The sequence below is a fragment of the Gymnogyps californianus genome, chromosome 9, assembly GCF_018139145.2.
Source record: "Gymnogyps californianus isolate 813 chromosome 9, ASM1813914v2, whole genome shotgun sequence".
NCBI classification, from domain to species: domain Eukaryota; kingdom Metazoa; phylum Chordata; class Aves; order Accipitriformes; family Cathartidae; genus Gymnogyps; species Gymnogyps californianus.
In genome coordinates, this window is record NC_059479.1 from 1,585,576 (window position 1) to 1,646,523 (window position 60,948).

At 59.7% G+C, this 60,948-nt stretch overlaps 1 protein-coding gene across 1 annotated transcript; it reads left to right on the forward strand.

Moving 5' to 3' along the window:
* Positions 1 to 34,297: 34,297 nt before the first annotated feature.
* On the forward strand, positions 34,298 to 59,272 carry NALF2 (NALCN channel auxiliary factor 2). The gene is made up of 3 exons (XM_050902048.1): positions 34,298 to 35,059; positions 58,094 to 58,265; positions 58,854 to 59,272. Exons 1-3 carry the CDS (start codon positions 34,298 to 34,300, stop codon positions 59,270 to 59,272), a joined length of 1,353 nt encoding a protein of 450 aa, XP_050758005.1.
* Positions 59,273 to 60,948: the final 1,676 nt, after the last annotated feature.

Here is a 60,948-nt window from a genome sequence, read left to right on the forward strand (position 1 = left end):
CAGCGTATTGTACCCAGGCCTCGGGAACGGTAGCTCTTCGCGACATCCCATGCCGAGTGCCTTCCCCGAGGCCCCGTTTGCAGCCAACACTCCCTGGGCCAAATAAGCCCCTGGCCTAATGCGCTGACTTAAATTAGATTTGGACCCTCCATCCCTTCTCCACCACTTTCTTCTCATTTCCCTAAATCTGTATCACAGAGAAAACAGAAGGGATTTAGAGAGACAGAGTTGGCTGCCTTCTCCAGCTCGCTTGGACCGCGGGATACGGGCTTCGCCGGGGGCTCCCTCTCCCAGGAGCAGTCACTTGCTGCCTGCAGAAGAGTGTGTGAACGGGTGGACGCAGCTTTAGTGTCACTGTTGCCACCCCGGCGGCTCGGATGGGCTTTTTGGTCCTTGCTGCAGGGCTGGGGATGCTGCAGCGAGACACAGCGTTAAGTGAAGCTGTTGTCAGAGCCCTGGGGCACTGTGGGGCTGTCACGCCCTGAGCAGCCTCCCGTGGGGCTCCCCATACCTGCCCACAGCTCCATTTAAGCTCAGCCTGGAGCCTTCAGCCCCTTCCTCACCTCAGTGCAGGCATGCCCATCTCTGGCCCTGCCTCTGGGATGGACCTGAGCCACGCAGCACAGGTAACTTGTCTCCGGGGTGGGACCACGGATGCCCATCGTGCTTGTCTCCAGCCCCGGCTTTGCCCCTGGCTCCTGGGGGGCTTCAGAGCCGTGGCGCAGCCGTGCCTGCAGCCCTGGCAGCAGGCAGAGGCCGGGCAGGCTGCCCTGCCTGTCCCAGCCTGAGCACCAGCTGGAGACCTCACGGGTGGGCAGGGGTAGGAAGGAGGTGGGCTGTGCACACCCCACGGCGGTGATGCTCTGCGGGGGCAGCTCACGGCCGGGCCCGAGGGGTGAGCTCAGCCGGGGGTTTTGTGCTGACCTTTTAGCTGAATACCACTTTAATGAAATCGCAGTTTCAAGGGGAAGATGGGAGCGCTTGCTCAGCCTGTCTACAAACAGATCGCTCCCCTGGGCCCTGCCTCGCGGGCAGGAGAGCATCCCACGCAGGCAGCTCTCCAGGCAGGGAAGCTCTTTCCTGGCTGGTGCGTGGCTCCTGTGACAGGAGAGCGGGGCTGCCCGCAGCATCTGCACCCATGGGGGCTGGAAACACTTCACGGCACGAGTGACAGCCGGCTGGTACAGGAATGGGAGATTTGGGGCTGTCATCACTTCTACGCAGATATGCTGCCTGTTTCCTTGACAGGGTGGGATGCTGGGGGTGTGCGAAGGCACACGTGGCGTGAGTCGAGCAGAAGCTGTTATTGCAGAGCCACTTCCCAGAGCAAACACGAAGACCCCGGACAGTGCCCTTTGCCCGCAGCCGGTGACCTGTGGGCAGCACATCGCGGCAGCCCAGGCTTTGCAGAGAGCTCTGGGCTGCAGATCCCTCCTCGGGCATGATTTATGGTCATCTCTGCCCCAAGCAGGCAGAGACCATCTGCCTGACTGCCCGGGGAGCCCGGCCCCACCTCGCCACCCTGCTGGGACAGGGCTGGGGTGAGGGGCTGCCTCCGGGCAGGCTGGAAGGCATGAATCAAAGCTTCAGAAATGCCCTTAGAGAAACCCATGGGGGGTGAGGGGGAGCCCCAGGGCCCCCCAGGCAAGCGGTCAGACACATGGTCCTGCTGGGGGTCAGGCAGGGGCTGCCTGGCTGCTCTCCTGCCCTGGGGATTGGCAGGGTTTCGGGGTGCCCTCAAGGTGGGGGGAGCAGTATGGAGGCACGGCCGTACCCTGCGCTCCCCGCAGCACCCTCCCGAGGCATTGCCAAGAGGCTAACCTTGCTCACCTTTGCTCTCCCCTCCCTCCCCCTGGGCAGTGCTTTAGTTTCAGCAGGGGTTTAGTTATGTTGGGGTTGTGGGGTTTTTTTAATCTGTTAATGTTTATGCCACTCTGTGCCGAGTCGGGAAGGGCAGGTCAGAGGCAACTCCCGGCAGGCGAGCCCCGAGGCCAGGGGGTGCAGGGATCCCCCTCGCCCCGTCCTTCCCCCAGCACCCAGGTTTGGAGGGAGACCACCTCGCCAGGCAGATATTGCCGACTGGTTGGAAACAAGCAGCTAAGCAAAGCTGGTTCCCTCTCACCCAGGTTTTACCGTAACCAGGCTGGTTTTGGCCAGGTTTGGGGAGGGGAGGGTCTCCCGTCAGCCTGCCCACCCTGCTGCTGTGCCCATGCCCTGTCCCTAGGCTGAGGGTGGTAGCTGGGCATGGCCTTACCCTTGCCTGCCTGCCTGCTCCCCTGCCAGGCAGCTGCCAGGGTTTGCTCGGGGGAGAAGGCCTTTCCCCATGGGTGCGCCCAGCCTGCCCCCTCCTCACATCGCCCCTGCAGCCTGCCCAACCCCTCATTGCTCATTAACCAACTCTTGCACCAAAGAATAACGAGTCGTAAATCACGCCAGCAATCTGCCTGGACTTTAATCGCCAGCCCTCGGCAACGGGGCCCAGCAGTCCCGCGGTGGGAAGGGGGAGAGTCCCCTGATCATCCCGACCCGGCCTCCTCCGGGCTGGCTTTCCTTGGACTTTTGGATCTTGCAGGCTCTGACTTAATCTTGGAGCAAACAGTTGCAGGAGATAAGGAGACCGGGTGACCCGCCGAGCCCCTCTCCCTCCAACCCACACATCGCCTTTGTTTTCCCTGTGCCGAGCCCTGCAGGTGTTTGCTCTGAGATCAGCCCCATCGCCCCGGGATGCCGGAGCAGCCAAAGGCTCTGCCAGCCGAGCGGGACCGGCACCGGCCAGCAGCACCCCAGCCCCATCCTGGTTATCCACGTCGTGCCCTCGGCAGTGCCGGGTGCCCCTTGCCGTGGCCGTGGGCTCTTTCCCCGGCTTTACACCAGGCCAGCCCAGCCGCGGCATCCAAGTGTTTGCGGCCGGGGCGAACATGGGGCAAAACATGTTCGCTTCCATCCCGGGCAATGAAATCGCTTTCATCTCCTCCTTTACCTCATGCTTGCCGTGGGCTGCGCCAGCTCACAGCCTTGCCGCAGCCCTGCCGACGTGGGGTAACTCGTTAAGCGATGATAACGCCATCGCACCGTTTCCGCCTCGGCGCTGGCAGGGCTTCCACGGGCACCCGTGACTCAGTCAAATAAAAGGGGTGAGGTAAAACAGGGGGGTGGTACTGGTCATAAAACGGCCAACACCTCCCCCACATGTAAGAAAGATGGAAAGCAGCGTGTTTTCAGGTCTTTCATCGAAATTGAGTGGGACAGAGAACAGGAATTTGTTTCTTGGAGTGAAATGGGGAAAAATAAAAACGCCTCCCAAAATTTTCATTTGTGAATTTTCTTTCTCCCAAAGTCTTCCGTGTCAGGACTGACAAAAAGGAGGTTTCAACGTCAGCCTCTGATGATACAAGGTGGGGAGGACTGTGTGTGGCAGTCCCGCAGAGGATGGACTCGTTGAACATCACCCTTTTTCCCGTCCAGATGCTGCAACCTCCTGTCTTCCCCTGCCAGCACCACTGCCCTGCTGCACCCCTGGGCTCGCTCGCAGAGCCCTTGCTCTCCTTTTGAAGCTCTCCCTTTGAACCTCCCTTCGAGACGCACTTCTTCTGGGGCACCTGAAAGACATTCCCCAGCAGATGCTCCGTGGGAAGGGGAGCGGTGGGGTGGCTTCAGATGTGTTTACAAGAGTGACCTATCTTTGATCAAGACCTTTGCCTGCTCCTCCCAGCCCCGGCTCTCGGTCTCCCTGGGTCAGTGCATGAGGGCAGCGCTCGGCACAATGCTGCGGGGACTGTCCTGCACCCAGAGCCGCTTCAATGAGGGGGCATCCCACCCCCCTTCAATCAGGTCCTCTCCTGGGACACCCCATGGGGACCTTCTCCTGCCATGCCCTGACACAAAGGGCTCTTGCACACCCTGTTCTCCTGGGAGCAGCGGCTACAGCTCTGATTGTTTGGCTGCAGATGTCACCTCCGTGAAACAAGCTGCTTTTCCGAATTGCGACAGCTAAGAAAATGGCTGGGACCCCTGAGGGGGCAGAGAAGTGGCTGCCGCCATGTGCCTGTGGCTGGGGACTGCAGGATGCCCTCCCCATTTACGCAGCTCGTGGGTGAGGTTTCTGGTGCGCTCCCCATTGCTGCCCCGTGGCGAGGTGCTGCCAGGGCTGCAGCTCCTGGCTTGCTCGGCACCAGGCGATCGCGTCGGGCTCGTGTCAGGCAAGCGCGAACCCGCAAAGCTCATCAGCTGCCCTGGAGGGGCCGGATCCTGGCTTCACGCTTTGCCTGTCGGGTGGTACGAGGACTGCAGCAGCATCCCCGCACTGCTGGGCTGGGGTCAGCACAAGCGCCTGAGCAAGGGGCGTTTTTCCAGGGCACCAGAATCCCAGGAGCTGCAGGACAGGAGGGGCCGCATCCTCCCCAGCTGCATCCACCCACTTCAGGAGCAAAGTCCGGTCGTGCAAACGCCTCACAGCTCTGCACCAAAATAAACCCAGTCCCACGTGAGCCCTGCATGGGTTCCTGGGGCCAGGGCATGGCCACCCTAGCCACTTCCCCGCTCACTGAGTGCACGCATTCGTGCGGGGCAGTTTAATCGGCTTTGCAGCCACATGAATCTCCCCGACATCAGGTCTCCACCGCACGCATCTCCCCCGCAGGTCGGGACCCTGTCAGCGGCGGCGCAGGAAGGACGGCTGCGCTAAATTGTGCGTCCCCACCGCACATGCTGCTCCGCTCATCGCCCCTTCCCTCCCCAGCCCCGCGCATCCTCTCGGGCGCCCGGCAGCCCGCTCCCAGCCGGGGCTGCACAAGTGCTTCCAGACACGGTTCAGAGCACCGGGGGCTTCCCTGGCCCCCCGCCGGCAGCTGCGAAGATGGGAAAACAAGACCCCAGCCCAGCTCTGCTTCATGTCTGGTCATTGCCGCCGAGCAAGCGGGTGGGTGAGGCAGGGTCCTGCCCGCACCATCAGCGCCCTGCCAGCCCTGCCTGCTGCCCTGCCACAGGCTCACAGCACTTGGGGGTCCCCATTCTGCAGCCCCAGGTTGCAAGTGCTGGCAGGCACCCGCGGCTGCACCATCAGCTCCCCAGAGAGGCTGATTGCCCAGCGAAAGGATGGGTTGCCGCGGGAGGTGGGTGGGCTGCAGCTGGGCACAGACACCCGCAGATGGGGTGAAGCTGCTCTCTCTGCTCTGCTCCCCGTTTCCTGCCGCCTGCAGCCCCGCTGGGACTCGGAGCGGACACCAAAATGCCGTGGGTTGCTCTGCCCCGAGCTCGCCAGCTGCCCCGCCAGTTCTCGCTGCCGGCAGTGCTGCCGTGGGGCACGGCACCGTGCTCCCGGCTTGCGCTTCTGCTGGGGGCTGCGGCACAGCCTGCAGTGGGAAACCAGCCTGGAAATACGGGGCTGCAGGAGGGAGCACCCCGTTTTGAGGAGGAGGGAACTGCTAGGACCCACCGCACTCCCACGGGGACTGCAGCTTCTCACTGGCTGCTACCGCTGCCATAGAAATGCCCCTCAATGCTGCACGGGACTGCTGGGCTCGTGTCCCTGTGCCCAGCAGGTTCCCCACTGGAGTTCCCCTGCCCCTCTCCCTGCTGCCCTCTCCCCCCGGCACAGATCCCTTCCCCAGTATCTTCAGTGGAGGCCGGTGCTGCACCCAACTGAGGTGTGCATGCGCGGCACGCTGCCATCCCAGCAGCCCGGGTCCTGCAGGGACGTGCCCTCCCTTTCACGGGACAGCAGGGACGAGGGACTTCTGTCTTGTTGTAAGGGATGTTTCACAGCCTTGCAGTCACCCTGCAATCTTCTGAGCAGTGGCACAGCCAACTGAGCATCCACCTGCTCCCCGAATCCTGAACCCTGCTGCCCCAGGCCCCCGGGATGGAGAGCTGCAGCAGGGCTTTTCCCTTCAGAGCAGCACGGTCCCCAGCCTCAACGGCGATGCTGCAGCAGCCAGGAAATGCCACCGTTGCCCTTCCTTCAGGCCAGCCCTGCGCAGCCACCAGCGTGGTCACGCCGGAGCAATCACTGCTCGGAGCTGCTCAAATGCCTCTTTCAGCTTCCTCTCCTCCACTAAAAATCCCTTTTCCAGAGGAGCCTTGCGAAGTGCCTCAAGTCTTTGGGTTCACCTCTATGTTTATAATGAATTTGTCCCATGATTAATCTTTCCAAGAATCCTCTGCAGATCCACTTCGCGCTGGGGAGGGGACTAATTTCGGCTATTGCTCCAAATTTCTCTGGATTAGCAATTAAGACATCTTTTCTCACTCTATATCCAACGGAGAGAACTTCTGCTAGACCCATTACTGGTTTCACACAGCCTCGCTCTTTGTACAGGAGATATTTCCTCTGCAGTATTTTCTCCAATCTTTCACTGAGGTATTTTTTTAGGGACCACAAGCTTAATTAAAACATTATTCATTATAACTTTAGCACCTAGTAACGCCTCAAAGACTTCGTAATCCCTCTCTGAAAAGTCATGGGAGCAGAATACCAAACGGCTTCAATGCACCTCCTTCCTTGCAGCACTTTGCTGCTGCTGCTGCCTCAGCGGTGCTGCTGAGGCAGAGCTTCCCTCCATGGCTCCTTGCAGGAGGATCCCCCCCCAGAGCCCCCCGGACCCCAGCCCCATCCTCGCCATCCTCAGGGGCTCGGCCGTTTCCCTTGGGCCAGGGCTCCTCTCGCCCCTCTCCATCCAAATCCAGCCACAGCTGCAGAGCTGGGCAGCGAGGACGTCACATCTCAAAAAAATAAAAAAAGGAGCAGGGGAAGGGAAAATAATTGCAAAGAAGAGCTCAGGACAATCAAAACGTCCTCTCCCCATATTTTCATAAGCTTTTGTTTCAGTCATGACGGCCATTTATTTTTAAATATGTTTTCCTATCATTAACTTCAATTTCAGGATTTTTGAAACAGAAAAGAACTAAGCATTCAGTAATTTGGAGAGTTTTTCTCTTTTTTGCAGTGAAAAAAGAAAACAGTGCTGATCTTTTCATGACAAAGTTGATGAATTGGCATTTTTAATAGGAATTTTTTTTCCTTGGCCAGTTCCCAGCCCGATCTATTTAGTCTAGCAGCTGAGCTGCTTCATCCTTCTGGAGTCCTTGGTGCTCTCTGATGTGCCAGGGATTTCGGGAGCCCTCTTCGACGGCGGCAGCTCCCTCGCCCCTGCCCGCAGCTGGCCTGGCTGGCGTCGCCGTCGCACGTACGTTCGCTCTGAAGGAGTCTGGTGCAGAGAAATCCTCTCTCTCCTCTGTAGTGTCCTTCCTTCCCTCACTTTTCTTTTATTGCCTGCGGGTTTCTCGTGGATGCGCGAATTCCCTTGCAGCCCCTCTCCCTCTGATGTGCTAGAGGACTTTGTTCCCCATCCTTGCCTCAGTCTCACTGTATCCCCCCTAAGCCACACCTTACAACTGACCTACCATATTTTTCAGCTCCTTTCTCTTGCCTTCAGGCAAGCTGGGTTCCTCGATGCTGAAAGGAACCTTTTTAGCTCAAGTCCCCGCGAGCTCCTGCCCTCTGCCTTGCCTTTCCCTTTGCTGCTCACATCCCTTCTCTGCCAGCGGAGCTCCAGGGCCATGCTCGCCACTCTCCAGCCGGGCTCGGGCTTCCCGTGTCCTCCCCACTGGTGCTCAAGGACTCTGCCTTTCCCCAAGTGTTGTGGCTCTCAGCATCCCTGCCTGCACCCTGCCTGAGCGCTGCCACCATCACCAAAAGCTGCTGCCGAGGTCCTGCCTGGGGCATTTCTGCGCACTGGGATGGTCGCAGCTCATCCCGGTTAGAGCGTGGGGCCACGCTGGGAGGATGCTGGTGAGTGGGAATGGGCTCTCGCAGAGGATCCTGTCCTTCAGTGGCATGGGGCCGGGACCCGCAGCCCCCATCGGGGCTCCCCGGCACCCCAGCCCGCTCAGGGAGCGGGGCTCAGGCAGGGCATCAGCCTCCAGCGCTGCAGCAAAGGATTTGGAAAACAAGTCATGGTGAGCGCGTCAGATGTGGGGACACGGAGCTTTTCCTGCCTCACCAGGGATTCAACTCCTAAGGACACATGCTGCCTTAATGAGGGGGGCACGGGGAGCAAGAGCGGGGGGACGCCTTCGCTCTCCCTTCGCACACACCCGGGGCGATGCTCCGGCGAGCCGGCACCAGCTCCGGGAAGGTGCCTCCATCTCCTTCCCAGGTGGAGAGGGGTTGACACTGGACGGCATCTGAACACGCAGCCTCAATATATCAGGAGAAGCAAAGAGACCCCCAGGGTCCCCGACCTTTCAACAGCCAGATGCAAAATACCCACTCCTGTTACCCAGGTACTTACTCATTTCCAGTTGATTGAAACATAAATACATGTCCTCAGCCTGATGGATCGCTTCTGCTCTGCGCGGCATTTACCTTTGAGGGGGAGTGAAAAGGAGAGGAAATGGTTTCCTATGTGCTTTCCACCCAGCCCTCTGCACGGAGAGAGCACAAAGCACATGGAAAACATCACTGCTTTGCGGATAAGATACCGATTCGCCTTCTAGACCTGCTGGTATGGCCTTAGGAAAGTCATTTATTTCATCCCTTTCTACCTCAGCTTTTCTTTTCACCATTTGTCCTTTCTATTTAGATTTTAAACGCTTGTGACTGGTTTTAACCGTTTGTTGCTGGTTGGAGCATCATTAAATAGCCCTTGTGCCAAAAAGGCAGTGAAGACACCATAGAAAAACCCAGCTGGGAAGCAAAACCACCAGGATCCTCGCCCAGCCCCGGCGCTGTCGGGACCCTTTCCCTCCCTGTGTCCCCAGAGCAGAAGCACGTGCTCCTGCCCCAAAAGCTGTGCCCCACACCCCTGCGCCAGGTTAACAGCCAGCGACCCCGGGGAGGGAGGTGACGAGCCTGGAGTGCATCGGGCGATGAGAGGGACCCTGGCAGGAGAGGGCACGGCCGCCACGATGCTCAGCCCTTTATAGGGCCGCGATAGCCGGGCTGAATTCCTAGATAACCCCAGGCAGATATATGGCTGGGCTGGAGGGACCTGCCCTCCCTCCTCCGGTGAATTAAAGCAGCCCTGGCAGCTGAAGTCCCCGGGACATAAATTAGTGACGGAGATCAGAGGTAGGAGCCAGCCCTTGGCTCGGAGGGGCCAGGAGCGGAGCACCCGGGGAGCTGCGGGTGCCCGTCCCCGGTGCGGCAGCTCGGGGATGCTCTTTGCCTCCCCAAAGGCAGCGAATTCCTGGGCGGGCTGGGCGTTCGCTGCCCCGCCAGGCATGAGGGGATCGTTAATACCTGCTGACACCGAGGTCACGGGTCAGGCACCAAACCGTCCCGCCGAGCTGGGGGAAGTGGCCTTTGCAGTGACACGCAGCCGCCCGAGGCACCGCCGCCATGCTGGGTGGGGGGGAGACTGCCCGGGTTGGGGCCCCGGGACCCCGTGGCGCTGGGCTCGGGGTGGTCCCTGGGTGCCAGGCAGGCTCCTGGGAAGGGATGCAACCTGCAGGAATTGGAGAAAAGTGAGCCGTATCTGCCTTTTCTTAGAGGCCAGGCAACAAGGAAGTAAACGTTTCCTATGCACACACATAAATCCTCTTTTCCTTGTCCCTTCCTCGCCCGCGCATGTCCCTCCTTTTCTAAAACCGTCAACCTTCTAGCCAGAAATTTCCCACCAAACTGTGTGAAAAAAAAACCCAAAAAAGCATTTGCAGCCTCTGCCCAGACGCGCTGCTGGCTGCCCAGGGCAGTGAGCGCAGCTCGTCCCGGGTATCGCCCGGGGTATCGCCCAGGTCACCCTACGAGCGTGTGTTCCCCTAAAGGTGTCGGGGCACTTCTGCACCGGGTGAAGCCCCGAGGTCCGTTCAGAGACCTTGCGGGCAAAGGCAGCCTCACGGCTTCGGAAGAAGGCGAGCGGAAAACTCCCGGTAAGCCTGTCTGTAAAACCCCCCTCCCGCCGACGGGATCCCCCCGCACCTCCCACGTCACCCCGGCTGGCAGCGCCTTAATAACCCCTGGCGCCAAGCTCGGGCGAGCTCGGCCGTCCTGCGCCGTGAGCGCGTGGGTCACTAATGAGCCCCGGCACTCATTAGCTCCAGCAGCGGGACCGGGGCTGCGCTCCTGGCCGCTGTCAGCGCCGGGGGTAGGGGGGGATTCGATTAGTGCCCCACGGGGCCGGGACCCCCTTGCCCCCCGTTCCCGCCCGCCACCCCTTAATAGATGAGATGTGAAATAAAAGCGCATCCTGCGAGTGCTTAGGGCTCCTCCGGCACCAGCCCGTTAACCGCCTGGGGCAGGAGAGCCAGCATCCCCGAGCGCTCCCGCTGCCGCGCTGGGCAATAGCGAGGACCCGAGTTATTTACCTGGCCGGAGTGATGAATGTCGCTATAATGAACCCAAAATGGAACAGGCTAAAGATTAAAACCAGCCCCCACCTTCCCCAGCCAGGGCCAGCCTCCCCAGCGTTAACATTTTCTTGAGTGCACGAAGCCCAGATAAGAACAAGTTAAATTTATCTTCAAAGAACCCCCAAAAGCGACTCTCTCTTAACCCCCTGCTCACCGCCTCCCTCCTCCCCGGTATAAATCTTCCCCTTATCTGAACTTCCAAGGAGCGGGGCTGGGTGGGGGAAGGAGCGGGAACACAGCAGACTTTTTTAAGCCAAAAAAATCTCTGGTTCGTATTAAAGAGGCAGGATAAAAGAGCGCGAAGGGTCCCACTGCGAGCATAAATAATGCAGGATGGGCCCTTTGCAGAGATTTACACTGGGCAGTTTTCTTAGAGAGAGACGAAGCCCAAAACAACAACAAGGGAGGCACAAGGGAGGTTTATCCCCGCGAAGGGGTGCCGGTGGCTGCGGCGAGGGCAGGCAGCGCGGGCAGAGCGGGCAGGAGGCACCGGAGCGGGCAGCCGGGGAAGAGGGTCTGCAGGTGGGATGGGGACCCTGCGGCGCTGGGCTCTGGCACAGCACCGTGTGCTGACCCTGTCCCTCTGCAGGAGGGAGGGCCTGGGCAGGGGGAAAGGGGGAAAGGAGAAGGGGAAGGGAAAAAGGGGAAGGGAAAGGGGAAGGGGACGCAATGCCCTGCACTGCAGCGCCCACGCCGCGATGACCTGCGTCTCACACGCCGGCACATCCGCAGCCCTGCTGATCGGACAAAGGAAACTGGGCAGACGCAGCCAAATTCCAGAAAATTATTTTTTCATTTTCTCCTATATTAGTTTTTTATTAGAGGAAAAAATAAACGTAAGCTGACTCTGCTCGAGTGCAATCTTCACCAGAAAAGCTCCTGGCTGCGCAGGGGCTCCCCTTGGGCTCTGAGCTCTGAGCTCTGCCCCCCCACCCCATGTCTCCCCCCCCACCTCCACCTTCCCATCACCCCTGGACCGCAGCCCGGGGGCCAGGTCGCAGCCCACAGCCCGGGGAGGATGCCCAGCGGGTGCCGATAGCAGGTAGGGGCTGCAGTAGGGCACCCACCTCTCCCTGCTCTTGGAGCCAGAAAAACACCCAGACGTCGGCCCCAGGCTCTGGCGAGCTGGGGAAAGGCACGTCCCTGCTGCCGCGTGGCACAGAGGGAAGGTTCAGGAGAGATGCGGTGGTGTTCAGCAGCCACCCAGGAGCTGTGGGGCCGCAGGCGTGGATTTTGTCACACAGTCGGTCCCGTCCCCCTTTTCCCAGCCGTGGCCATTCATCCCTCCACCCCTGCACGGGGGATGGGACATCCCTGGGGATGTGCAGGGGACGAGTCGCAGTCGATGCTGCGGGACGAGCAAGCCCTGTGCATCTCCGCTAGCTCTGCAGCCCAGCCCTGCAGCGAGGCAGAGCCGGAGTTTAGGGGGCTGTTGGGACCCCCCGGCACTGATGCATGGGCAGGGGGTCGGGGGGAGCTTTCCCCCACACACACACTGCAGATGCTCTGGCCGGGGGTGTCCAGGAGGGCAGATCTGAAGGCAGCCCCCCAGGGATCCATGTGCTGTGGAACCAGCAGATGGGTGAATAAATCCGACCGGGATGGGAACATCCCGGCCAAGGAATGAGCTAACCGCGGGGTCGGACGCGGTGGACAATGCAGTGTCTCTTGCCTTGATGCAATCTGAGGAAGACGCAGCCCGATGAGAACCATTGGAAAAAGTCTTTGACCTTCCTGAACTCTCGGAAAGATTGAAGCTGCACCTCCGGCCTGGAGAGCTGAGGGGAAGAGAAAAGCACGAGCAGATGTCCCCTGCGGCGGGGGACACGTGCAGCAGCCAGGGAGGGTGGGTAGGATCCGCGGGGGGGGGGTACCCGCAGTCACAGCGGGCAGATCGGGCGGTGTGGCATGCACGGCGGTCACCCACGGCCACTCTGGCTCTGCAGGACCGAGCACTGCAGCGGCACGGGGAGCTGATGCCCTCCCCGCTGCCGTCCTTCCCGCGGGTTCCCTGCGCCGCTCGCGCTGGAGGTGAGAAGGGCTGCCAAGATCCATTGCCCTCCTGCAAAAATGCTCTAGGATCTGGAATCAATTATTCCCTGGGCCCAGGAATTAGCACATTGCAAAAGCAAAATGACTTCAAGAACCTGGAATGGGATCAGTTTTTGCTCAAATTGTCACCTGCTGACCCTGCCCCTACCCTCCGTGCGGGGAGGGGAGGCTGTGGGGCAGCTACACACAGCACAGGTCCCTTTGAGAGCAGGAAAACCCTCACCCACAATCAGCAGCTCCAGACCGCGGGTGGAGAGAGGTGTCGGTGCTCACTCCCCACGTCAGATGAATTTTTCTCATTCCTGGTTGAAGTTCACCAGAGCTCAGTCCAAGGCGAGAAGTGACCCTGGGGCTGCCACGTGTGCCCTCCTCAGCGTGGTCCGGATGGATGCTCGGTCGCACCCGGCCACCTCCCACCCGAAAGCATCTCCAAGTTATCAGCAATGCATCCCCCCGGCGCTGGCCGGAGGGAAACATCCCTCTGTGCGGAGCTGCCAGCGGCATCGGCTCTGCTCACCTCTGCCGAGGGGTTAGAGGAGAGTAACTCAAGGGACTTGAGGAGGTATCACCCGGGAGGCTCGCAGGCACGAGGAAACCTCGCGGAGCCGTGGTATTAATCGACAGGTGACTGAGCCGCAGATTGCTTTTGGAAAAGCGGATTCTGCCTCGTGGCGAGCTGCCCACGCTCATTCTCAATTCTTCTCTTCAGGAGTCATCGACCATCCCATATTTCTACGTAAGCCTGCAAGAAAAGAAGTCTTCTAACGGCGATAAATAAAGCAGAACCCTCTGAAGGGAGCGGGTGCCCACTGGGTGGGATACATCTCCGAAACCCTCCTCGGGTCAGCCTGCAGCTCAGGCCATCCTGTCTCTTTCTCGGGGCACAGGCTGGGTATTTATCCCCTGGACGCAGCAACTGCCAGCAATTTTGGGAATATGCTTTCCCGAGCCCAGCAAATACATGAGAGGGATGTCCGGGGGGGCACGAGGAGACCCCAGCGGGCTCCTTCCCACGCTGCCCGGGGTAGCGCGTGGGTGAAGCCAGGGATGGCTTCGATGCCCCGATGCCCTCGCCCCTGCCTGACCGACCCCCCTCTCCTCCTCCGCAGCCCTGGCTCCTGGCTCCAGCTGGAGAGAGATCCTGCTTTTTTTGCCTTGCGACCGAGCTAAGTGAGCTGGAGAAAATCAACACGGGATTTGCATTAACAGCAGTCGCTACAACAAGATTGCAGCCAAACACAATATTAGAAACTCAGTTTCCCCTCCGTCCTTAGTGCTTCCAGATGGAGCCCCTCGCGCAGACCAAAGGGTAGGGGCGAACCCCCCTTTCTGCTCTCAGCACAGACCTTTTCTTCGGCCCCAGGCTCCAGGGGGGGCGAGGAGGGACAGATCTGCCCTTTGTCCAAGCTCTGAGCCCGATGCCAAAGCAGCGAGGGGACCGGCAGTTTCCCCCGCTTCCAAAGCAGCAGATTTATTTCCGCTTACATCAGAGAAAGTTAAAAAAAACCCAACAAAAGAGAAAGAGATCAGGATATTCTGTAGGTCCCTTGGGATCTGTGTAGAGGAAGACATCTTTGGAATAACATAAGCAGCCCCAGCACCGCCTTCTGAGGCCGGCCAGGAACCGGCCTCTCCGGGCACTAAAATCACTATAGCAGAGTGCTAAAAATATTCATTACCCAAGAGGGAGTCGTCATAATTGAACAGGCCCCAGGTATTAAGTAGGTAGCAAGACCTGGCACAGGCTCCTTGGCTTACACCTAGTCACACACATTTGTGTTTGCCATTAAAGCCTTCAGGCAAAGATGTTCCCAAGGAACGGCCAAAACCCGAGCGGCTGGCTTGTCCCCCCCCGCCGCCCTCTGCCAGGAGACCCCCGTCTCATGGAGCTGTCAGCTCATTTATTTGAGCTGAAGCAATTTGCCGGCGCTTGGGGCTTTGCCAGGTCGTTCCTGATAAGAAAATAAGTTGCTTTGTGCAGATGCGGGGTGTGCGGGGCGCAGCCCTGCCTGCTTGCAGGGGCCAGCCCTGCCCCAGCAGCACCCGGACCCCCCTGCACCCCACTGGTGCTGCTGTCTCCCCCTCCATGCCTGGGAAACCCAAGCTCTGCTCACGTCCTCATCCTGCGGGAAGCTCATTAAACAAGCAGGCTCATTTTTGTCCAGACTTTGCATGAGCCCGGCATTGCCTTGGGCAGGGGCTTCTGCTCTTCTCAGCCATCACAGTACGGAATGGGTTTCACTGCTTCCTCCAGGTAGCCTGAGAGCAAGTTACGGGGCTCATCTGTCAGCACTAAGCCGGCTGCTTGTTGTCTTTGGGACAAAAACCCATGCCTAACTGCCACTGGCTTCTCCCAGAATTGCAGCAGCTCCCATTAGCGCTCGCACAGGATCGCTAGCTCCAAGCCTGTACAAAGCACCTTCAGACAGACATGAAAACCAAATTTAAGTCACAGGTTTCTTGTTTTTCACCAGCAGCTTTTGCAGCTGCTGCTTTCCAGCCTTCCTTTGCGATCGCAAGACAACAGAGGCAAACCATCCCGGCTGCGTGCGGAGTGAATGCGGAGCATCCGCACATCCCCCTGCGCCGGGGAGGGCGCAGGATTGCAGAAGCAGGACGCCGTGGCTGGGTGCTCTGTGCTACGACCCAGCGGGGGCTCAGCACCCCCCAGCACCGCTGGCACCCAGCCCGGTTCCCCTGGTCCTCCCGGGAAGCGCCGTGTCCGTGCACCGGCAGTGGCAGCCCTGGCGCAGCCCGGGGACGGATGCAATCCTTCATGTCCTGTTTAGCCCCAGCCTGTTTACGGACCGCCAGCAGTGTTTACCGGCCCACCCGGACCCTCTGCAAACCGGAGGCAGCTGCAGCTGGAGGAGGGATGCGGGAGGGGGGTTCTGCGATGCTCTCCGGAGCCCGGCGTGCGGGCGGCCCGAGGAACAAAGTCTTGTTTATCCTGCTGTGGCTTCCCCAGACGAAACCCCACGGCTGAACTCCGCACGGGGACGCATGGAGCACTCCAGCTTGCTTGCTGCTGCAATCTCTGTGCACGTTGAGGTCTCGAGCCCCTTCCGCCGGAGAAGGACAGATGTGAGGGCTGCTAAAGGCAGGAACGTTGCTCGGATCCTTCAGCCAGCAAACCCAGGCATGTTTTTATCTGACAGCTATTTCCAACGCCACATTTTACGCTGGTGGCGTTGCGGAGAGGATCCCAGACCTGTGCCACCAGCCAGGGCTGGCGCCTGCAGCACCCGCTGTACCTACAGCGTACCGGCTCCGCATTTATAAGCAATGGATTTGCTCTGTGTCTTAGAGAAAAGCCCCTCGTAAAGTCCTCCAGCCCTGCAGAGATAAGCGGTGTCTCAGGGAGCCCTCGGCTCACAAAGGTGCTGCGGAAGGAGCCTCTGTGATGGAGAGCCAAGCGTGGGGGTGGCCGAAGGAGGGGACGCTCTCGGGCCATTGAAGAGCCTTTGCCAGCCCCCAGCCCCATCTCTGAAGCCCTTTTGGAAAGCTGCGTGGTGGGATCTAGCGCAGCACATGGAGCACGAAGCCGTGCTCCTGCCACCCCCCTGACGCAGCTCCCCGGGTAGGACTGCGGCCATCGAGGGACCCCGGCGGTCCCAGAGCATCAGAGACTCCCCGGAGTGGTACAGCGGCTGTTTTATCACCAGTTTCTAGAGCAGGACCCGAAGGGCAGCACAAACACACACACACACACACAGAGCCATCGCGGCTCACGGCACAGCCCTGACCTGAATTTGGAGCTGCGGGATGAGAGGCCAAAAGCAGCTACCCCGCTTTGCTGTCCCCCACCGCCTCATCCCTCTGTGCCTCCCTCGGGCAAATACAGCCGTACCTGCCTGCAAGGCTCTGACACAGGCTAAAGGCAGATAAAAACGTAAAGGAAGGAGCAAGTCTCATCGGCCAAGTGTTGCAGGGGAAATCAGCTGCGGGGAGTCGCAGTGTGGGGGGAGCTGGGAGCATCTCCCATCAAACGAAGCATCGGGAGGCAAAATTGCAGAGCGGGACACGGCCGCTCTTCCTCTGCACGGTGCGGGGCTCGGGCGGGTGGAGCGTGTGGCAGCTTCACGTGTTTAAACACTCGTAAAAGCTGGAGTGGGGTAAATTCCCTTTAGAGCAGCAAGGGCAGAGAGCGGCTGGGGCAGCCCCGGCCAAGGACAGGGCGGGTGGCCCTGCTCTCCTTGCTCCGTGCCGCACAGGAGCTGGTGGTGGCAGAGCCCCCCGCACCATCCCCATGTGCAGAGCAGTTTTAGGGGTACCTTTGGTTGCTCTGCAACTGGGATGAGCAGAGCAGCGGGCATTTTGGGGAAAGGCTGATGGAGCTAGAGGCAGCTGGTGCGGGATGGACCAGCCCAAAGGCTGCTCTAAGTTACTCGATGGGTCAGTTTGGGCTAGAGCTGGGGCGAGGGCAACCCCTTCCAGGGAGCTGCCGGGGGTGCTGCAGGCGATGGCTATGGGGAAACAGCCACAACACTCCGGTTGGAAACTGCTGTGAGCAAACGACCACGCTCAGGAGCGATTTTAGGGATGCTCTGCATCTTTCTGACTTGCTACACAGCAAGGGCAGGGGGGAGCTGGGCTCGGATGCCCAGTGCGATGCAGCCGGTGCTGCCCGGGAGGCGGGTGAGAGGAGAGGGGTGGGAGCGCAGGGCAGCGTGGAGAGGAGGCAGCGCACTCCCCGCAGATAAGGGAGGATATAATGACTAGTTTTACACGCACGGAGATACAAAAAGCCAAATCGTGGAGGATAATTGCTCCAAAAAACAAAGGGGCGCTTCATATTTCTTGGCTTCCTGACAGAATCAGCACAGCGACCGTTCCCCGGCTTTCCTTTCATTCTTCTCCAAAAACATCACTTTCCTCGGGCTGGGAGGGGGGGGGTGGCGAGGGGGAGGGAGTGGGAAAGAAGCGAGCATCGCCAGGCCCCCGGCAGCGCATCACGGCCAGCTGCATGCGGGGACCGGGGCTGCCCCCACCGCCCCCCCGCACCCGCCTGGCCCCGTTGCCCTCTCCCAGAGACCCCCCGTGCATGGGGGGCAGCCATGCCGGAGCCCAACCTGCACGCTGTGGTCCCCAGCCCTGCCTGCCTCCCCGGCAGCTCCCGGCAGTGCCCGGGCTTGTGCGTGTCCGCTGCAGAGGTGGTATTGAGCTCGGCGGGGAGGCAACGTGCCAGCGGCGTGGTCTAATCCACGAGTCTCGGGGAGGCAAACAGCTGGGGAAGAGCCTCGGAGGCTTTTTCCCAAGCTCGGAGAGCTCTCTGAAGCCGCATGCTGCTCGCCCCCGTACCCAGGTGTCCTTTGAAAGGGAGCAGGCAGCCCCGAATCCCGGCAAGCCGTGGCACGGGCAGCACCGGGGAGTGCCCGTGCGGCAGGGCAGGGTGAGCGGGCTGCCTGCACGGGCTGCTGGGGAACGGGTGGCCAGAAAGGGCGATTTATGATGGGACTTTGAGGTGGAAGCTCACTCGCTACCGAAGCCCCAGCCTCGAAAATGAACTTTTATGAATGTGCAGGATGGTGTTTTTAGCGCTTTGGTGGAAGAAAGAGCACACAAGGAGGGCGGCAGGCGAGGCAGGGACAGGAATGGGATGGAAAAGTGAAAAGGCAAGGGGGTAAGGAGAAGAGGAGAGCGGCTGCGCTGGAGACCACCGCACACCGTCTGCGAGCGCTCAGCCACAGGGTGACAGGTCCGGTGCCATCGCCCCAGCCCAGCATGGCAGGCTCAGCACCCCGGGCACCAGGGGTGACAGGGCATCCTTGGGATCCAGGCGCCTTTTGGCTTACGTCAATAAAAATGCACACGTGAAACCCTTTTATTTATCCGTCCCTGCTCCCAAGGCCACCCAGTGCCACCCTTCCCATGTCCCTGCCACCTGCAAGCCCCGTGGGCACCTGCCCACCGCAGCCCAGCAGCAGCAGCCCCATTGCACCTCCAGCTCCCTCCTCCCCATGCCGCAGGGCTGGACAGCAGCAGGGTCCCTGTGGGTGCCAGGAGCAGGGGTAACAGCCGGGGGTCCCCCCGCACCCCCGGCAGCCCCGCCGCCAGCTGTGCTCACCCTCCAGCCCTGCACCAGCTGAGTGAAGGCTGCAGCTTTTCAGGCCTCCCCATAAAGAGTGTTTTTCAGAGCTGGAATTAAAAAGCTTAAGTGTAAAAGAACGCTAAAGGGAGCAGTGGAAGAACCGGATTTTCTTTTATTTGATTTTTTTTCTTTTCTGAAGGATGCTGTATTGAGCCGAACATGACAAATATGCCAGGAATGTTTGCCCTCAGGGCCTGGGAGAGCAGGGAAAGGCCCAGAGAAAGGCACCACTGGCACCTTATCAACACACCAGCCCCACTGTTTGCGCAAAAACAAGTGCCAGCAGCAGGTCCCCAGGGCGGCAACTGCCGCATCCCGGAGCAGGATGCCAGCGGGTGCAGTGGTGGCACCGAGCGTGCGGTGGGACATCACCCCAGCAGTGATGGGGGACCTGCCCTCCGGCTGCACAGCCACCCTGGGCGCAGGGCAGCCCCGTGCCCGAGCCCGGCCTCATCTTCTGGGGAAGAAGCGCCGAGCCGAGCAGTGGCAGCGGGCGATGCGATGTGGGGTGTGCAGCTCCCTGGGATCCATCTCCCTCCTGCTCGTCGCCGCAGTTTGTACCAGCGTGACCGGAGCAGCGATGGTTTTTGTTAGGCTTGGCAAGCCCATCCATCAGAGCAGCATCGCTTCTGCCCGACTCTGAGGAGCTGCTGGAGCTGCGGACCCAGCGATGGCTTCGTCTCAGGCAAGAGCAGCAGGCAGCAGGACCGAGGGCTGTGGCAGGGCACGGGCACGGGGCTGGTGCCTGCCAGGTCGCAGCCGTCCCAGATTAAACATGCAGTGGTGGAAGGGAGAGCACTGCGTACCGGGGGTGTGCCAGCATCATGCCTGGGTCCTCCCCGTCCCTCCTGGGCTCCTCTGCCCGATCCCAGCAAAACCCTTCCCAGAGGAGCATCCTCTAGGGAAGAGCTTAAAGGCACTTGCTTGGTGCTTATCAGGATCTTGGTGTTTCACCAAGGAAAGAGCCTCCGCCAAGCTGCCACGCTGCTCCGGATGAACCCCGGCCCAGCTTCGAGGAAGCCATGCGCAGCAGGCTGGGGCCAGGGCTAATTAACAGTCCTCGTTAAAAATATATTGTGGTTGGTTTAAGCGAGGTTCCCCCAAGCCAGAGGAAGCTGGTGAGGGACTGCAGAGAGATAGCAAGTGAGCGAGGCGGCCAGGGAGGGGGAGGCGATGCCTGGGTGCATTTATTTCTTTATTTACTTCCATTTCTAAAATAAAATAAAGTGCCTCTCTGTAGCTGTAGGCGCCCTAACGTCTATTAAAGTACCACATAGGAAATTGTAAAGTACAGGAAAACAACCCAATCAGCCTGACCCCTTAACAAACTCCAGCCATAGCCAAAGTTGCAGAGTAAACAAAGCAAAGCCGCCGCCGCCGCTGCGCCGAGCCTCGCCCGGGCGCTGGGGCTGCGCTCCCGGCCCCGCCGGCGGCTGGACGGCCCCGCAGCCCTCGTCCCGGCCCCCAGCCGCGGGGCTGCCCCCGGGCGCTCGCCGAGGGTGCTCCCGCGTGCCGCCTGCCCAAACGGAGGGTGCTCCCCGCTGCTGCGGCGTCACCCCCGGCGCTGGCATTGCCGTGCACGCTCCGGAGAGCACCGCTTTCGGGGCACGGGCTCGGCAGCAGACACCGCATTCAGCAAAACCCCGTCCTCGCCCAGCCCCGGGGCAGCACGCACGGCCCCTGCCCCTCTCCGGGCTGCGAGGAGCGAAGGCAGCTGGGCTACAGCATCGCCTGACCACACTCTTCCAAGTTTCCTTGGCCAAGAAGGGGATGATGTTAAATGAGTCAACAGTTGGCTCGAGCGCTGGGGTCAGGAGGGTAATGTTTCCTTCAAAGTCAGATGCTTCCTCTCCTCCTCACTGGAGACGATGATGCTCTGGGCCAGCAGCGGGTCTCATCTCTTCCGGACAGGGCAGGACTGGTGCGCCTCCGAGCCTCGGGGTTTCTCCCAGGCTCCCTGAGCCCTTCTGACACCCATGGAGGGGCACCGGCACCACCGTAAGCCATTAAAATTGGTCCCACCGAGGTATTGCTCCGTTTCCCTGGACACCGATAATTCAGCCAGAACCTGAACAATTTTCTGTGCATAATAGCCAGAAATTTGCTCTCACCGGCAGGCTCTGAAATCAGCATCCCAGCAGAGACAGCCTGGATTAATCAGGCTGGCCACAACTCGGAACAAACCTGCTGATTAAGCCTTGGCAGAGGCGGCGGTGTGTGCTCAGGGCCTTCCCTTTGCCTCCTGCACAGGCACAGCACGAGGGTTCAGAAATCTTTACGAAGCAACTGACTGCATTCTTCCGGAGCTGTCTGCCCACCAGCGCTGCAGCCGCCTGCCCCGTGTCCTCCGCGTCCCCCATGTCCCCCACTCTGGGAGCAACGGGGACTGGGCACGCAGGAGGCGATGCGGGGCTGCTGCCTTGGCTCTGCCGCAGAGGGGAGGTTAGCCGGGTGTCGGGAGCACATCAAGGAGGTAGCAGCCCTGTGCACCCGAGGTGTTCCCGATGGATGGAGGGAGGCAGAGCTGTGCAACGAGGCTTGGGGGGAGTTACGTTTGTGATGACCTCCAAACTCCCTCTCAGACCCTCAGGGCTAGAGACCCCTCTCCTATCTAGGGACTGGGGGAAACTGCTTAAGCAGGAGTCCCGCTTATTGGGATTCAAATCACAGGGCTCTGGATACTGCCTGGGGTGATCAGGGTGATGGTTAACGCAGCCGCTGACCCCACCACGAGGGTGCCGGTGCCCCTGCTTGGAGTATAGGAAAGGAAAGCTTTGCGGGATGCTTGGAGCAAACCCCACAGTTTCACTGCAGTCCCAAGCCCGGGTGCTGCTCTCGTCTCCCTCTCTGAGCCTCCCCCTGCGCTCTGCCTCCCACGCACTCTCCCGCTGAGCCTCCGCTGCCCACGGGGTGCAGCAGGCACCGCAGAGCGTGGTGCATTTCCTGGGGCATCCCAACCCGCTGCCCCCGGGACATCCCCCTCTCTCTTCCCCCGGAGAGGTACTGCCCAAAAACACTCCGACACCATCTCCTCTCCCTCCAGCCAGCCCGGGCAGCCCCTGGCAGCCCCTGCCTGCAGGGAGAGCGTGAACCATTTTTTTGCAGGCTGTTGGATACTGTGCTCGGGGCTGGCACCGGCAGCAGGCTGCAGCCCTGATGTCTTGTGCATTCCTGGGGACCCGTGGGTCACCCTTCACCGGCCCAGCCCGCTGCTACAGGGAGCACACTGAGCTGGGGGGGGGATGTCAGCACCCTCCTGTGCTACCTGGCCCTATGGTGGGCGGGGGGGGGGGTGCACAAGAGGGGCAGCCTTGCAGAGCGGGATGCAGGACACCTCCTCCATCACCGCGTTCGCTCCTCCTGGCGAAGCGGCAGGATGTTTACATGACGGTTTCTGGCTGGTGAAGGACACACAAAGCCTCAAAAAAATAAAATGAAATTAAAAAAAAAAAAAAAATCCCTTGTTGTTCCCTCCAGCAGATGGAAAGTAAACACAGCTGCTCCGCTCACCCCGAGCAGCGGCCACGCACCCCGGCCCCCCTGTCCTGCCCGCCCCGCGGTGGTCCCCACGCCGAGCCGGCGAGGATGCACTGCCCGGGCAGCCACACGCCACGGGCCAGACCCCACGGGAGTCCTGAGCCCCCAGAGCGGGTGGCAACGTAGGCTGGGGACACCCAGCCTCCCACACTGCACGATGGGTGCAGGCGCTGAGGCGGTGCTGCTTGCCCCAGTGAGGGGACGGGCTGCGTGGGAAGGCAAGTCCCAGCCCCGAGGAGCCATCCTGAAGAGGTGCCCATCCAGCGGGTCCGGCCTCTCCTCTTTCCTTGCAGGAAGGAGAGGATGAGCAGACCCCCCCGGAAGGAGATGCCCGGGAGGACAGTGTGAGTGGGACAAGGGACCCGTCCCCTGCGCAGCCTGGGGACAAGAGCAGCAGAGGAGGGAGGACGCGGCGGGTGTGCGGGAAGAGGATGGGCTCACGCTGGTGCGGGAGAACACGGCTACCCGCGTCTGTGTGGAGGATGGGGTGAAGTGGAGGTTAAACATCAGGAAACACTTTCCGGCTCTAGACGGGATCTGGGCGGCAGAGCCAGCTCCCGGGCCGAGCTGTGAGCTGCCTCTCCGCGGGGACAGGCTGCGGCTCAGCGGGGGCTGGCTGGGGGGACCCCCGGTGCGGGATGCATGCCCGCCACGCCATCACGGCTGGGATTTCCCATATCCTTTTCTTCTTCCTTAATTTTAATGCAAGCAGCAGCTCCTGGCAGCAGGGCCTGCTGCAGCTCCGCAGCCTGCGGAGGTCCCCACCCCGTCTGACCTGAAACTGAGGAGAAAGGAAACATTTCCCATATTTACTATGCAACCGCATCAGCTCTGGGGCAGAGCCGTGAGTGGGAACCTTCGCAACTGCTTCCCCCGAAGTAACGCTCCCGGTTCTGGATTTAAATAAAGCGCGAGGATCTCTAAACCCCACGCACAAGCAGAAGTACCAAATCCCCCCCAATTTCACCTTTGCCATGACTTGCTCGGCAGGGTTTTAGCAAGCGGCCCCAAGCCCGTCAGCCTCCAGGTCCGGGAGGCCTGCGAGCCCTGCGGGAGGCTGGGCTGTGCTCGGGGCTGGGGGATGCTCGGGGCTGCAGGGATGCTGCCAGGGATGCTTGGGGCTGCCAGGGGTTCTCGGGGCTGCAGGGCTGCTCGGGGCTGGAAGAGTGCTCGAGGCTGGCAGGGATGCTGGAGGCTGGCAGGGATGCTTGGGGCTGGCAGGGTGTTCAGGACCAGCAGGGATGCTCCGGGCTGTGGAGATGCTCAAGGCTGGCAGGGATGCTCGGTGCTGCGGGATGCTCACGGGCAGGGCGTTCGGGAGCTACAGGGTGCTTCCAGGCAGGGCAGGGTGCTCGAGAGCTGGGGGTGCTGGTAGGCAGGGCAGGGTGCTGGCAGGCAGGGCAGGGTCTGCTGGGGCTCCTGCCCGGGCCATTTGCGTGGAGCTCGGCTGTCCTCTAGTGCACGCCCGGCTCCATGACACGGTGCCGTGGGGCCACGGCCGGGCAGGCAAGGCAAGGCAAGGCAGGGCAGGGCAAGGCAGGGGAAGGCAAGGCAGGACAAGGCAGGGCAGGGCAAGGCAAGGCAAGGCAAGGCAAAGCAAGGCAAGGCAGGGCGAGGCGAGGCAAGGAGGGAGCCCCACCAAGACCCACATCCCACTTTTCAGCCTCCCATTCCCTGTCGACCTCCACATTTTTGGGGGGCTCCGCTATTTATTCAGCATCCCACTCTTTGCTCTTCGCTTTTTTTCCCACCTCCCACTCCCCCTTGGCCTTTGCACCTTTATATTAGCCTCCACTCTTTTTAATGGCCTCCACTTTTTCTTTAGACTCCTTTTCAGCCTCGCATTCTTCTGTGGCCTCCACTCTTCGTCAGGCTCTTGCAATCTCAGACACCATTTCACCCTACAATTTTATCGGCCTCCCACCCATCTTTGGCCTCCCACCCCTGTTCGGCCGCCACTTTTCTGTGGCCTCTACTTGCCCACCAGCCTCCCACCCCTTTTCAGCCTCCCACTCCTTTTCAGCCTCCACTTTTTTTTTGACTTCTACTTTTCCTTTGGCCTCCCACTTTATTTTGGCCTCCTACTCTTTTCAGCCTCTACATTTCTTTCCCCCTCCACCCTTTCTTGGCCTCCTACCCTTTCACAGCCTGTCTTTTTTCTGACCTCCCACCCTTTTTTGGTCTTGCACTCCTTTTCAGCCTCTACTTTTTCTCTGTCTCCAATCCTCTTTTTGACTCCACTTCCTTTCCAGCCTCCTTCTCATTTTTAGCCTCCATTTCTTTTTCAGCCTTCCTTGTTTTCTCCACCTCCAATCTTTTTTGGCCTCTACCTTCTTTACTCAGCCTGCCACTCTTTTTCAGCCTCCCACTCTTCATCAGACTCTTTCAGCCTCAGGCTCCATTTCCCCCTACAATTTTCTCAGCCTCAAACTTTTTTGGCCACCACTTTTTTTGTTGGCCACTACATTTTTTTCAACCTCCCACTTTTGCCTCGCCTCCTACTTTTTTCAACCTCCAATCTTTTTTGACCTCCAACTTCTCTCTGCCTCCCACTGTTTTGGGGAGGCTTTTTTTCCCGGCACCGCCGACGGGTGGGCAGAGGGACGCAGCAGCCCCCCGCGCAGTGCCTGGGGAGCCGGCACAGGCACATGGATGGGGAAAGGAGAAGAAGAGCGAGGGCGGGGAGGGAGAGGGTGAGGGCGGAGGGACGGGGCTGTCAGGTCCTGGGGCACTGCGGGGCTGTCATGCCCTGAGCAGCCTCACCTGGGGCTCCCCTGGGGCTCCCCACACCTGCCCGCAGTTCCATTTAAGCTCAGCCTGGAGCCTTCAGCCCCTTCCTCACCTCGGTGTGGGCATGCCCGTCTCTGGCCCTGCCTCTGGGATGGACCTCATCTGTGCCACAGAGGTAACTTGTCTCTGGGGTGGGCAGTGGATACCCATCGTGGCTTGTCTCCAGCCCCGGCTTTCTCCCTGGCTCCTGGGGGGCTTTGGAGCCATGGTGCAGCCGTGCCTCCAGCCCTGCATCCCTTTGCTCCTGCCTGGATGGACGCTGGACCTGGCTCAGTGCTTGTCTTGGCTGGGGCTGCTGATGGGATGAGCTGTGTTGCCAGCACCTGGCTCTGCCTGCCCTGGGGGGGTTGCACCCCGTGGGTGAGGGTGCTGCCTGCCGGGGGCTGCGCTTGGCCGGGTGGGAAGGGTGAGTTGCTCCTGTGTATGACGCACACTGCAGAGATTAATCCTCCCCTGCCTGGGTGCAGGGCTGGGCCAGCCTGGGGGCTCTCCTGAGAGGTGTGGGTGCTTTCTTCCTGCCCTCCCTTCCCACCTTTGCAGCACCCTGCATTCTCCTCTCTGTTCATTCCCACTTTCCCTCCCTGTGCAGAGTTTGTTTTCGCCACAGCCTTCTCCATCCCTCAGCCTGACTCCTGATGAAGCCCTCCTGCGCTGCCGGAAAGCCTTGTTTCTAGCTTTCCTCCTGGGACCATTTCCCCAGCATCCCTTGTCTTTTATTAAATTGGAGCCAAAAAAAGACACTGTAGAGTGGGATGAACTCTCTGGCCCTTTGCAGAGCAGCCAGGGCAGAGGATGGGCAGCCCAGGGATGCAGCGGGGTGCGGGGGGACCTCCCAGAGGAGTTGGGAGCCCTGGGCACACCGTGAGCGGGAGTCGGGCACGAATGTGTGGGAGGCAGACGGCAGCATTCAAGGCGAAGGGAAAAAAACAGAAAACAGTGCAGACGTGTTAGCGAGCGTGTGCTGGCTGAGTGTCTGGGCAGAGAGGGAGTGGAGTGCAGCACCTCTGCCTGCACACATGTGTGCACACGCGTGTGAGGAGCATGCCCGGCCCAGGCACGGTGCGCAGCCCCGCGCACGCCGGGAGCCCCTGCATGGCTGCTGGCACACGCGTGCCCGAGGGATGCACACGCGTGTGCGAAGCTTGTGGTGGTGTGTGGGGCGCAGAGCTGTGCCTTAGCGCTGTGCGCGGGATGGGGCGGGGGGGACACACACACATGGGGACACCCCGCAGCGGCGCTGGGAAGCCCGCGGAGCCCCCGGCCCCGCTGCGCGCCCGCGGAGCTCGGCGCAAGAAGAGCGCAGCGGCGGCGGCCCGCGGGAGGGCAGCAGAGCGACAGGGATGGCTCGTGCTGCCCGGGACGGGCAGGGGCGAGACCTGCCCCATCCCTGCCCGCTCCCGGTGCCGGTAGGACGGTGCCTGCCGGCCGTTTGCAGGGGCAGGGGTGCGCCGGCCGGCCTCCCCCCCCCGCGCACCGCCCCATCCTGACCCAGCGGGGCGACTGGGAATCCCTCCAGTGCTCGGAAGTGCTTTTGCAGGGACTGCCTTAGGAAATGCAGACACCTCCCCGCTGGGCTGCCCGGCTCGGTGGCCCCAAAAAGGGGGCCAGGTACCGTGCTGGTATCTGACCTGCTTGAGGCAAAGATGATGTGCCCAGGGCGAGCGGGGAGATGCTACGGCGAGAGCTTCTTGCAGGCCAATGCAGGACCTGGCCCGGTGTATCGGCGAGCGCCTGGTGACATCCGCTGTCATAGCAAGACTGTCTGCACCCGGGTCACCCCGTGGCTCAGCTCGCCCCGGTGGGACAGACAGCGGCTGCCGCTGGCACGGACCGAAAGCAGCAGCGCAGCCAGCTCCCTGGCCAGAGTTGGGCACCAGTGAAAGAAACCCAGGCTCTAACCAAGTGTGGCCAGAAAGGTGAGGAAAGGGAAATGGAAGGGTTTGGGGAGCAAGGGGTGGCTCCGTGATCAGAAAACCAGCTGGTCAGAGGCTGTGACTACTGGCAAGCATCCAGGCTGATGGGGAGGGTGCTCTGATCAAGTCAGGTGTTCAGATCCTCTCTCCTTCCTAGTCAGCTCCAGGACCTGCCATCGCTAATGAGGGCTTCTTCATCTTTAACCATCAAAGAAAATAAAAGGGAAATGAGTAGCCACCAGTGTCTGTAGGTACCACCCTCCCTCCTACACCGAGGCATTAACCTGTCCTGGCCCAGCCGTGGCCGAGGAGCAGATGCGAGGACCCTCACTCCAGGGCTCCTTTGCTCCAGTGGGATGAGCTTCCCGGCCCCAGTGGCCGCCGGTGCCGAGAGAGGGGTCTATCAGCCTGGCTGCGGGCTGTGTGCTGAATCTGATATGCATGCAGGCCTTCCCCCCCGCCGCCCCGCCAGCCCCCTCTCCCACCCCCACCATCTTCAAAGCCAGCGACCTGGCAGTGGTTCTGAAACCCGGGCAGAGCCTCCATGCCACGGCTTGGCATGCAGCTCAAAGGCTCAATTAGCAACATCTGCTTTTGTGGGCTGTAAAACCCTCTCCCTGCTCCCCTCCCTTGCTCTGAGCACTCACAGCTGGGAGCAGCATGGGGTTGCAGCCAGCCCGGGCCAGGGGAGCCATGCCGGGCGGCCACAGAGGCTGCCCGCGGCTGGGCAGCTGCCCTGCCGGCACGGCGTGCCACGCCACATTTGCCACCGCTCTCCTGACCCCTTGGATCCAGGGCCTGCCTGCAGCTGAGGGTGGGGGGGAGCAGGTGGGGGGCAAGGGGCAGAGGGCCACGGGGGAGCATGTGGAGCATGGGGTGATGAAGCCTGAAAGAGAGACCTCTCGCACCAGGCAAGTGTAGGAACCCTGGTGAAGTGTGCATCCAGGTCTCTTCCAGGAGGTGGTGAGAAACATCAAGGAAGGAATGGGAAAGGCGAGGGGTGGAAGTCTGCAGGGAGAGCAGAGCGTGCTGCATCCCACCCCAGCCCCGCTCCCCTCTGAGGTGGGGATCCCTGGCCCGTACTGGGACACAGGGCAGCAGGACCTGGTGTGGGATGGACACAGATTGGGGTTCACACAGGGAGGACCCGCTCTGAGGGCAGTAGCACCAGGAGAGCAATGAGTTCCATGCTCTCTGTCCATCCCCACTCCTTCCTCCTGGACATAGCAGTCTGGGGCCAGGCTGGCTGCTTCACCCCGTGATGCCCGGGCTGCAGAGCGAGCGGCTGGGACAGGCTGGGCAGAGAGGACCATCCGGCGCCGCTGGCAGAGCCGGGTCCCAGGGGATCCAGGCTGCTGGGCCAAAATGTTCCCAGCAAAGTCGTGGGGCAGGCAGAAGGGAGAGGCACCGGGGAGGGTCAGAATGGCCTTTCTCCTCCAAATATAGGACAGAAACCAAAATTAAATCCTCCCTCATCAATAATGCAAGAAAAGGACCCAGCAAGAGGGCAGGTAACAGGGAGATGGGGAACTCAGCCATACACTCCTCTCCAGCCTGGTGCAGCACTGCTCTGGCACGACACGAGTTTATGAGGTCTCAGGCAGCTGGTGAGTCCCTCTCACCACTGGCACAGGCTCTTGTTAAGGTGACACCGTTACAGCCCCCCTTCTGGGAGCACTGGTGGTGGGAGCCCAGTCCTTTGGGCTCTCTCGTGATCGGCTGCCATTGCTGCCGCAGCTGCGACCTACACTCAGCAGCTCCCTTCTTCCGAGGGAGGAGTGGGATGCGAACGTGGCCATTCCCAGGAAGGGGTGCGAGGCAGCTTCTTCCCGGGCTGCGCGCCGCGGGGCCCTGGACACGGGGCTGTGCCGAGAGGTGACGTGGCGGCACCAGCCGTGGGACCTGATGGGAAAACCAGCCCGTGTCCTGGAGGCTAGCTGAGAGCCCTCGCCACCACCCATTGTTTGGGAGCTGAAGCAATAGGAGCCCTTGCCCAAGGAGCCGGGAGCCTGGCAGGTCTGGCCAGCAACTCGGCTATGTGGTCTGAAGGCTTTCCCAGGAGGGTCGTATAGAAGCAGGGCTGGACGCTGTTGACATCATCCCGGGTATGTCTAGAAATTCAGCCAAGGGGTGCCACCGAGGTCGGGAGGGCACGGAGCCAGCCCGGGGATGAGGATCTGTGAATGAGAGCAGTACGGGCAGCGCCGGCGGGGCGAGACTGTGGGGTTCCCCCTTGGAGAGGGGCTCCCTGAGCCCCTCTCCCTGGAGGCAGCCGTCCCCTCACAGCCTGCCGCCAGGCAAGAGCAAGCGGGTCCCATCGGCAATGTCGGGCAGGGGACTATCAAGGTCTGACACCAAAGCGGCAAACTCTGGGCACCAAGGCATGGCTTCCCTGCCTTTCCCAGTCTCATTGCAAGAAGGTGCAGGATGTACACCCGCTTCTTCCCTGCCTTCAGGCTGTTATATCTGATTGCCCTTGATTTACTTGCTGCCAGAGCAAGGGCTGCTTTGGCTGGGGAGCTCTCGGGGCCTCTCTGTATGAAGCAATCTCAGCTGCATTCTGGCTGCAGCAAACCATCCCACACTGGGGGCACCCCTTAGGAGATCCCCCTGAGACCCCAGCGGTGCCCACCCCAGCCGTGGGGTCCCTCACCTCCCTCCTGGCTGGGAGCTGGTGAGCAGCAGGGCTTGCTAGGTCTGTCGCTGCATTGCAAACAAGATGTGCAATCACGACGCAAGGCTCGTTCCAGCTCAGCACATGTAATGCTCCTTCGATGGGTAAAGCATCTCTTGCTGCCAGCCTCCAGCGGGAGCACCGGGTCTGTGCTTCAGGGTGGGATTTCAATGACTCCGAGCCAATGTCAGAGCCCTGCAGTTCGGAGGCTCGGCTGCAGGATGCACAGGGATGAGCGTGGCCGGGACTGCTCCCGGGTCAAGCCCTCAGGCAGGACTGCTGCCCCTGTGATTCCTCTGGCTGCGGGTCCTCCCTCTGCCCCACGAGGCGGGGGCTGGCGATGACCTCCCAAGTCCGGACTCTCCTTTGGGGTCATACCAAACAAGGGCTCTCGCAGGAGCTGGGGCACACGAGGCTGTGTGCCCTGGCCTAAGCCCTTCTCTTGGTGGCTCCGACCCCAAATTAGCCAGCCAGGCTCTGCCTCTTCTCCAGCTGAGTTTAATCGCAGAAAGCAAAGTTTTCCCTGCACGCTGGGTATCCAGGGCCCATCCGGAGCGGCCCTTCCCAAACGCTGACTGGGTGCGGAGGTGTTTGCATCGCAGTTCTGCGTGTGCCTGTGGCAGGGTGACATGGGTGCATACACATGTCTGGTGCAACCGTCCCTCCTGCCACCCCATCGTGTCAGCCCCTGGGGTCTCTTCAAGGTGCTGTGACTGTGCCTGGGGATGTGTGTGCCCTGGTGCCTCTGATAGCTGCTCGGAGCTTGGGGTCCTCCTCCTCATCCCTTCTGCTGCCTGGGCCCCCTCCTCTTGTGGTTAATAATTTGCCTTTCCCAGCAGAGCATCAAGATCCCATAAAAGCGCATCGTGGAGAGCCCTTCACAAAGACCAAGCCTTGTCAGCTGCAGCATGCGGTAAGCAAACACTGGCCTTATGCTGGTGGCAACTTCCTCGCTGGCTTATCCCCACCCGAGGGTCTGCTTGATTAGTCGGCTAGCTGATTAGCATCAGGTAATGATGGAAACTCTCCTAATCCCTGAAGGTGCCGGCGCTCCCTGGGGGAGCCTCCTGAGCACCAGGGCAGAGGCTGGCCCAGAGCTGCCTCTCCCACCCGAGGAACCCTGGTCCTGAGAGCCAGCCCGTCCATCTCTGCTTGGCGTAAGAAAAACATCAATAAACTACGTTGCCCTTTGAATACCAGCAGCAGCAGTAAATGGAGAGAAACCCGAGGAAGGCTGAGCAAACGAGCTCGTTATCTCATGAAGGGCCATGTGTAAGCCGCTGGTTTTGCAATGCAAGAGCAGGGAGTGGGAGGAGCGGTTAATGTTTTCCCAGCAAGGGGAAACTACCGGGTGGAAATAGCGCTGCGCCCTGGAAACGGAGCCCTTCACCAAACAGGGCAGCGCTTGTGCAGCCTCATCTCAGCTGGGTGACGCTGAGCAGGGTACAGGCTCTGCGGCGGAGAACTGCTCCCAACGGGTATGGGAGAGACGAGCTCCCGGCAAAGCCCTGCATGAGCACGCAGGGAAGCTGAGGCCGGGGCTGAGCTCAGCCTCACAGCGTGTGCCTGCGTGGGTGGGCTCCCCAGGAAGGCGTCCCCGTGCCCTCCCTGCTGCCCGTCCTTCTGGTTGCATTCAGCCCACAAGTACCCGCAAAAGGACCAGGAGTGCAGGGGCAGGAAGAAAGCAGAGTCCTCTGCCTGGGGAAAAAGCTGAAATAGGATGGGAACAGTGGGGCTTTGGGGAGATATGCAGGAAATAAGAGAGAAAAGGCTTGAAAGAGGCTTAAAGAGGAGCTGCCCACTGAAGACAGACGGAAGAGAAGATCCACTCTGCTGACACAAATAGAACCTAAAGCGCTGGGCTTATCTGGGAGCCAGCTAGCCTTTAGCAGGGGCCACTAAACCTACTGCTGGGAATGTGGGACGTTGTCTCCCTTCCTGCGCTGAGCCTCCCAGCACCGGTGTGCAGAGCACTAGAAGGGAAGGAGCTGCCTCCAGCAGCCGGGGGCAAAGGACAGCGGGGCTCGGTGTCAGAGACATAACGGGGTAGGCAAGGGTTTGAGGGGCTCTGCTGTTGCCTCTGTTTGAGGCCTGAAAATACACTATACTGCTGGCCGCCTGCCTGCAGCGCTCTCCCTGAGCCATTCTGGATTTGCACAGCATAAAATTTAAACCCCTCTGGGCTGAAACAGCAGTACCTCACCATGGGGAGGTGAAAGCCCCTGGGCAACACAGCCTGTCAAGAGTGTGAAAGACTGGAGTCCCGAGGCTGTCGCCTCTTGGCTAGGCAGCACAGCTTAGGGAGCTGAGGTCCCTGCCAGTGTGCCCAGAGCCTGTACTGAGAAAGCTCAGGCTGCTTGAATTTTTCCCTATGTGCTTGGTGCCTCGGTTTCCCATCAGAAAGCAGGATGCTCGGCTCTGCCAGGTGGGCTGGGGCTCCTTTCCCAGCAGCAAGGAGTTGCTGCGGTCACAGCCTTGTGCTTCCCACCCGTTGCTTGCGCCCCGGTGAGCTCTGCCTGCACAGCGCAGGCACCGGAGCTGCGGGACACGCTGCTCCCACACCATGCACAAGACGGTGAGGCATTTGTGCCTGAGGTATCAGAGCCATTTCATTGCAAACACAGAGGGAGCACAGTTAGTATTTATCTCCAGAATAATGGCTCCAGTGCCCCAACCCTTGGTATGATCCTGTGTGTACAAGGCAGGCACTGGCCGTCCCAGGAAAGGAACCCCACCAGAGAAACCCCAGACCTGCAGGAATAGCCACGGCTCGGAGAAGTTCAGTCTCCAGCCTGGGTTGCAGTTTTCCTTATATCACTTCCAGTGATGTTCGACATTTGTTCGTTCCGGCTGTAAAACCTCTCCTGGCTCTACACCAGATATTTTCTCACCTCAATGCCTCAGCCAGAGCAGAGCTAACTGTTGGAGTATGTGCAGCTCAGACACGCTGGCCTTCGTGATTAAGGCGCTCTTTGCTCCGGGTGTGCTGCATGGCAGGAGGGGGGGGAGTTCAGCTCCAGCTGTACGGCCCCCGCGCTGCCCTTGCTGTGGCAGAGAGAGGTCGGTGGCCCATGCCCTGTTGTGCAGGGCCCACGTTTAGAGGAGGGTGGCTTTAAACAGGAGCGGGGGCCCAAGTGGTGGCCGTAGCACAGCAAAATCCTGATCTGCTGGCCTGGGCCTGGGCGTTTGGGATCAGGAGTGCAGCGGGCAGGAGAATTTCCAGGCGTTGTGCTCACGTTAGAGCAGTGCTCTGAGCACCGGCTGAGATGACAGCCCTCCTGTGCACGCACAAACGCCGTGAGCTCCCCTTTCCCACGGGGCTCGCTCTCCTCACAGGTCAGGCTGACAAACGGGAGAAGGACAAAGCCTCCAGTGACTTCCCCGTGCCTGCAGGATCCCACCCGGGCCAGCCTGAGGGAGCCCAGACAACCAGCTCCAGCACCTCTGCTGCTGAAGGGCGGTCGGCGCAGCCGAGCGGCATGAAGGAGTTGGTTCACTTTGGGACAGAGCTTGATGAAAACCCCAGAAATAGGAACACTTGAACCAGTTCCCACAGCCAGGTTAGTGCCCGAGGGTGGGGATGGCTTCATGTATGGAGAAGGAGCCTCAGAGCAGGCGCTGCCTGCTGCTCTGCTTACAGCAGGATTTCATGTTGCAGAGCTCTGATTATTTTTCACTCCCAGTAAGCTAACAGTCTCTTGTTTAGCTAGCCCAAGAAACCCCTAACGGGGTGCCGACAGGGTTTGGGGCACAAAGAAGCGATGTTCCCCGGAAGCTGGCTTCCTCTTAGTTTCGGTGCCTGGTCGGCATTCTCTCCCGGTGACCCAGAAATGGAATGGTTGGGGTCTCGTTTCAGGGCAATCGGGGCTGAGGGCAAGCAGGCAGCGCGTACCCAGGGGACACCCAACGTCCGTCTGCCACGGGAGAGCTGTGCGACCCCGAGGGCACCGTGTCGGTCGCTGTTGGCGGAGCGCCCCGCCACCCCTCTCTGCGCAGGATCTGCCCCGTACGGGCACAACGGGCAGCACGCCGCCGGTTGGCTTTGCCCCGCCGGGATATCGGCCGGGGCCCGAGCGGGGCTGCCCCAGTGCCTTCTCCTCGGTGCTCTCCGGGCTGGCGGCGCGGGAGGAGGACGGGACAAGCCCCAGCCAAGCGTGGCAGCGCGCACAGGGTCCCGCGGTGCCTCCCCGGGGGACAGGGCTCCTGGGTGAGGGTGCCCGGTACCGGCCCCCCCTCCCCCCCGCGGGGGTACCGGCAGCCCGCCCGCCCGCCCTCTCCCCCGGGGCAGCGCTGCCCGCGGCGCGCCCCGGCGACCCCGGTACCGGCGGGGCGGGCGGGCGGAGCTGTCCTTCAGCACCACGGCACCTGCCGCCGCCGGTGCCCGGGACAGGCGGCGGGCTACGGGGCCGGGCCGGGCGGCGAATGGGCGGTGGGAGGGGGGGGTGGTTGGGGAAGTGGGGGGGGGGAACCGGGCGGGCGCGCAGGCGCAGGGCGGCGCGGCTCCTCAAGGTGTTGGCGGCGCGGCCGAAGATGGCGACAGACTGAGGGCATGGGGCTCGGCGGCGGCGGGCGCGGCGGGGCCCGCGAGCTGGCGCAGCCGACGGGGAAGCGGAAAGCCGAGTGAGCGGGGCCGGGGCATGCCCCCGAGCGGCGGGCGGCGCGCCGCGGCCGGGGCCGGGGCGGGGAACGGCAGCGGGGCCGAGCCAGCGCGGCGGCCGGCGGCGGCGGCCTGTAGGCGGGGGCGCGGGCATGGCGGCGGCGGCGGCGGCGGAGGCGCGGCGCGGCGGCCGCAGGTGACAGCGGCGGCAGCGCGGCGCGCCCCGCCGCCGCCGCCGCCGTCGTCGTCGTCGTCGTCGTCGTCGTCGTCCCCCCCCGCGCCGCCCCCGCAGCATGATCCGCGGCGCCTGGATGTACCCCCGCGGGGGCGCCGCCGGCGGCGCGGTGTGCTGCGCGCCGCGCCGCAGCGACAAGCCGGTGGCCGACCCCGAGCGGGCGCAGAAATGGCGCCTCTCGCTGGCCTCCCTCCTCTTCTTCACCGTCCTCCTCTCCGACCATCTGTGGCTCTGCGCCGGGGCCAAGCTGCGGGCGCGGGAGCGGAGCGGCGCCGGGCGGGCGCGGAGCCGCGGGCCGCGGGCCCTGTTGGCGGCCGAGCCGGCGGGCGGCAGCTGCGAGGCCCTGCTCGGTAACCTCAGCCGGGCCCCCGGCCCCTGCCCCGCCGCCCGCGGCGACCTGGACTCGGCCTGCGCCCGGCTGCACGCCCTGCAGCGGCCGCGGGGTTCCCCGGCCGGCGCGCCCCTCCGCTCGCCCCCCGCCGCCGCCCCCTTCTTCGCCTCTCCCTCCTCCAAGAGGACCTTCCTGCAGGCTTACTTTAGGAACTTCAACCTCTCCTTTTGTGATACTTACACGATCTGGGACCTGCTGCGGGAGATGGCCGGCCCGGACGGCCTGGACTGCAGCGTGGACAACCTGATGGTGGACTTGGTGGTGGCGGCGGCCGGGGCGCTGGGCGGGGAGGCCTGTAGCAGCTGCGTCCAGGCGTACCAGCGGCTGGACCAACACGCTCAGGAAAAATACGAGGAGTTCGACCTCTTGCTGGAGAAGTACTTGCAATCGGAAGAGTACTCGGTCAGATCCTGCCTGACAGACTGCAAGGTAGGAGGGGGTGCTCCGGGGTATCCCCCCGTGCCGCCGGGAGGGCAGCCTGGGGCCAGCTGCGCGCTGTCCCGCGGCCCCACCGAGCCCCGGGGGTCCCGGCTGCAGGGGGGTGCCGCGGCCCTTCTGCCCGCACGCCTGCCGAAGCCGTGCTCCCACCTGCCAACGGGCTGGGGGTCTCCCTGTGCCCTCCGAGCCCCAGTTTGGCAGTGCCAGCGGGACGGATCCAGAGCCCTCGGGGCAGCCGGGACGGGGGTGGTGGGAGCGAGAGGGCAGAGCGGGGCTTGGGCTGAGCGTGCGTGCACTCGCACATCCCTTCACACCCATCCACGCGCAGGCAGGCTCCTGACACCCCGCTCCCTGCCAGCCGCGCTCACACCCCATTAAGTGTACACACGCACGCCCATGCACACGCAGGCCCAGCTGGGGCAGGTGTGGGGCCCCTCACCGCTGCCTCCGGCCTGCTGCTGCTGCTGCGGAGGGGTGCTGCGCAGGGCTGGGGCAGGCCAGGGCTCTGCCCGGCCGTCATTAAGCTGAGGTGTGTAGATAAGCGGTGACCCGAGATGAACCACGGTGCCGGAGCCCCTGCCCTGCACGCAGCAGCTGTTTTCCAGCCCTTCCACCCCTTCTCCTCAGGGAGGTGGGCTGGGGGTGCCGGGATGTGCCTTCCCCTTGGCGTTCCCCGCAGCATCACTGACCGTCCCCAGCTCCGGGGCACGGTCCGTGTTCCGAAAGCGAATGGGTTGTCTCCCCCAGCATCAGTCAGCTCAAGCCTCAGCACGGTGCCGTCTCCTCTCCAAAATGAGAGCCGCGGTCGCATCTCCATCCGGAGCCCGGCGCGGTTCTGCTGGGTGCTCCCCCGCTTTCTCGCGAGCCCCGGCGCCGTGGCTCCTCCAGCCTCCGCCTGCTCCGAGCTGCCTGGCTCACCTGTGCGCACTCCCTCCGGCCATCGCCTCCGGGAAGCGTAATGGTCTTGATAATTAAACCTGCTTTCCCTTTCTCGGAGCCATGTCCTGGGGGAGAGGCAGCAGGGTGTGTTACAGCATCGTCCGCAGAGGGACGGTGGCAGAGCTTTCCCCGGTGACAGGTCGGGGCTTGGCCAGTGCTCTTCTGGGAGAGCTTTGAGGGACACTTGGAGCTGCGGCGGTGGCACGGGCGGCTGTCAGCATGGCGCTTGTCCCCTAGGAAAGCGCGGGAGCAGCACCGGGGCGCAGCGTTGGGGACGCCAAGGTGGTGTCTTTCATCAAGGGCACAACGGCGAGATCCTGGCCGCCGCTCTCACGCCTGCGTTTCTGCATCGCTTTTGTAAGGAGCTGGTTTTGGAAAGGAGCTAGTGCTGGCGTTCTGGGCCGGTGCCAGGCCAGGTAATTACAATCTGCTTGCCCAAATTCCCCCTGCGGTTTCAAAGGTACATAGTATTCAGCCTGCACCGAGTGGTTTGGTCCTGCTGCTCCGCTTCCGCGGTGAATGAAGGGATTCGGCGCTGCCGGCCGTTGCACTGCTCCCGCTCCCGGGGGCCCAGCAGAAGCGGGGTCTTCTCGTGCTGTCGCCTGTAGCCTGCACAGACGCCGTCGCTTCAGGCTTAGCGTCCATCTCTGCTGAGTCCAACTCGCTTGTGCTCGCTGGTGTAGAAACCTAGAGAGAGTAGCAAAGAAAGATAAGAAAATAATCATTACCTTTGGGTCTTGGGCAAGGAGATGTTCCCACAGACTCTAAAGCACCTAGAAACAGAGCCGTGCTTAGATGAGTCTTCATTAAGCGTCCGTGGTCTTAACATCCTTGATGAGAAAGCAGGAAACGAGCTTAGAAGATGCAGAGCTGAAGGTAGCAGCGGCAAGGCGCGTACCTCCTAACTTGCTCCGTGTCACATTGACGGTTGCATCCTTAGAGCATCTGTGAGCACCAGCGTTGCGATTTCGCAGGCGGCGTTCGGGAAGCAACAGGAGGGTGCGAGCAGCAGGGCCAACCTGTACGCCCTCGCCCGGGCCACCCGCGAGGAGATTTCCAGTGCGGGTGCCCGAGTCTGCACGCACCGACCCGAGCCCTCGCAGCTCCCCCTCGTTTCAGTCTCTTGTGAAAATCAGGACAAACACGTATTTAGGTGCCTTACTTTAGACTTTCACAGCTGCGAGTCTCAACCTTGCCCTCTCGGTGGCTGTTCCCCATTTGTGAAATGAGGCTAACGTCAAACTCGTCCAGTGTGGTGGTGACGAGTGAGTTTTGGCCTGATTTTGAGTCCCCTGGACTTCGGCAGGGGCTGCAGTTACTCGTTGCATTGAAAAAAATCTGGCTGGCGGGATTTTTAAAGCAGCCTGAATTTGTAATTCCTATCCAAACGCTGAATAACATCCGCTTGTAAGCGACAGCAGAGAGCTGCTGCTCAATGGGTGGAACGAGCTGATCTTTAAGGTCCCTTCCAACCCAAACCATTCTATGATTCTGTGATATGAGAGCAAATGACAGCAAAATAGGAGAGGAGTAGAGGAAACTGTAATAGACAGCTCAGCCAACGTGAGAGGCTCCTGCAAAATCCTTGTAGCAGGACTCTGGCTGCAGAGAGCCCTGTAGCTGGATAAACAGGATTTAAATAATATTTCTGGGGCTGACTGAGTACGTGGGGCAGGGGACCATGCTCGCCGTGGGAGATTAGTGCTGGGGGGTTAGTGCTGCCTCCCATTTTCATCCTTCCTATTCCATAATAGTGGCTGGAAAAACAAAGCAGGGAAACAAAGCAGCTCCAGCTCACCTGCACGCAGCCTCCCTCTGCAGAGCCACGTATCCCCCCCGTAATTTCGTCCCCAAGGAGCAGTGCGGCTCAATAAACAGCACACACGGAGCTCTTTGGTAGCGAATCACCCCGGTGATTTTGGCTCTTTATTGCATCTGCTTTAAAACAACAACAACTGCCCCGCTGGAGCCGCCGGTTCCTTCTTACGGCAGCGGATTTGACCCTGAGTTAAAAACTTGGAAACGGCTGAGCGTTGCGGGTTGGTTTCAGGAGACACATGAGTCCCATTGTTCCCTGTGAATAAATCATCCCGAGGGCTGCCCCCGGTTTCGGTGTGCTGTGCTTAGCGGGGAAAGGCAGGTGCTGCCGGGAGGGGTGAGCAGCATCATGAGTATCCCAACCCCAGATCCGGCTGTGCCTGGAGCTTGGGGGAGCACTTAGGGAAGGCTGGGCCAAAACCTCCCCGGGAGCTGCAAGAGAGAGAAATACCATGAAATGGTGGGGTCTCTGTGTAATTCAGCTGCTTAGATTACTCATTGCTGCCATACTCTCCTAGGCTTTTTTATTTTCTGCTCGGAAATAATTCCCAGGCAGATCCCACTTTCTGCATACGTTGTTGTTACTCCCGTGCAGCACCGTCAGCTTCCAAATCGCACTCTGAGAATGTTTTACTTATTACTCCTACAACTAACACCAAAAATCCGTATGGCTGAGAGACAGTGAAACATGAAAATACGTTTCTCGGGTTTATTGTTTGTTTGCATTTTACATTTGATGGGGTTTCATGGAGGCTGGCTCTCACAGCTCCTCGCGGGCAGGGACCCCGGCACCGTGCGAACAGGGGAGGGAGAGGACAAAGCGGGTCCGCAAGGCCCGTCCGTCTTCTGAAATACGTTTCACCTCTTGCAGTGAAGAAGACCTGAGTGCCAGCTGCTGGGGTTATGGTGCTAGTTAGTGGTGACGTGCATAAAAGAGGTGGAAAATACTTGTGTTTTTCTGCCTATAAGAGGGAAAATTCATTAAATGAGTCGGGAGCAGCTGCCTGCCCCCTCCTTCTCCCCTCTTCCTGCGCGACTTGTACGCTTTGTCGCTGCAAGACACGATGAACTTTGTGCACTGAGTGGCTGCGGTGACGCGTTGGTGGCATCCTTCAAAAGGGCTCGAGGAGGTCACGGCCCGGGGACGTGGGTGTTGCAGCTGGATGTCCCTCGGGAAATGCGGGGCAGCGGCAGCCCTTGCAGCGTGTGAGCCGTCGGCTCAGGCTTTGCAGGACTTAGTGCAGGAAGAAATCCCCGTCCCTCCAAAGCGATGCCCTGCGGGATATGTATGGCTGGTTTGTGCCTTTTTTCCGTCTTTCTGAACAGGCAAAAAGCAGCGTTGCTCCAGCTCAGCCACCGCCAGATGAGAGGTTTGCTTCTGTAAAGGCAGAGCACTGTGTGTGTGCTGTCTCCCTCACCAACAGCCGCTACGGAGAGCTCTCCTAAAAGTGCACGCTCCCACCGGTACTAGGGCAAATCAAGATCTATGGGACAAAGCCTGCTGAATTAAGGACTCATTAGGTTGCAAGAAACAAAGCTGTGGAGAGAGAAGGCCTGACAGGCAGGAGCTGCAGGGCCGGTAACAGAGTGCTGGTGGGAAGGCGAGGCTGAACAGGACCTGTAGCATCTCAAATTATATTAGATTACCAGGGCTTCTCTGCGTGCGTGGGCCAGTGGCTGTTGAATCCCGCTGCAACCCTGGCCAAATCTGTTTCTGCACCTCTGGTTTCCCCATTACCTACCAGAGAGCCCGTCTGGGCGAGCGTGGCAGAGCAGGATTTCACTCCCGAGGCTTTCACGAAGCTCTGGTGTTTCCCTGCTGTGGGTGTGCAGGCGATGGCGGTGAGAGATGGAGGCCCGTCCCCGCTGTAAGGTGCCGCGGCATCGTGCCTGGCACAGCCCGCACCGAGCGGCTGGGGAGCAAATCTGTGGTGCCCAGGTTCAACACCCTCCGGGGGTCCTGTTTTCTTGCTCTTGTTTAGCCAGAAATAGCATCAGCGATCGTATCTCTGCTGAGCATCCCTCCCTGCGGAGCATCTTCTGGAAACCCAAGCACACTGGGGCCGGGAGCTTTGGGAGGGCTGTGTCTTGGGGGCATCCCGGTGCCAGGGATGCCTCTTGGGGGATCCAAAGCAGCGTTTTATCTTCACAAAAGCAGCTCGAGTTGAGTCTGGCTGGGCTGGGCTTATCCAAAATGCTGCTCAACCTGGTGCACCCTGGCTCCGAGCCTGGGTGGCTCCTTGCACGGAGACCCGCACGCAGAGGGGAGGTCCCTTGAGACCCACAGCAGAAGTGGTTTCACCAAAATCTTGCGCTTTTTTTTTGTTTTTGTTTTTTAACAAAAAATGTGAGGTTACATTAATATTGCGTCTTCCAGAGAATCTGCTGATGGGTGACTGCAAAGCTGCACCCTGGGCCTGGTCCCGTCTTGCAGCGTTAGGGGCCTTGTGGGTGCTGCACCAGGAGCAGCAGCACCCGGGAGGGGAGAGGCTGCTCCCAAGCACCCGGGCAGCTCTGGTGTCTGCACCTGGAGCTTTTCCTCAGGAACAAGCCTGGCCGGTGAGGTGGAGCTTTACTGGCATTTCATGAGGTGAAAAAAAGTTCCAGAGTAAATTCCAGAGTAATTCCAGCGGATCAGCGCAGTACGTCATTTGGCAGCTTTAGCAAGACCACATGCACTAGCTTAGCCAAGCACGCAGCTCCACATTACACACCAATTCCATGTAAGCAAAGGTAATTTTTTTCAGCCCTGCACAAAAATGTGATTAAATTGTATAAAGAACTTGAACAAAAGGAATGTGTGGGTTTAGGCATGCAGTTACTGCAGCCACAGCCTCTGGCACGGTCCGATTCCTGCGCCTTGTGTCGGGTGCCGCCTAGATGCTTGAAAACAGAGATCAAAGATCGAAAAACAGAAGAACCAAAAACTGACTGATGAAAGGAGTTTGCTCTGTAATAAAAAAAGTGTCAAGGTGTCAGAAATGTTCCAGCAGTGCCCGGGATGCGAGAGTGCTGTGAGCTGGGAGGGAAGGGGGATGCTGAGCTAGTGCTTGGACAGTCCCGAGCTTTGCTTGGGGTCGAGGCATCTTAAGATGCCTGGGGGTGCGCGGTGGGCTGGCGGCCGGACCCACGCGGCTGCTGTGGGGCGAAGCAGCCTGAGGTGGGGGCAGCGGCCGTGGGGTGCTCTCCCCCCAGCGCTTGGCTGGGCTGTTGGGTGGTGGTGTGAATGGGGGGGGAGTTTAGCACTGATTTCTGTGGTGTTTGGCTGCCTGCTTTGGGCTGGTTGGTTGTCTGTTAGTCCTCGCCTGTTAACATCTGTCGGTGGTGCTTAAGGGGAAAAAAATAGAAGTTTATAAAGGCAGCGAGTCTCCGTGCAGCAACAGGCAGGTCGGCAAATGGTGCAGGGAAGAGTGCGAGGGAGGGCGAGAGATCCGTCTCCATCAAACTGTCACCAAGTAGCTACAAGTGACGCAGGCGCCAGCGCCTGTTCCTTCACCCGTGTGCTCCTGGCTGCGCCTGCTGCCGCCGGTGCTGGATGCACGCGAGCCCGGGTTCCTCTCCGCGTGTGCCCGTCCCCGGGAGCACGATGCACACGGGGGCTTCTCCGGTGGGGTGGAACGAGCTCCTCGGAGAAGCAGGCTGGGCTCCAGTGGCAGAGGTGCGGTGCGGTACTTCAGCAGCTAAGGATGCCTTTTGGAAAGCGTCCAGCGTGCCGTGGTCCTGTTGGGTGCAGGCAGCCTCTGGGAGTCAGTGAGCTCAGCAGCGTGTGCGACGGTATCGGCAAAATGTGTGACCTGGTAAAATGACACAGCCCCCCCCTGGCCCCCCCTTGCTGTACACATCCATTGCCACGGGCTGCCTGGAGTGGCCCAGATCGGGGACGGCTTACGATGCTGCTTTTCATAACAGGCAGCGATACGCGCTGTCCCCACGGACAAAGGGATCTGCTAGTGTCACGCCGACTGCCAGCCGTGCGAGCATCCTTGCGCTGCCAGGGGAGAGGAGGAAGGGGAGGGGGGTGCCCTCCCCATAGCCGGGCACCGAGAGGTGGAACAGGATGCACACGGTGTCTGCTTGAACCCAGGACATTGCTGGACCTGCCCTCGCAAAGGGCTTCACGTGGTCCCTGTCCGGGGACAGGCATCTTTTGCATCAGGAAGGGAGCCTTTTGTGCACAGCGGGGATCACGCACAGCCTGGCCTCTCCCCGTGGCAGAGACCCCAGGCAGCACTGCGGGGCTCGGCACTTGGGAGCCCCGAGGACCGCACGCAGCAGCCCCAGTCCCTCCGCGCCCCAGGAGGCAGCGGGGTCTCTGGTCAAAACATCCCACAGCCCCAGGCCTGGCCCCACAGATGCCCCACGGGACTTTTCCTCTGCTGCCTGGCTCCAGAGCTGCCTGCCAAGGTTGGAGGCAGCAGGCAGACAGGCAGGCAGGCAGCAGAGGCAGGAGCGCAGGATATACCTGGCTGCCAGGGGCTATTCCCGCTGTCACCGGGATGCCATTAGGATGCGGCTCATGCCTGGCTCCGCACAGAGGAAGCTCGGCTCCGCTGTCGTTTGAAGGGCAATGACTCAGGGACAGCAAATCTGTGAATGAGACACAGAGGCTGCTTGGGCGAGAAGTAGCCATCTGTCCAGGCTGCCTGCAGCCCCAGGTCCTGTGGGCAGAGCCGGCAGCTGCCTGCCTGGGGAGGCTCGACCAGTTCGGCCTCGCTCCTCTTCCCGGCTTGGCTTTTGCTCTTGGCTTCTCCCCAGGGCCTCTCTCCCAGCCATGCTCCTGGGGTGTCAGAGGGAGGAGTGGTGCTGGGTGCACACAGGCAGTGTGGGCTCCCCCAAACTCTGCTGATGTGGCCGTTGCGTTAAAGAAGGCAGCATGAAACGGCATCACCTGGCAAGTTTTTGGCTTTCCAGAGCCCTGCCTGCATGAGCATCCTGGTGCTTCTGGTCCCGGCTGGAGAAAGAAACACTGCCTGCTCTGCTCATCCCCTTGGGAGTAAAAGATCCACGTATTTGGCATCTCGGCTGACATCTTATCTCTGCATGGCAGCTTCTGCAGCACTTCTGATGGATGGAGGCTGCGGAGGGGCAGGAGGGCAAAGGGGTGGTGCGGCGGCGAAGGGGTGGTGCGGCAGCGAGGGGAGCTGGAGAGAGGGGACTAGAGCCGGCACCGGTGGCAAGGACAGGGGCTTTCCTGGCGAGGACTGTGCCAGCGCCTGTGTTTCCCCAGAACAGGGAGCCTGGTGCCCCTCACGCCCGCAGGCACCATGCTGCACCGGTCCCCAGCGCTCTCCACTGCTGGTTGTTACAGAGGGAGAGGAGACAAGCGGAGATTTTCTCGGAAGTTTCTGGACAGATGCGGTTTGGGAAGGGCGGTGGGGGCTGACCAGCACGGGGGGAGCAAGAGCTGTATTTTTGTGTTTAACATAATAAGAGTGCAGAGTTCAACCCCCTCCAGACCTGGGTCTCTCCCTGACCTGCTCCTGGTCTTCAGTGTCATCTTCCATGGAGCTGGATGGCGGAGAGTAAGAATGACCCCATAACCAAGAAGCAAGCTGTAAAAGGAGATAAGTCCTCATGCTTGAGGGTACAAAGCAACGAGGCTAGCCCGAGGTTAGATGGGAGCTCTGCTCTGGGTGGTTTATTCCTCACAACAGGGTCTCCAGCATCATCCCCAAAGCCCCTGGTTCTGGTGGCTGCCGGGGATGGGTGGGGGCAGGTCCTGGTTTCCCTGGGGGGAAGCTCCAGGGAAGCCTCCCTCATCCCACCCTGGGCCCCCTCCAGCCCCACACCTTGGGCAGTCCTGGCTCTTTGAGCCCTGGCTGGGCAGGAGGTGCAGGCAAGCAGGCAGGGTCTGGCAGCCCTGGCTGAGCCCCGGGGCAAGCAGGGTCAGCTCTTGGTGATGATTATTTCACAGGGGCCGCTGCTCTTCCCCTTGCCATGTGTGAGCTGATGCTAACGGGTCTGCAGCTCTCAGCATGGGGAGAGGGGCTAGTTGGGTGTGCGGATGCTGGCTCAGTTTGCAGAGCTCTCCGCGGGTGTGTTTGAAATCTTCCCTGCTGTCCCTGCTCCCACCTCCATCCCAAAGGTCTCCGAGGTGTCGGGGCACCCCTGCTCCTCCTGGTCCCAGCCAATTGCTCAGGCTGCGCAGCGGGAGCAGGCATGGGTAGGTGGCAGGAGAGCTGTTGCAGGGGTGGAGAAGCACCGCGTGTTTTGCTGGCTCCCTGCACTGGCTGCCTAGTGCTGTCGGGGGGGTTTGCTCCTGGATGTGGTTTCCAGATCCTTATTTGATCCCTGGGATTCTTCAGGGCATGGCTGCTAGCGGAAACGTCATCTGTAGAAATGCTGTTTGTTGTTTGTGTGTGGCAAAATTTTGTAACCTGTCCAGTGTATCCATCGTCCCCCCTCAGCCCGGCCCTGCTTGCTGCGGACTGGTGGGGATCGGAGATCTCTGGGTCCAGGGAGTGCATCTGCCTGCCTGTTGAGGAGGGATGCTTGTGTAGGCAGGGCATGTGCAACACCAAAGTCCTGTGATTTCTGCTTAGTTTCTAGGTGAATTCTAGGTGCGTGGTTTGGGTCTGTACACCCCTAAGTTATATGGATCTTTTTAATGGCCCTATGAAGCCGTTTCTCTTAAGCAGGCTGCTGAGCTTCCCTGCCCCGTGCCCACAAGGCAAACCTGCTAGCTGTTGTACCTGGGGTTGGAAGCACTTGGAGCATTGCAGCCTGATACTGAGCTGTGGAAATGTGGAAAATATATCTGAGGAGGTGCTTGCGAAAATCAAGGCATTTGACTCAATGGTGTTTATGAACTTTGCCCGGTGTTCCCCTGTTACCTCTGTGGCATGGCTGGCGAAGCAGTGTCTGCAGAAGTCTCTGCGTACGTGTGCAAGAGCAGCATTGATTTGAATGATGCGTTACTTGTTTGTCATCGTTCATTGCTCTCCTGTTAAAATGAGGTTGTCAGGGAACAGCAGTAGCTGCTGGGACAGAGGGCTGGCTCGGGGCACGGTCCTGGGGCAGCGATGAGCCCAGGGCATGGGGCAGCTCCCTGGACGCTTCTTGCTCGTGGAAATGCAGGGGAAGCACTTCCACTCTGCGGAGGATAATTAACCTTCATACCGTGCTTTGGAAGTTCAAGTCTCTGTGTGTTAGTGTTACCAAAGATGCCGACCCCTTTGCTCACCCCCTTGTCTTGCAGCACCCTGCCTGCAACTCGCTGCCTTCTCTCCTGCACCCGTTTGCTCTGTGGGTGACGGGGTGCTGGGCACACAGCCCCGAGGCTCCAGGTGCCGGCTGTTTTAAAGGGTCTGGCAGGCAGCAGGAGCCAGGGGAGCTCCCGGGGCTTGCCCGCACCCTGGCCCCTGGCCTGGGAGAGGGAGGCAGCCTGCAGGCAGGGCTGGCACAAGGGAACGGAGCAGATGTGCAGCTGCGTTTGTGGCAGCTTTACAGAGAGGAGGGGAGAGCCCCAGCCTGTCCTGGGCTTGCTCCAGGGGAGAGCAGCAGGGACGGGGCTTTCCCGCAGGAGCACATCCCTTGAGGCTCGCTGCCTGAGGAGGAGTGATGTCGGCTGGGAGCATCTGCCTGCTGCTCACCATGGAGACTGAGAGTTATCCTGGATTTTTCCCCACCTCCCCGGGTGCATTAAGGCCCCTCCTGGAAGGGAGGGGGAGATTTCTGCAAGCGGTGTTCAGCCAGGGATAAAAAAAGAGGTTCCAGCTCTCAGATCTGATATGAGCCATGTCCAGTCCCATTGTCTCCATTGGTAGAAGCTGCCAGGAGTGGTGGTAAGCATCTAGGAAATCATCTTTTGCTGCATTTAAGGGACCTCTGCACACAAGTTAAGTGTAACAGGCCCTTGCAGCTGCCTAAACACCCCAGCATCGGCGTGGGAGACTCTGCACCTCCCTCTGACTGTGAAAGGTGCCTGGGAGCCGGGCTGCCGAGGCGGGACGCTCCTGTCTGCCTGCTCTTTGCTGCATGAGGGAGCTGGGACGGGCCAGATCCTGCTGCTCACCCCGCTCCGTGAGGTGCACCAAGCGTGGCACGAGGCAGGCCGGGTTCCTCCCGCTGCGGGGTGTGCCTTAGACCCTGTACGATGTTGTGTTCCAGTTCATCCGAAATGGGACCTTGCGGGATGCTGTGCACCATTCAAGCAATTGAGTGAGAACAAGGGGCTCCTGGCAAGGTGCAGGATCGGGCCCTTCCACATGCATCGGTTGTGAGGGCAGCCCTGTCGTGACGCCCCAGCGTAGCCCTTGCTGGGCTGGGCACTCACACCCTCCTGAAAACGATGCTGCAGCCTAACCGCTTCCTTGGAAGGTAGATGCACCATCTCTGCTGGAGAAACTTCTTCCTCGCCCCCATCAGCTGGTGGGTAATTTATGGCTCGTGGCACTGAAGTGTCTAGCCTTTATTTTTTTATATCCTATCTAATGTAACAGGATGTTCTCATTATCTGTATAAATGTTTAATCTACTTTTGAATCCTGCTAAGCTCCTGGCTGCAGCAGTATCTAATAGGAGTGAATTCCTCAAGCGATTCTAATAGATTGCAGGGACCTGACTTTCCCTCTGTCCCAACTCGATCATGTTCATCTTCAGCTTCAAAGCGGTCTTTAATTACTTTTTAACTAATTGGGCTGATAGCAGACTAGGCTGCTAACTAACCCACCGGTTACCTGCAGCCTCACTGGGGGGCTAGCCAGTGAGTGATGGGCATGCGTCTTTCCAGAGCCGTGCCGGCTAGTGCAACTACTGCAGAGACATCCCTGTGCTCGTGAGCGGCCCTCCCGCCGGCCTCGCCGAGCCCTCCCACCTTCCGAGGTGCTCTGAAACCCCCAGGAGTTGTTTTTAGGATGCTGTTTAATGGTCTTCTGGATTCCCTCTTCCTGCGGCCGGGCTCTCACTGCCCGACGGGCGCCTGCAGGAGAGCAGCACTCGGACGGGATGCTTCCCCCGGCCACGTCCATGTTGTCTCCTTGTTTTTGTAGCTGAGCCGTGGTTCAGTTATAGCTGCTCAAAGCAGCGCCGCACTGGAGCGAAATGCTGCTCTCCCAGCCTCTGCTTGGCTTTTTGTTGCCTTCTGCTGCTCTTCTTTCTGCTCTCGCCTTCTCTTGGCGTTAGTGTTTCGTTCGGCCCCCTCTGCAAGGCAGCCAGGCAGGACCGTGTGCTGGGGCTGCCGTTAAGGAGCCGTTATTGAGTTATTCCTGCAGCCAGCATCTGTGTCGCTGGAGCTGCTCGAGCCTCCCATGGCCTTGGGCTGGCTGCTTGGGGGAAATATTATTTCTCATCTTTCTCTTGTTATGACACTTGACCAACTCTGTAGGTGGGTAGCTGGAGTTGCTCATCCTTTATTACTGCGTTATTTGGGTTTTGTTGCTGTCTTGACCCCCCTCAGCATCCCACGCTCCCGACCTCGCTCTGCCAGGGGCCAGCGCAGAAACGCTCCCCACGTGGCTGCACGCCGGTGATGGGGCTCTCTGCCTCGCCTGCTTCCCGCTGGCCTTCCCATGAAAAAGTGTTGTGTCAGGAGCTTCTCTGGGAGGCCGAAGGTTAGTCCCGGTGCAGGGGTGCAGCCTGGCCACGAGAACAGAGCGCTGGGCTCCTGTGCCCAGACATGGAAGGTGAACTCGATGCTGGAGCATCCCAGCGGCATCGCTGCCCTGTGGCAGGAGAGAGGGAAGGGCTGGGGACTGCGATGCTCTTGTGCAGTACGGTGTTTGGGAGGGAGGACTTGGCATGTCCCCAGTGAGCAATGGCTGGGTGACCAAGCTGTCCCCTCTCCCTGCTCCTCTGTGGCCAACTCGCAGGAGTGGGACAGGGGTGGGTGCACCCATGCCGGGGTGGCCAGAGGGTGTCCAGTCTGGTTTGGCGTGTCTGGGCCAGGTGATGCCGGTCTGTTTTGGTGTTTCCCGCCCCTTGGCTGGGGCGGCGATGCCTGTGCTGGTGTGCCAGAGCCCTCGCGAGCCAGCAGGGTCAGGGCTCTGAGGAGGGGGCTCGGTGCCTCCATGGCCTTGCCTCCCCCCAGCCCCGGGACGCCTTCCCCCTTGGGCCCCAGCCACGCGGTGTCACAGGGGAGATGGAGAAGGACAAGGCCCTCCAGATGCCAAGGAGAAGCTGCTCGTTCCCTGGCCACCGGCGGTTTGTCGCAGTCTCCTGGCCGGCTCTCCTGGTGTCCATCCCCTTCCCATGCATACCTTCACGCTCCCATCCTGGCCTCGCCTTCCCGGCGAGCTGGTCTTCTCCTCTCTAAACCCCGGCCAAAACCCTTCTTGAAAGGAGAGCATAAAGCAGTGGTCTGGATTTACTGTTGCCCCTCTCGCTCGGCAGGCTCAGCATGGGAGTGCCGGTCCTTTCTGCCTTTACTGTGCTCTCGGGCTTGTGTGCATCAGACGTTTCTCAGGACAGAGACTGTCTGCTGCTGGGGTTGTGCAGCCTGTAGCACAGTGGGGCCCAGTCCTTCCTTCCAAGGCGCCTCCAGAAGGAGCAGGCTCCATGTGCATTTTGTTTGGATTCAATACATTTGTTTTACAGCAGCGCCTGCAGGCAGCCCACCAAGACTGGGGCCACATTGTCCTAGACACTGTCCAAGCGTGGGTAGTCACTGCCAGAAGAAATCACAGGGCAAATAGAGGGGACAGACCCAGGGTGCGGAGCGGGGACTGAACGCGCCGCCGACATTACATATGCTGGAGCGAGAGCTGGGGTCTGTGGGCAGCAGTGAGCAGAGCGCTTCCACCCCATCGTCATCCTCACTTGGAGGAAGGACGCGCCTTTCCCAAGGTGGAGTTTGATAATTAAACCAAAATATTATTTCATGGCAATTGTAATGTTTTCGAGCAGTGATACGGTATCAAAAGCCTGCTGCAGTGGGCTGGGGTCCACAGGAGCGGTCGTGCAGGGCTGGGTGGCTGCAGGCAGGCGGCTGGACCACGGAGGTAAGCGCCGTCCAGGTCCCAATGGCCGCGGGGCCACCGTGGCAAACCTGCACTGGGCAAAGTGGGAGCTGCGGTGGGAGGGAAGGGGCTCCAGGCAGCCCTGTGGCCCCGGGGTCCCGCACCTCTGCCCCTGCACCCTGCGTCGCTGTGGCTGCAATGCCGGCTCCGGCACTGGGTGCTGCGACCCTGCACCGCAGCGAGAATCTGGACAGGGTGTTTTGCTGGAGGGTGCGTCGGGGTGCAGGGAAATGGGGGGACCTGCAACATGCAGGCACACAAGTACCGGCTGTGGAAAGCGAGGGGGCTTGGCAGTAGTCACTGCCTTTCCATTCGTCCAGCTGTGACGTCAATTAGTGTGATTATTTTTTTTCCTTGGTTGCTGTGTAATAGATAGATGCAGCCACACAGCCATGCTGGGATGCCAAGGGCCGTGTCTCCGAAGCGCAGTCCCGGCCGCAGTGCTGCTGAGGGCTGTCCGGTGTCCGAAGCGAGGCCGCAAGCACTGCTATTCCAGGGGATGCTTCCCGTTTCGGTACAAACCACAATTACGGGCTATTCCTCCTGGGTTTGTTCCAAGGTGAGAGTTGCATCTGCTGGGATGAGACCAGGCTTTTCCCTGGCCTCTGCACACAGCAGCCCTCTGTTGCAATGAGCAGATTAGCAAAGAAATGAGCCTGTAAATGTGGTGCCTATTCCCTGATAACACCCCCGGGCTGGGAGCTGGCACTGCTAACCAGTGCCTGGGGCTGCCCCTGGCCCAGCACACCCATGGGTGTTGAAGGTGTGCGTGTGTTTGCAGAGGCAGGTTGAGATGCTTGTTCTTCTGTCCTTTGCCTGCTCCAGGTGTTCCCAAGGTGCGTGTCGAGCTGCCCGATATCGTGAACTTTAGTGCGATAGGATTGTTACCTGGGCTTTTGAGTGTATCAGGTGCATGAATGTCATGCTTTAAAGCTGTTTTCTCTTAGTTTTGAAAGATGAGCGCTTAGGGAGTTGTGTGTGTCTCAGACTTGGTTTGAGTAGCTTGGAGGGAGGGGGGCTTTTTTTGTTTTTTCCCCTGTAAAAGAAAGGGCATTCAGATAGTCTCTTTAATCCAAGAACTGGAAATTAAAACTAACATGCTAAAAACTATGAGCTTCTTCATGAAGTCACTGAGGTGTTGTGAGCGGGTAGCTCTGACTTCTGGTGCTTCCGAGTAATTTGGGAGTGACTTCATCAGTGAGGTCAAGGGATGTGGGTCTGGTCCCAGGACATGGGTGGGAAGCCATGGCTGGGGAGCACAGGGGGGGTTCCCTTGCCCAGAACCCTCCCTGAGGACAAGCCTGGTCGGTGCTGGACCCGGCACAGCCCCCCCTGCGCCCGTTCTGCCCCGGCACACCGCACGGTCACGAGCCAGGATGCAAACTGGCATCGTGTATGGGATGACTCGGGGAAAACTAATGGGAAAACAAACCCTGGAGACGGGTGGGCTGCAGGGTAGCGGAGAGCCCGGCATGGGCACATGCCAGCCGGCCCCGGTGGGCAGCAGGCGGGATGCCGGTCCAGCAGCACCGTGCGGTGTTTCCAGCACGGTTTTGAGGAACACCGGCTCTGGCAAGCGGCTGGGGTTCACACTGGTGCCGTTCCCAGCACCCCACAGCCTGCATGCGGCCGGCCCCATTCCCACCGAGCGCCCGGCCCCATCCCACGCCGTTCCTGCTGGCAGCCTCCGTTGCGATGCCCAGAACCGCAGACGCTGACTCCCCTATGGTGCCGGGGTACAATGGGCAGCGGCGCCCCGGCCTCTGCCTCCCCTGGTTGTGAAACGGAGAATCCGCGGCTCCAGCGCTGTCATCGCCAGGCATAAGTTAACTTTATATAAAAAAAAATAAGTAAAAACAATTAAAAAAAAAAAATTGTTGGGTTTTGGGGTTGGGTTGGTGTGTCCTGTGTCCCCCCCCCAAACCAGAGCGTGTGAATGTGGCAAGGCGGGGATAACGCAGCTCCAGAACTATCAAAGAAGTTACCAAAAAAACAGCTGTTACAGATATGATGTTAGAACAGCCTATAGCAAGACTAATTTAAAAAAAAAAAAAAAAAGCTGTTTAAAAAGCTCAACATTGTTAATGTCAGAATTGCAGGCGGCAGTAATTGAATACAATGGTAATTGGACATTGCAGCTTGTGTTTGTGACTCCTCCTGGCCGGCCATGGATGTTAGCGTTCCCTTAATCCTCTGCCATCCAAGGGGGCTCTTCTCTCCCCCCGCCGCGCGTCCTGCTTCCCGCACTGCATCCTGATGTGCCAGAGCTTGGAGAGACGCCCGAGCAGCTCATTAGCAGTACTCATTTCCCTGTGTCCAAGATTAATGAGGCGCAGCCACTCCAGATGCTCATCTCAGGCCAGGATGGAAATGTGAGTCCCAGGAACCGCTCCGGGAAGGGAAGAGGCAGCTCTTGGCCGGGGGGGGGGTCTGGCAGGGGCAGGCAAGGATTTTTCCTCTCGGCCCACCTGGAAGCTGATGGCTGGGCGCACGCGGTGTCCCGATGAGGAAGACGTGAGCGAGCTCCCTGCGGGTGCAGGTGGACGGGGTGGTTTTGGGAGGAGGGTTTCGGGCAGGTTTCCTGGCATTGATGGGGTCTGGTCCGAAGGAGCGGCGGGGCTGGCAGGGGTTTGCGGGATGCTCGTGCACCGCCCCAGCCCCGCGCAGCTGCGACCGGGTTGAGCCCTTGTGGCCTTAGCGGCAGCAAAGACGAGGAGGAGGAGGAGGAGAGTCGTGATGGCGGAGCCCAGCAGCTTCCAGCATGAACCCCCAGCCGCCAGCCCAAGCACGCTCCTGGGTCTCCTCCCAGAGCTGACCCCAGCACTTCCTCAGATTAGTCAGCAGAGCCCAATATTATTGCAATTAAATACAGCCCCGGGCAGCTTTGCCAAGCTGTAAACTCACGCTCGGTTTCTCAAAGCATCCAATTTGCCTGCACCTGGTGTAACAGCTTATTACTGCTGGCCAGGGGCTCCGCTCTCCTTGGGCGTCCTCTCGGTGGGAGGACCAGCCGGTAGCACCGTGCTGGGGGGGGTGCCGAGTGCTCCTGTGCCTGGGGGTCCCCCGGGCTTTCTGCTCAAAGGCCCCCTCGTTCATTTACAGGGGGGGAAATCCCTGCCTTGCTCAGGCGTGAGGTTAGCGGAGGGCGAGCACCGAGTCTTGCCTTTTCTGTGCAGAATGAGATTATTTTGTAGGGGAAGGCTTCCTGCTTCCCTCTCTGCCCTTATTATCCTCCTCCCCCCTCCAGTCTGCAAATCCTCCTTCCAGAAAAGCGAGAGCTGGGCCGGGGGTGCTGCCCCAGCCCCCGCCTCTACTTAAGGAGAAGGGTTCGTTGCAGCCGGGCTGGGCGGGCCCCCAGCGCCATTAGCAGCATTTTCCCTGGGGAAACTTCCCAAGCATTGATTCTGCTCTGATGGGAAAACAGCAGCTCCTTGGGTTAATGACAGCTCGTGGTCCCGGTGGGAATCCAGACTGTCCCGAACGCTGCATCCTCTGCAAAGGTGTTGCATCCCAGGGATGCTGCTCCATCCCTGCCCCTGGGTTAGCTGGGGTGCTTCAACAGGCAATGCCAGTGTTTACAAAATACCGGCAGCAACTAGATTGGCATTGAAATGGCCAAATTACTTTAAAAAATGAGTACGTTATTTTGTGCAGAAATACTAAGAACGCAGAAAGACGCTGGAAAAGGTGTTTGTTGGGGGATGCTATCCTCGTACTGACAGGAGGCAGCGGGAGAAGTGCAGGCAGCAAGGAACGCAGTTTGGCACAGAAGTGCCTGTGAAAAGGCCGTCCCTCTGACTGCTGCTTTCAGATATCGGTGGAAGTGTGAGCAGACAGGTAGCTTAATTAGATAGCTATTGGAAATCAAATTCATTTTGTTTCTTTTTAATGTCTTTTATGATGGGGTATTTCGGCACACCTGCAAAATTCGAATGCAGATAGATAGCCTGTCCTCCTCCTCACTTATAAATTGAGTGTCTGAAGTTGGCCCCTTTCCTAGGCAGCAAAACTCCTTGTGCTTTCTTGGAGTCACCTAGCCAGTCCTCCGAGCTGAAAATGCAGGAAGAGGGCGCCGAAATAGAGCTTTTTGGAGTTCAGGTCACTTATATTTACTTGGCCAGGCTGGAGATCAGCCAAAAGCAAAAACAGAATGGAAGAAACACTGATTGCAACCAAACTCACTTCCTGAAGAAACCATAAAGGGCAAGGATGCAAAACAGGGAGCTTTCCCCGTTGATTTAAGCAGAGAATAACTTTCTTCCTGTCCTAAATTCTCACACATCCTTTATAATGGCAAGAGAAAGCAGGTTGCATGGGGTAAGCTCAGAGATATCAAAAGCTGTTGAAAAACCAAAGCCGTAAGGCTGCTGCTTGAGCAGCCCAGGGAGTTTGCTTCTTGCCCGTAACACTGATCTTTGCAGATGCATGACGAGAGGATGCTGGTGTCTCCTAGAGATCTGCCCGCATCTCAGCCTGATCCCGGTGGAGTGGGGCAGCTGCCAGGCCTGTTGCACCAGCAGGTCTTTGCTGTCTTTATTTTTGAACAGACACGGGCAGTTTCCATCATGTGCAGCCATGGTAATGCCTGCTGCAACACCCGGAGGACCCACAGCCCAGCAAGGCGAGGGCCGGCTGAGACCGGGGCAGCCGCACAGCTCCGATGCTTCCCTCTGGGCAGGTGGGTGCCCTGGAAAGGAAAGGGAAAAAGGAAGGCACTCAGGAAATCCTGGTGCCTGGTCGCAGTTTCTGGGTGAGAGCACCTCCTCTGCCCTCTCCAGTGGCTGAGGTATCACCAGCTCTTTGCAGCCTTTCGCTCAGTATTTTCATTAAATTCACGGGCATGTCGTTGTCTGAGACCCCAACCCTCTGCCAAACTTACCTGATAGGAGTCAACAGAAACATTTTAGGGGGGAAAACGTGCAGATCCATGCGGAGTCTGCTTGTGCAAGCTGTGTTTCTGCAGGAGAGCAGGATGAGCCCGAGCTCCTTGCTACCAAGCTCTTGGGAGTCTCCTGTGCCGGCTGCCCCTTCTGCCTGCGGGGCCGAACCACGGGTTGCTGCAGCCCAAAGCCGGAGCCGGGACAGTGTGGGTGACAGCCACGGTCCTCTGCCAGGGGACCCGGTGTAGCATCCCACCTCACCGGGCTGCACGTGTCCCCGGGGTGGGAGCTGTGAATGCGACCGGGGCCTCGGAAGCATTGCGGGGGAGAGTCAGAGATGATTAAAAGGCTGGGAGGGAGACTCGCAGGAAGTGTGAGAGAGTAAATCAGTCGAGCTTGCCTAAGTTATGACTAAATGGGGAGCGTGATACATCTGCAAATATTAGAAATGTGTAAACAGAGAGGAGGGAGAGGGATGGTTTATGGAATGATTGAAGGGAATGAACTTTTGGATGGAAAAATGTAGGTCAAGTATGAAGGAAAACTGGTAGGCAGCAAGATAAGTGCTTTCAGCAGTAAAACAACCTCCTCAGGAAACACGAGGAAGTCCCATTGATGGAGACGTTTAATGCTAAGCCAGATGAGGGCCTGGAAAACAGGCAGAGCTGGAGGGATGGACTCGGTGCATCCTACGTGGTCCTTCCACCCACACCCTCTGGGCTGGCAGACAGGGCCGGGCACACCAGCGGTACCCGTCTGGGTCCGTGCAGGCTGCGCTGGGCTTCGGGGAGGTCCCCTGGGGCTGCCGGGTGGGAGGACAGGTGACCTTGTCCTTAGGGAGCAGTTACCCTGCAGACATCGCTTGTGAGGGTCCCTGCGCAGCACTTCTGTGTCCCCTTGGCACCGCTGAACAGTTCGGCTCCCGGGAAGCGGGGAGCAGCAGCCTCGCACCGCTGCTCGCCCAGGGAGGGGAGCTCCCACCGCTGGCCCCGGGCAGTGCCTTGGCTGTGGATCACGTTGCAGATTTGATCCCTTTCCCGTTCGTGACTCGTTTGTGGATGGATGCTGGGGTCGGCCGTTGTGCGTGCTGTCACTGAGCATTTGCAGCAGAATTTTTGTAAGCAAACGTAACACTGCGAGCTGTACATAAACGATGCACTTCACCTATTTGCTATTTATTATTCATAACCACGGAGCACTGAAGAGCATGTACAAGAGAGAGACTTAAGCAACAGGACGTTGTTGGCACTACGTGACTGGCAGACTTGTTGCATAGAAAAAGCCCAAATGATTAATCGCACAAAGTGAGTGGCAAGTTATCTTTTTCTGGTACGTATCTTCATTCTTGTTTAAATTTGCAGGCTGTTTATGGTGCAGTTAATGCATCCAGTTTTTAATCCTGCAAACTTTATGACTTGGGGGAGAATTCATCCCACCCAACTTCAGCCATTTAAAATTCAAGCAGCTAGTTGACACTAGCTGTCAGAAATCCTCTACAGTGAACAGGGAAGGAGAGCAGCACCTCCAACCCCCTCGCCGTTGGGTGCTTGGGGTACTCCGGTGCTTTGGAGGGTTGCATTGTTCTAATTTTCAGAAGATTGCAATTAAGGAAATTCAGCCCTTCCTGAGTGCCTTAAATCTCCAATAGTCCTAAAAACTCTTCGGAAAACGTGTTTCGTAGCAATTTCCATGGGAGTGCTTGCTGGGGGCAGGTCTGCATGCCTGCCCGCTGCCTGCCTGCTGCCTGCCTGCTGCCTGCCTGGCCCTTTGGGGCTGCGGTGGGTTGCTTGTGCCCTCTAACAGGGAGAAGGGGAGGCATTGCCTTCAGCTGGGGGAGCCGGTGCCCCTGCCTGCGGGGTGCCCCTGCCTGCAGGGCGGCTGCCCGCTCTCCTGGGGCTGCGTGTCTCGGTTGCCATCCTCCGGTACGTCCCTCCCAGAGGCATCCCCACGTTTCGGGCTGTTGCATAGCGTGTCTTTGCAGCTGCAAGCTCTTTGAGGCAGGGACCTCTCCGTTTTGCTCCAGATTACACGTGTGTCTGTGGTCGTGCGTAAATAACAGCATCATGTCGAGGCAGGGACCTGCCGAGTCCTCGGGCTGAAGTAAGGATGTGTCCCATCTGGCTAAGTCCTGGGCAGTCCTGGGCGGTTGGTGGATGGTTTGAAGCCCGTTTTATACCTTCTGGTTCTCCGTCCCATCTATCGTAAGGTGTCAGTGTCCACTGAGACATCTAACACTCCTTTACGTGCTGTTGAGGTCCCGTGGAGAGCGATGATAGGTGCTGCTTTCCCGAAGGAGGAAAGCTCATCGTGGTTGCGGAGCATCATGTGCCACCCCGCCAAGGGGTCCTTCTGTGTCCTCCTCACTGCCCCACCGTCCCCTCGCTCCCAACACGGTCCCCAGGGGAGCAGAGGCCGGTGGGGAGGACATGCATTGTGGCTGGGGCTGTGGCATCTCTGGAGCATGGGCTGTGCTCGCCCTGCCTGTCTCCCCTCCTCCTCCTCGGCCCCGGGGGGAATCAGCTTGGGCAGATGCAGATCCAGACCTCGAAGCTCTCCCTCCCGGTTGTGTCCTCACAGTCTGATTGCAGAGTCAGTCCCTTCTCTGGAGCCGTTCCACTTTGTCTAAGTAATTAACATCCAACGGGCCAGGGAGAAAAAGCAGGACTGCAGCTGAATTTCCCACATCTCAGCTGAAAGCCCTGACCACAGGGCTATTGACTGCTCTGAAAGGCTTGCTCCATATATTGTGTCCTGGTCCCGATTAAACTCTTTGTGATGAAAGTTTCACCAAAACTAACATGCTTCCATGAAAATTCTGGTTTTCATGATTTGGCATTTTCCAGGAAAAAAAAAAAAGAAACTGAAATAACTTGCCAAGAATTTCCCAACCAGCTTTAATCCTGAGACACTACCATGGTCCAAATAAACGATGATAAGGATCTATGGAAACATGGGGAAACAAAGAAGCGATGTTTTTAAAGCCTCCAGAAAATAAAAATGCAGCTGGAAGGAGGAGCACAGGGTTTTCTCCAAGCACGCCGAGGAGGGAAATTCATTCCCTTTGAATCACGGGGAGTCCTTTCTAGTTGGTTTCAAAGGAAGTTGGATGTGGTCATTAACATGACCTTAACTCTGTCGCTAGTGCCTAGATATATTCATAGATGAGCTGGAAGCGCCACGGAGGGTGCTGCTCTTCCCAGCGGTGTCATGGGTTTCTTGCTGCCTGAGGAATGACTGCTCACCATGAGAAACGAGAGGTCTCCCGCCCTTTGTAAAAGACAATTTCCACCCGTGCCTGATGCTCGGGAGATAAGGGGGGATGCGGGAGATACCGTCTTAACCGAAGCCATCTGGGCTGTGCCCGGCCGGCTGCGATGGGCACGAACGCACGGAGGGTGGAAGGGAAGAGCTGGTTTTTGCTGAGGAAGATCATCTTGGTCAGCTGCAGATGAAAGCCGCTTTCTCTTCCCTGCTCACGAGTGGCTGTGGCAGTGAACCTGAGGGAGGGGGACCAGGGACCGGACAGGCCGGAGAGGCAGGGGTTGTGGCACAGCCTTGCATCCGCAGTCGCAGGTGAACCCCCAGGTTGCTTTTGCTTCTGGAAATGTTGCCAAGTACAGCTCTAACCGGTGGAAAGGCGAGCGGAGCGCACAGGGGCGTCTCTACCGCTGTTTGGTACATTCGAGCATCAAAGTATGCCTGTAAAATGAACGTGTTGCCCCCAAGGTCTGCCTGTTTGAGCCAAAAGAAACGGCACAGTGAAAAGTGCTGGATTTCTATGAATTGGGAGTCTCGCCCAGGACCAGGTAGATGGGTGGGGAAGGTGAGGAAGGTGTTCCTTGGTGGCAGAGAAGCCTGAGGCTGCAGCGGCCGCGGGTGCCGCATCCCGGCAATGCTGGCCGGCAGCTTTTCCAGCAGGCAGAGACCTTCGGAAATTTCCAGTAAAGACCAGCCCACGGTCTGTTTTGCTGTCCCATGTTCAGAGCCAATGGGGACCAAAGCGCTTTAGAGGAGGCATAAATCCCCCTTCCCTGCCCCGGGGGAGCGGCGGGGTGTCTCTGGGAGGAGGAAGATGCTCTGGGACAGGGGATAAGCGGTGCTTGAATTTTTCACGTAATGGCCCGAGCTCTCGGGCCACCGGTCTTGGCAGAGTCACCGCAGTCTGTTGCAGTGCCTGTCTGTAGGGGACGTTAGTCCATGTGGTTAATTCGCTTTATTTTTGTGGTGGATTTAGTTTGTTAGACGAGTTCCACAGTCCCAACGCTCCAACGCTTTATTTTAATTGATCGGTGAGTTCAGTAAGCGACCCCGATGTACCGACACACATTTCTCGCGTGAGCTGAGAGGAGTTCTCCCTTTACCCCGTGTCTCTGAATGCTTCGGCTACCCCGGCGTTTGGGGAGGTGACGTATCCCTCTCGCTGGCTTCCCCTAGGCTGTCTACAAGGCCTGGCTGTGCTCCGAGTATTTCAACGTGACCCAACAACAGTGCCGACACCGGATCCCATGCAAGCAATACTGCCTGGAGGTGCAGACCAGGTGCCCGTTCGTGTTACCGGACAATGACGAGCTGATCTATGGAGGTTTGCCTGGCTTCATCTGTACGGGTAAGGAGGTCCGGGGAGCGGGGCCGGGCTCCCGCACACCCCGGAGGGCACGAGGGGACGGGGCAGGGGTGGGTGCTGATGAGCCCCGTCGCGTTTTGCAAGCCATGCGCCAGATTTTGAAGGCTTTTTGGGGCGGAGTGGGAGGAGGTACAGCGTGGAAACACACGAAGTGCTGCCTGACTGCCGAAACGTGGCCATCTGGGGGTGAGGTGTAAGTGGTTAATGGAGACACGGCAACAGCCCGACAGCTTAGCGCAGGAAATGAAAGCCCTACTTCTAATTGAAAGCTAAAGCAAGCATGTAAGGGGTTGAGGGTGCCGGGATTAAAGCAGGGCCGGGACGTTTAACCGCTACAAGCAGCATCTGGGGAGCCCTGAACACGCCCCAGGGCTGTGGTCTCTGCTTGCCGGTCTGTGCAGGCTCGCAGCCCCGTCGAGGGCCAGTCCCGGGGGGTCTCTGGGTGTCCCGGTTCTCAGGTTCTGCCCGTCCCGTGGTGTGTAACTGGCAGGCACCGGGGCTCGCTCCCTCCGCAGCCCCGTCCGCAGTCTCCCGCTGACCCCCTCCTCTTCCTCCGCTTCCTTCCCGCAGGGCTGCTGGAGAACCAGCTGCCCGACGAGGAGGCCAAGTGCTGCGAGGTGCAATGGGACTCCTGCAACCACCCCTCAGACAGCAACGACAACACATCCCCCAAATCCACAGCGTCAGAGTCACTCCATTTCCACCGCCACGACCCCCACCTCCATCACCAGCAGCAGAACCACTACCACCTCTACCACCACCACCACCACCATCACCAGTACCACCAGCCCCACTCCCCATCCTTGCTGCCGGTCTCCGCAGGGTCTCGCCTCGGCAGCAGCAGGATCAGACTGTGCGTGCTGGTCCTGATGCTTCTCCACACCATGGTGTCCTTCTCGAGCGTGCACGGCGGCGGCGGGGCGGCCGGCGGAGGGCTCAGCCTGGAGGCCCTGCCCGCCCTGGAGGAAAGCGTGGCACGGGACGAGTGACGCGGAGGGGAAAGCCGACCTCCAAGAAGAACGCCAGATCTTTTTCCACTAAGGGGGGCACATGCTATTCCTCCAATGGGAGGCACGGGATTGGGGGTGACGCACACACACACACCCCTGCACATACCCCCAAGAGCTGCTCGCCGCGGGGCATCCCCGTGATGAAGAGTCTCTAATGCGCACAGGGCTGCGGGACTCGGCTTTGAGAAGGGTTCGGTCAGTAGCAGCCGGGCAGCGCGGCGTGCCCGGCCTCGCCGAGGCGCCGGCGCAGGAAGGTACGGCACGGGGGCAGGGGGAGCGGAGGGGAGGGGGTCCCTTCGGAAGAGGTGTCCCCGTGGGACTGCCGCGCATCTCCCGGCCGCCTGCCGCGAGTGCCTTGGGCTCCCGCACCTTGCTCGCCAGCGACATGCCAAGGGTTTGACAGTCAGCCCAGCCCCCATTTCTTTTCCTCCTCGGTCCGTAAATCCCAAAGGGCCAGGCGGGCAGGGAGGCAGCACCTCTTGGCACAGCCTTGCCCCCCCCCCGGCTCCTGTCCCAGGGGAAAAACCCACCAACTCAAGGCAGAACCATCCTCCTGGGGTGCGGCGTCCTCAGCATGGCATTCCCCTCGCTGATGGGATTTGGGGGACAGGAGTGGGACGCTATTATGCTACACTGTGGTACTACTCGGGGTTCATCTCATTACGTCCCTGACCTCCTCCTCCAGCCTTGCCTCTCCTGCTCCTCTGTGCAAGGAGGTGGAGAGGGAGGGAGGAGGCATGGAGCAGGAGGGACGTCCCCAGCATTCCCACGTCCCACTTTGCCAAGTGTCCTGATGATTTGGTTTAACCTTTCTTGCTTTCTTTCCTGACTGGAGTGGCTGGTCTCCGAGAGGAGTTAGGGAGATGTGACTCCAGCAGTGCACAGGCTAAGCGAGGGAGTGGGATCGCGCATGGTAACAATTGGATGCGGGGCGTCGGAAGGCATCCTTCCATGCTTCCCAGCTACAAATCATCGACTGGGTGGCAGAAGGACTGGGCAAAAGGGCTGGAGAAATCTGGCTTGTAGGGAGAGTCTCCCACACAAAGAAGAGGCGTTAATAAAGCCCAGCTGGGGAAGAGAGTTTTTGTGAATACTTTCTATCCATGGATGCCCCCCAGATCAGAAAATTTCTAGGAGCCCAGCTGGGACAGCTAGACTCGGCCGGGCAAGGTGCTGGCTGGTGCAGCCTCATTCGGCTCACTTGGTTGTTTTTTCTTTTTTTAACCTGAGCTCAGCCTATCCAGGGATTCAACCCCAAACAGACATCAGATCCCACTTTCCTACTCCCAAATTCTCCACCCACCCACTAGGAACTGTTCCCAGCATGAATACTGCGAGGTGGTGCACGGGGGACGGCGCTGCGCCTCTGGGCCAGGCACCAGAGACAAGAAAGTTCATTCTGGGTGCGGGCGAGGGGAAGGAGGAGGGTGCGTTTTAGCACGAGTCAGCTGCAAAATGTCCTGGTCGCGATGTGGATGTGAACCTGGTCGTTGCCTACAAGAGGACGGGTGATGGTCCCTCTGTTTCTAGGCTGCCTCTTGACAGGGAGCCTACAGCAGAGCCCAGGGTGGATCGCTGCAGCCCTGCTGGGAGGCAGGGATGGAGCAGGAGGAATGTCCTGCTGCATCTCAAACCGATCCCAGATCCCTGCGAGG

What these genes read in the sequence shown, in the direction of transcription:
- NALF2 (XM_050902048.1), top strand. Translation starts at nt 34,298, where the DNA reads ATGATCCGCGGCGCCTGGATGTACCCCCGCGGGGGCGCCGCCGGCGGC. An exon ending in CCTGCCTGACAGACTGCAAG is followed by an intron (nt 35,060 to 58,093) that starts GTAGGAGGGGGT and finishes GGCTTCCCCTAG; the next exon opens with GCTGTCTACAAGGCCTGGCT. An exon ending in GCCTGGCTTCATCTGTACGG is followed by an intron (nt 58,266 to 58,853) that starts GTAAGGAGGTCC and finishes TCCTTCCCGCAG; the next exon opens with GGCTGCTGGAGAACCAGCTG.